Consider the following 51240-nt stretch of genomic DNA (forward strand, 5'->3'; position numbering starts at 1 on the left):
GGAGCCGGGGATACCCAGAGTCTGGCATCACTCTGAAGGGTTCGCATCACCCTTTCTAAACAGAAAACAGTGTTAGCAAGAAGAAAATCTTTGCCAAACTCTGGTTATCTGGGACTCTGACACACTGTCCTGAACCTGGACCTTTCATTTCCTCCGAAGTCCTGCTGTAAGCCTGTTAGTACCAGAGCCAAACCAGTAGGAACACCGACTGGAAAAACTGCCTCAAATGTCTTGGAGCAAAAAAAAAAAAGAAGACAGAATTCTGGTCTTGTCTGGGGGGACGCTGTAGCAGACAACAAAACAAGAGAACGCCGCTTAGCTTGACCAGTTCTCCCTCCAACATGAACACAGTCTTAAAAATAACAGACGATAAACTGAGGTCAGTCAGCTGGTGAGGCTCGGGTTGGGACACACCTGGACGGACCCAAAGAGACACACCTGTAAAAAGATGGACGGACCCACACAGAAAGACCTGGACATCTTCGGACCAACCCCTGACAGACCTGGAGTCCCAGATGTCCTGTGGAGGGTCCGGTCTCAAACTGAAGACAGTGACTGAAGTGTCCGATCTGGCAGTCGTGCATCACCCTCCTGTCCCCCGTCTCGCTTTCTTTATTTCAGACCCTATTCATTTCAAGACAAAAAAGAAAAACAGCACAAAGTTTTCTACGTGTACATACATTTTCTAGAAAGCTGGTTAGCGTTGCTCGTACTGTTCAGTGTTTGTTGGTTGTTGGTGATTCTGCACTCGGTGGTGTGAATAAAAACGCACCGTCTACATCACAACTGTCAGTTTAATGCTGTTATTACTCTGATATTAAAGGCCATTTTTCAACCGGGACCCTATTTTCCCACGTTTTTGTGTATACGTAACTAATGGGAACAAGATTTTTTTTTTTTGTTGAAAGTCAGTGTACGTCCACTCAAAGGGTTTGTTTTTGTCACCGACAGGCTCAGATTGTTATTCTACTGGATCCCTACAGAGATAGAGCTTTCTGTTAAATACTTCACTACTATTATTTTTGTTTTGTCTCTGTCACAGTCCGTCCCTTTCTCATAAAGGCGATATTTCAAGAATGCACTGATGAGTGAGTTTCCTTGTATTTGGCACAAACTTCCACCTGAAATCAAGAATGAAGTGGTTTGAATTTGGTGGTTGAAGGTCACTGCGACCATGCTTTAGTTTAATTCTTGTGAATACGATATATCACAGTGACCTTCAAACACTAAATACTAATCTGTTTATTGTTGTCCAAATGGACATTCGTGCTAAATCTGAAGACATTCCCTCTTCATGGTGTTCTCGAGGAATTACGGTCATGTGAATGAAACAAATGCAAGATCACAGTGCCCTTCAACCATTGAGTTTTAATCACTTAAGTCTTAATTGCGAGTGGACGTTTGTGCCAAATTTAAGTTAATTCTCCCATTCAGGCATTGTTGATTTATCACAATCACAAGGATGAGACAGACACAATGTCACAGTGACCTTTGACCACATTTATATATATATATATATATATATATATATATATATATATATATATATATATATATATATATATATATATATATATATACATATCCTTTATTAAACAAGGTATAAAGGACTCATTGAGATTTAAAATCTCTTTTCCAAGAGTGACCTGGCTAAGAGGGCAGCTTAAAACAAGATTACAACAACAAATACAGACAGACAAATACAACTATCACACAATACAAAGAGCGACATAATCTCCAGTTAAAATGTGAAAAGTGCAATCATCAGATTTCAGGTATCATTGGAGCAGCAGTCACACTGACCGATAGTGCTATTTTCTCGACCTTTTAAAAGTGACTTAAATTCCCCATAGCGATCAGCTCAGACAGTTTTAAGTTCTTCTGTACGTTATTCAAAGTGGAGCGTGGATACATACATTTATTGCTTAATCTCTTTATGCAAAGAAACACTTTGAGTGGATGGACAGTGACGGTGAGAACGTTCCCAAATTTCCAGGTTGAAAAACACAAAACTTACCTTTAACATACCTGAGAGTGGAGCTAAAGGAAATAAACTGGCTTGTTAAAATATAACCTTGTAACTCACTGTAGCGTCTGGTAAATATGAAAATAATGTTAGTGACATCTAGCAACATTTTTTAACATATAGATAATAAAAATGAAAATTACCTGGAATTTTCCTGATGGTTCTCTGCAGGTGGGAAACATTTACACACACACACACACACACACAAAAAAAACGTATCCATAAAGTCTCAATCCAGACAACGTTGAAAAAAACCCAGATCACTCCGTCTTCCGGTGAAATGAGCTCATGTTTATTCCTCATTACATTACCCATGATCCTCAGCTGCAGATCTTAAACACTACCTGTTCTGATATCTCTTACGTTTTATTTTATTTCACTCGTTATAAGAAAATTACATGAAAGAATATGGATGACACACTGGGCTCTGATTGGCTGTTGACCCTCAGTGTTGCTGTTTTCTTAGCTCTGATTGGCCGTCTCGTTGTCATTTATTTATTTATTTATATAAAGTTATACACTGCTACAAACATTTTGTCAAAATCAAGACTAATTATTAATCACATTATTGACAGTGAGGGCTAATCAATCATTTAATCACTTCCTGCAGGTGAGCCGCGCTGTAACTGGCTGTTTCACTCTAATGACGATCATCCAGAGAACGAGTTTGAAGGGCGACCTTTGATCCCGAGTCCGGTCACCTGTAGGGTCACATAAAGACCGTCAACCTCAACCAGGTGTATGACAGTGAGTCAGATACAGGTGAGTCAGGGACACAGGTAAGTCAGATACAGTTGAGTCTCACCCTGAAGGTGCCTCCAGCCAGCGGCTGCTGTCTCCTCTCTGACTGGTCGAGGCCCAGACTTGCTGAGGTCACGTAGAGGTCAGAGTAGTCCGGACCTCCAAAACAACACGAGGTGGTCTTCATCACCGGCAGAGAGACCGTCTGCAGACGCACACCTGAGAGCACACCACAGGTCATCTCTAATCCAGAAGCACCGCATAAAGTGGACCTCTACCAGGACGACCAGTATGACTAACCATTAGCAACAGTATAACCAGAAAAACCAGTTTAACTGATCAGCAACAACACTTTAATCAGTAAAACCAGTATAACTAACCAGTAGCAGGGTCAATGTGGATGACTCGTCCTCCATTGTAACAGGCCACCCAGAGACGACCTTCTGTGTCCACCGTCATCCCATCTGGAAGCCCCTCCCCCTCCTCCATATGATACAACACACGACGGTTACCTAGGCAACACACACCCGTCATATATATACCAGGGTATAAATACACACGTGCACTGTAATATAAGTACACAGTTACCGATGCCTCCGGTGTTTGGGTCGTAGTCGAAGGCGTCGACGGTCAGAGCCAAACTGTCAATGTAGTAAAACGTCCTCTGATCCAAAGACCAGTCCATCCCATTAGATATGTCCACCTGAGAGAGGGACAGGCACAGACAGGTGAGGTCACCTGGCCACCAGGTGTTTGGAGACGGTGAGGTCAGAGGTCACGGTGAGACAGACAGGTGAGGTTACCTGGCTCAGGTGTTTGGTCACGGTGAGGTCAGAGGTCACAGAGAACAGAGATCCCTGGTGCTTGGAAACCACCGCAGGTCGCGCCTCTTTCCCCATCGTACCTGAGACACAATCAGCATACGAATTCTTGAGTTGGTGCCAAAAACATGTTTTGTGAGGTCGCAGTGACCTTTGACCTTCAAATTCTACTCAGTTCATCTTTGAGTCTAAGTGGACGTGTGTGCCAAATTTGAGGAAGTTCTCAAGACATTCTTGAGAGATCACGTTCTCGTGACTGGGACAGACACCATTTCCCACTGACCTTTGTCCACCAAATTCTAATCATGTCATTCTTGAGTCAAGTGGACGTTTGTGCAAAATTTGAGGAAGTTCCCTCAAGGTATTCTTGAGATGTCCACTTCATGATAATGACACTGATGCATGTTCCCAGTGACCTTTGATTGCCAAAATCTAATCAGTCCATCTTTGAGTCCACTTGGACTCAAAGATGAACTAGATTTAATTCAGTTCATCCTGGAGTCAAAGTGGATGTTTGTGCCAAATTTGAGGACACTGCATTCATAAAAAATCAGCTAGATGTGAGGTCACAGTGACCTCTGACCACCAAAATCTGATCTGTATAGTCAAGTCGATCCTGCAGGTAACCTGACTGACCTGCCAGCAGGCGTCCGGTCGGATCCACCTTCCCGTCGTTCAGTCGGTTGTTTGGTTTGTCCTCGTCGACCTCCACCAACGGCGTCATCTTCTGAGTCGACCAATCAACAGCCACGATGCTGCGACCCACGCCTGCCATGTAACCACCTGACCTGCGAGGTACCGCGAACCCCACCATGTCACCTGAGGACAGGCGGACAGGTGTGACCCTTCAAATTCTTTCTTTTTAAATGAATGGATAATCTCTCCCGATTGGCCGACCTGTCTCCACAGACTGGATCTGATTGGTCGTCGGACTCCAGCGGTGGACTTTCCGCCCGCTGATGTCAACAAACAGCAGTGTCTGCTCTGACTCCTCCCACACCGGCCCTTCACCAATCTGAGCGTCCGCCTTCACCACACACTCGACCTTCAACGATGACATTATCACCTGTCTGTCTGGACCAATCACAGAAGAGGAGTCCCTTCACTCACTGTTTCCATGGAAACAACAGAAGACCTATAGATCTTAAATACAGTAAAGGTTGGAAAATAAAAGCACTGTATAACAATACTAAAGAGTGTATTACATACTACATTAGTACATCTTGGAGTGGTAAAGTGTACAGCAAAGTACTATACACTGTACTACATACATAACATACTGCACATTACTAAATATTAAACTACTACATGTTACACATTAGAGTACATAACATACATCGTATAAAGTACTAATAACACACAATAGTGAGGACTACATACTATATTACTTCATATTATAGTAGAAAAGTGTACAACTATATACTTATTAACACTTCACGTTACAATCACATACATAACATACCATGATATAAATTATTAATAACACACTACAGTGAGTACTACATATTACTACATTAATATTAATAATCATAATAATTATTATTATTTAGTACGAAAACTTCATGTTACAATTGTGTTACATTACAAATGTTTCTAAATATTTAACTATGTTTCACATTTAAGTTCATGTACCACTATATAAACATACACCACATTAAGATGCTGCATGTTTTTCTCTGTAGTATTACATGTAATAATAGTCCACAATTCATGCAGTACACTGTATACTACCTAAAGTTTATAATTACACATTACATTCCATAACACTAAAATACTATATGCACAGGGCATGATTACTGCACATTATACTGCTTTAGTCTCATGATACTGCAGTTCAGGTCAGTTAAAGTGTATCTCAACTCTCTCAAACCAGACTCCGTTTACAGTCCGTCACTTTTTGTTGCTGCCTTGCTTCTGAGCACATGAGCTGCTGCTGGAGTCAAACTGCAGACTTCACACTGAAGTTAAAGCTTCTCTTAAACACAACAACAGCGCAGCTTTGCCTTCATGCCACAATGAACGAGTACTTTTACACACACGCAGCTCTCTGTTAGCGGGGGAAAGGTTCATTTAGCGCAGTTCGGTGCAGTTTTTGGTGCAGTTTTTGGTGCATGTATGAACACCGATGTTGAGCTATTTCTTAAATTATTTCAGTCACGTGACTTCTACACCGTGCACTTCCGCACAAACGCTGGCCCTTTAAATCGGCTGATTTTTTGGTTCTTCAAGGAAAGTCTTTAAAATCACAGTTTAAAAAACAAGCACACTCACCTTCTGCAGTACTTCACTCTGCGAGATTTAAAGTACTTTCAGTACTTTGCACCGGAGCAAGATCTGGTAGCTCCGCCCCCCAAAACCGCCTGACCCCGACTGAGCTCACAGACCGGCTTTATAATCGATCATGAATATTGATACGGTCCATACACCAAAGACCAAACTCATTAACACTGATTACATATTTACATTTACATTTATTATGACGTGAAATAGATTAAAAAACTATAAAAATATTCAATAAAACTGATTAAATATTTAGACTTTAAAATAATTAACAAACTAAAGACAATTTATCAATAATGATTAATTATGATGTGAAACTGATAAAAATTCTTTTCAAATAATCGATAAAATTGAAAGTTTACTGATACAGTTTTTGTCTATCAAATCCAAATGAAATGATTAAATACAGATTTTATTCAGTTTCAATTTTCTGTAATAAAAATGATTAACGCGTCGCCTCCGTGTGGCAGAACTGAGAACTTCAGGTTGTTATTTAAACGTTTTTTTATTTATAATTTAATTTAATTTAATTTAATTACTTTAATTTTCTTTTATACCACATGTTTTATCACAAGGTTCATTCATGTTTTTACTAATGCATTTCCAGGACTTTTCCAGGACTTTAAAGGCCATTCAATCTCTGAAACGACCTTTGCTGAACCATCCAAAACCAAAACTAGATTAGAGTTAAATATTTAAAAATAATTTGTGTGTGTGTGTGTGTGTGGGGGGGGGGGGAATGATGGTTTTATCTTGGCTTTAAGGGAGGACGAGACAACTTTAAATGGCAGGATTTTTCTATGTTACCAAAGATTTTTGAGCAATTTTTTTTTTGGCAACTTATTTCATCTTTTTGCAATTTTTGTAGGTGTAGGTCCTCCAAACCTACACGCTCTCCTAAAATCACCCTGCAGGATTGGCAAAAAGTTATTTATTCATTAAATCTGAATCACTGTTAATGTCAGAATATTTTCTGTAAAACACACAACTCATAGAACATTTAAAAAGATGTAAATAAAGCAAAAGATGTAAAAAAGCACCTCTTTCCACCGAGGAAGACCAAGAGACGTGGCTGAAAGCTCAGAGACAAAAAGGCTTCCTATAGACAATGAAGCTTCAAGGAAAATTTAAACAAATATAAGCAAAAGAAAAGAAACCAAAACTCAAATGATCAAAGTAAAAACAGAAATAAAATGTGACAGTAAAAAAAGAAAACAAAAACTGGAAAAGTGAAAGAAGAAAAAAAAAAAAAAGGAGTGAGTTTTACACAGGGGGGGCTGAACTAGGAACTACGGCTGAACTCCGGCTGAACTCCGGCTGAGTCACGGCTGAACTGGCTGAACTCCGGCTGAACTCCGGCTGAACTACAGCTGAACTACGGCTGAACTACGCTGAACTGAACTACGGCTGAACTACGGCTGAACTACGCTGAACTACAGCTGAACTACGGCTGAACTACAGCTGAACTCCGGCTGAAACTACAGCTGAACTCCGGCTGAACTCCGGCTGAACTCCGGCTGAACTCCGGCTGAACTCCGGCTGAACTCCGGCTGAACTACGGCTGAAACAGAGGCAGAAAAGTTCAGACTTCAAAGTAAAATCAGCTGAGTGATCAATAATCAAACATTATTTATTACCACAGATCAATAATGTGATCATCAGTTTTGACATTAAAGCACATGACGAAGATACAACTCCAGTTGCTATAGTAACGCCTGCTCTGAGAACCAATCAGAAGGTAAGCTGAGGATCACTTTTTGGCAGCAGACCATCTGCTGTCTCTGTACATACTCTCTGAATGGAGGATCACTTTTTGACGACGGCAGCTCGAGCTCGGTTCAACCTGTCAATCAGCAGGCGGTCGGAGGCGGGGCATCTGGAGAGGACCGCCCCCATCTCGGCCTCGTTCTTGCGTTCGATCGCAGCGTCTGCCGCACCCTCCAGGTCACTGGCAGGAAGAGAAGAAGATGAGGAGCCACCTGATTGGTCAGGTCTCACCTGTGTGATGATGTCACAGGTGCTGTGAGCCTTACCTGATGGACAGGTGAGCTTTGACCTTCTGCTCAGGTGTTACCTTGGAAACGTACTTCTTGGCTTCATACTTGTTATTATTCTTCATGCAAACTTCAACAAACGCCTGGAGAATCATGGGAAATGTAGTTTTATCTTTTAAATCTTTTTTTAAAACGGCAGGTGACACGGGGCCGGGTTCTTCTTACCAGGTAGCCAATAGGAGACTTCTTGCTCTTCGAGAACTTCTCTAACTCGTCCCACTCCTCCTTCTCAGCCAGAGACTTCAGTTTTAACCACCAGTATCTGCACAGGTGAGACAGGTAAGACAGGAGAAACAGGCTCGTTAGTCTTACAGGTAAACTGGTGCTTCAGCCAATCACAGCAGAGCGAGCAGTGACATCACCGTTTGTCAGGTACTCTGAAGTCTCTGTAAAGTTGCTCCGCTTGTTTGTGGAGTCCTAACGCCAGCAGAGCCTCCATGGTGGCCTGCACAAACAGGAAGTGACATCAAAGGCTGGCAGGTAACCATTTTTCAAATTAAGAAATAACCTGAAGGAGTTACAATCAAATAAAGTACTTTTATAATACAGTTAAATAAGTACTGTTCTAATAAAGTTAAACAAAGTACTTTTACAAGTAAAATTGAGTACATTTCTAATAGTTAATAAGTTGAAAAAGTTTGTTCTGTGTTTGTAAAATTAAATAAAGTACTCTAATAGAAAAAAGTATTTTTTATTATAATCTATAAAGGTGTTACAATCACCTGTTCCAGGATTTTAACTCTTTGTTTCTCACCTGAAGAGTGAGGCAGCTGAACTACTCACCCTTGTCACCTTTTAGCCCCCCCCCCTTCATGTACCTGCAGAGACAGTCCCAGAAGCCCCGCCCCTTTCTCATCATCCAGTTTGCGTTGGAAACGAAGGAGACGCATCTCGTCCTCTGTGGCCTGAAGACGCAATATTTAAATTTGAGACGATTAAAGCCAAAATTACAGAATTTGTTTCCATGTTTGTTTCCTGTCAGGAACAGATTTACCTTCGCAGAAAACTCGTTTTCTTCGCCTTATTGTATTCATCAACGGCGCTCTGCAGGACGGACAGACGGCTCTCCAACCTCTGCACACACAGAGACACCCTGAGACCCTCCTCTCAGGTGGTGCGACAGGGGACAGGGGACAGGTGACGGGGGATGGGGGACGGGGGACGGGGGACAGGGGACGGGGGAGGTTACCTTCTCTCTGTAGCTGGCGGTGACGTAGTAGTTGGCGAGCTCCTGGTGGTCGTCGTCCTGGTTATACAGATCCTTCAGAGTGTCCTGCTCCTGCAGCTTACAGAACTGAACACAAAACTTTATTAGCACTGTCACACAGGGAACGCAGTACTGCTCTCACAGAGAACTGCGCTAATGAAGTACTGCTCTCAGCTGCGCTAATGAAGTACTGCTCTCACAGAGTACTGCGCTAATGAAGTACTGCTCTCAGAGTACTGCGCTAATGAAGTACTGCTCTCACAGAGTACTGCGCTAATGAAGTGCTGCTCTCAGAGTACTGCGCTAATGAAGTACTGCTCCCACAGAGTACTGCGCTAATGACGTACTGCTCTCACAGAGTACTGCGCTAATGAAGTACTGCTCTCAGAGTACTGCGCTAATGAAGTACTGCTCCCACAGAGTACTGCGCTAATGATACTGCTCCCACAGAGTACTGCGCTAATGAAGTACTCTCTCAGAGTACTGCGCTAATGAAGTACTGCTCTCAGAGTACAATGAAGTACTGCTCCCACAGAGTACTGCGCTAATGAAGTACTGCTCCCACAGAGTACTGCGCTAATGAAGTACTGCTCTCAAGAGTATGCGCTAATGAATGTGATGAGAGTACTGCGCTAGGAAGTAGCTCTCAGAGTACTGCGCTAATGAAGTACTGCTCCTACAGGAACTGCGCTAATGAGGCTCCCAGAGAGCAATGAAGTACTGCTCCCAGATCAGCAGAAGGTAATGAATGAAGTACTGCTCTCAGAGTAGCGCTAATGAAGTACTGCTCTCAGAAAGAGCGCTAGAAGTACTGCTCTCAGAGTACTGCAGCAGAGTACTGCGCTAATGAAGTACTGCTCTCACAGGAGCGCTAATGAAGTGTGATGAGTAGCGCTAATGCAGTACTGCTCTCAGAGTACTGCGCTAATGAAGTACTGCTCCTAGGAACTGCGCTAATGAAGTACTGCTACTGAGTACTGCGCTAGCGACCTCAAAAAGTACTGCTGAAGTTCTCACAGAGTACTGCGCTAATGAAGTACTGCTCTCAAGAGTACTGCCTAATGAAGTACTGCTCTCACAGAGTCTCTAATGAAGTACTGCTCCCACAGAGTACTGCGCTAATGAAGTACTGCTCCCACAGACCTCTAATGTGTGATGACAATGTGATGAGGACAGGGGAGTACAGGAGCAGAAGGATGATGAAGAATAGGAGGAGCAGAAAGATCAGCAGAAGGTGATGAGAAGGAAGAGGACACCAGGAGCCAACAGGAGGTGATGAGGAGCAGCAGGAGGTGATGAGGACACAGGAGGTGACCAGCAGGAGGTGATGTCTCCGCAGCCAGGAGCTTGACTGAGAGCAGCAGGAGGTGACTCACTCTTCTGTCAGCAGAGAGCGACCGGCTGGTTCCCAGAGTCATGAAGAAGTCTCCTCTGTTCATCTCGTTCTTCAGGTACGTCACCACCGTGTACACTGAGGACACAGGGGACATCATCAGTGATGTCACAGGGATGTCGTCCACCTGGCCAACAGGTGGTGAGCGGGCTTAGGACACACCCAGGTCAGGTGTCTCCACTCTCCAGTCCTAAGAGCCAGCTGACTGGACTTCACAGCAGCAGACAGGTGAGACCCCAGACCGGGCCTCTGAGTCCAACAGCTGGACACAGACAGAGACAGGTGAGACCGGGCCTCCGAGTCCAACAGCTGGACACAGACAGAGACAGGTGAGACCGGGCCTCCGAGTCCAACAGCTGGACACAGACAGAGACAGGTGAGACCGGGCCTCCGAGTCCAACAGCTGGACACAGACAGAGACAGGTGAGACCGGGCCTCCGAGTCCAACAGCTGGACACAGAGGGATGACACAGGTGAGACAGACAGGTGGGACAGGTCTGTGTTATGAGGTCCAGTGCTCAGTTACCTTGATGGCGAGCTCGGTGCGTCCACACTCGTAAGCTTTGGCTGCGATGTGAGAGTAAGACACACCAGGTGAGTCTCCCACCTTCACACACACCGCCCGCGCTATGGCCTCGTCTGATAGGTCCTTCTGCTGCACCTGCACAGGTGAGACAGGTGAGATGGGTGAGACAGGTGAGATGGGTGAGACAGGTGGCACAGGTGAGACAGGTGTTTAACGGGTGAGACGGGTGAGACAGGTGGAGACACAGGTGAGTCGGCTGAGGTGAGACAGGTTAAAACCTTCGATACAGAGAGACAGCAGGAGAGAGAGAGAGAGAGACAAGTGAGAGAGACAGACAGGTGTGAGACAGAAACAGGTGAGAGAGACTCGGCAGGTGTGAGACAGAGACAGGTGAGAAGACTGAGAATCAGACAGGTGTGAGACAGAAACAGGTGGTAACGACAGGTTTGAGATCGAAACAGGTAGAGAGACAAAACAGGTGTCGAAACACCAACAGGTGAGAGAGACTGAGAGAGACAGACAGGTGTGAGACAGAAACAGGTGAGAGAGACAGACAGAGACAGAAACAGGTGAGAGAGACAACAGGTGTGACAGACAGAGAGAGACAGACAGGTGTGAGACAGACAGGCGTGAGAGACAGACAGGTGTGAGACAGAGACAGGTGAGAGAGACAGAAACAGGTGAGAGAGACAGACAGGTGTGAGACAGAAACAGGTGAGAGAGACAGACAGGTGTGAGACAGAAACAGGTGAGAGAGAGACAGGTGTGAGACAGACAGGCGTGAGAGACAGACAGGTCAGACGGGTGAGAGAGACAGAGACAGGTGTGATCACCGGTCGATCAGCACCTGCAGAGTCATCTGTTTGAATCTGAGGTCAGAGGTCAAGGAGCTGGTCACAGATCAGACTACAGACTGTCAGACAACATGTCCCATGATGCACTCTGTTAGAGGATACTGAGTGTGTGTGAGCGGCAGCCCCACGCTGCTCTCTCTGACGGCGTTCGTTCAGAACCCGGGAGTTCTCTGCAGAAGTCGACACGAACGGATCCGCACTGAAGTCCGTCAAGAAACACTTCCCGAAGGACATCGCACTGAGAACACCAGGAGAACATTACTGAGAACACCAGGAGAACAACGACACTGAGAACACAGAAACATTACAAACAAGGAGAACAACAACACTGAGAACACCAAGAGCTTGAGAACACCAGGAGAACATTACTGAAACACCAGGAGAACAACAACACTGATTATAGAACCCAGAGAGAACATTACTGAGAACACCAGAGAACAACGACACTCACAGAACACCAAACCAAAACACTCAGAAGGATATAGAACTTTCTCAGCAGGGACTTCTGGGTGTTGGAGTCGTACTCGTGTCCTGCCGCCTCCACACACACTGTCGGACTGCCTCTCCCAGCATGCTCTGCTCCTTGATCTCCCTCAGGTACTCGTCCGCCTTCTGGCTCGACTTCTACTTGAGAACAAAAGGAACGTCATCAGAGGCAGGAACGTGCACTGGAGTTCTGCTGTTCCATCAGAAGGACGGGTTCTCACCTCGTACTCCCGGTGGGCCTCCAGCAGCAGAGCTCCCGGGGCCATGGAGGCGATCTTGAAGATGTCCTGACAGACCAGAGGAACCTCCTGAAGCAGCTCCTGACCAGTCGAGCTGATGATCCGGACCCCGTCCAGCTCTCCCACCAGAACACACGGATCCTCTACGGGGAACCTTAGATCATGTCAAGGGTTGAACAGGGAACCTGAACACTGGCGATCAGGCGAGGGTTCTTCAACTAAGAACTACTCAACAAACATTAGGAGAACCATAACGAGTTTCAGGAGAAAACATATCAGGCTCCAGGAGAACCCTCATAAGTTTCAGGCTTGGGGTACCTGTCTCATCTGGTTTGTGGTCCCTGAGTGAACTGGTTTGTGGTTTCATTTTGTGGTTCTAGTCTGAACTGGTTTGTGATTCCAGTCTGAACTGGTTTGTGGTTCCAGTCTGATCTGGTCTAAAGGATACTGGATGGTGTCATGACACACTCCAACCACCATGAGCAGTCTGTCCCACATCAGCACCACAGACGGCTGCTGACTCTTTGGTCTGCGACACCTGCACAGGTAGAGGGGGGGGGACAGGTGAGTGGACAGAGAGGTGGACAGGTGAAGAACATGAGCAGACACATAGGAGGACAGTTGAACGTACCAGACCATCTGTTTGGGAGGCGTCGTCTTCTTGATGTCCACTTCACTCAGTTTGTCCTGCAGAGAGAGAATCACGTCATTGTCCACACAGACCCCACTCCCTCAGGTCAGATCTAACAGCTGATTGGACAGAGGAGTGTCTCACCTGGAGGTGGGAGGAGCCTGTCCACAGGAGTCCAGTGTCAGTGAACAGAGCCAGGTACTTATAACTAAAGGACGGACATGTGGATGATGCTGCCTGCCTGAGGACTGAGACCTGGGGGACACTGAGAGACACACAGGTGAGGTTATTTATTTCATGTCTCCCTCTAACTGTCTCTGAGCAGAGAGAGACAAAAGGGTTCTATTTAGTCTTTCAATTAATCAGAGGTGTTAAGTGTCCACTAACTGTCTCACCACAGCGGTACAGGACGTGTTGTCCAGGATGTAGAGTTCAGGTCCGTTGGACAGCAGGACTTTAGTCTGTCTGTCCTGAGTGAGGACGACAGCAGGACGGTTTCCCCTGTAGACCTGCAGAGGGACAGATGGTCAGCTTGGCAGTGAGAACCAAGAGTGAGACAGTCACAGAGCAAACAGACGTGGACCAGGTGCTACCTGGGACTTCAGGTAACCTCCGGAGCTTCAGGTCGTCGATGTTGGTTGCCAAGGTGAAACGGGAGGAGCCAGTGGAACACTTTGGCCTCTAACACCTGACTTCCTGTTAAAACAACACCCTGTCCCATAAGGAGAGTGGAACCCTTGGTACTCAACACCTGACTACTGGACCACTTAACCTGTTAAAACAGAACCTACCCTGTAGGTAAAAACAGAACCTAACCCTGCAGTACTAAACTAAACAGAACCTAACCCTGCAGGTAAAAACAGAACCTAACCCTGCAGTACTAAACAGAACCTAACCCTAACCCTGCAGTACTAAACAGAACCTAACCCTGCAGGTAAAAACAGAACCTAACCCTGCAGGTAAAAACAGAACCTAACTCTGCAGGTAAAAACAGAACCTAACCCTGCAGGTAAAAAAACAGAACCTAACCCTGCAGGTAAAAACAGAACCTAACTCTGCAGTAAAAACAGAACCTAACCCTGCAGGTAAAAACAGAACCCAACCCTGCAGGTAAAAACAGAACCTAACCCTGCAGGTAAAAACAGAACCTAACCCTGCAGGTAAAAACAGAACAGGTCCCTGCAGGTAAAAACAGAACAGGTCCCTGCAGGTAAAACTAGTGGGACTGACCTGTCCCATACTGAAGTGTCTCTTGAAGGATCCGAACATGTCGTAGATCAGAACTGATCCGTCCTCCTGAATACACAACAGCTCATCACTGACCGTCCAACCCAGGTGGACCACAGGACCACTTTTCCACTGAAAGACAGACAGACAGGGACAAAAAGAAAGACAGGGACACAGAGACAACTCATGACTGACTTGCAGCATTATTATATCATATCATTAGTCAATGGAGACAAGTATTATTAATGAAGACAGGTGTCATTAAAGAGGACACGTATTATTAATGTGGCCGGTGCTGTAAACGAGGACAGGTGTTATCAGTGAGGACAGGTGTGTATTTACCGGGAAGCTGGCGATGGCGACTCCAGACGCAGAATAAATCTCTAACTGAGGGCGAGAGCTGGGAGAACGTCTGTGCGGTTCTCTGAGGAGAGCTGACACAGAACATACAATCAACACGTGTGGATCTGAACACGTGAACCGCGTGAACGTTCAGGAAATCATCATCGGTTACCGATTGGTCCTCCGTACGGAGCTGCAGCCACGAGACAGTCTCTGAGACTGTCCCTCAACGTCCAACACATCTCAAACAGCTCCGTCTTACTGCAGACACACAAGCAGAGACACGTGTGAATACACAGACGTTTACACAAACATGTAAACACAGACGATACAAACATACACCCGCAGACAAAAACATAAACACAAACATAAACACAAACACAGACGATACAAACATACACCCGCAGACAAAAACAAAACACAAACATAAACACAAAACACAAACACAGACGATACAAACATACACCCGCAGACAAAAACATAAACACAAACATAAACACAAACAAACACAGACGATACAAAAACATACAACCCAAACACAGACAAAAACAAAAACACACAAACAAAAACATAAACACAAACAAACACAGACGATACAAACATACACACGCAGACAAAAACATAAACACAAAATATTTTAACATTAGTGCAAACACATATAAACACTTAAAACAAACACTGCCGTCACGGTGACGGTTTTTGTGTCACACCAGGCTCCGTTTCAAATTCGCACATTTTAACGGTGTTTTGTCTCTCGGTGAAATTCGCGACAATGTTTCGCCGACTGAACGCGGACTCTGGTTGGATAAAGTCTTTTGCTCAGTTCGGTGTGACAGAAACTCACCTGATCGATCACCTGTAGGATAAATATCAAATTAAACCTGCGGTGAGCTAACGGCTAACATTAGCGGCTAACGTTAGCCGCGGCTGCTAGCTGCTCACAGACCGGCACACCGGAGACAAACTCACCGGTAAAAAGCTTCTCCCAGCGGGTTCCAGGTGGCTGTGATGAACGCCATGTCCGCGGAGGAGAACCGGTCTGCTGCTGTTCTCCGAGGTGGTTCTCTGTTCTCTGTTAGCTTCAGTCAGGTGATCACTGATCAGGTGACCGCTGCATCTTCTTCTTCTACGGTCCAACATCCGCGCTCACTGTCGCCTCCTAGAGGCTGCACGTAGTACTATTTATTTATTTATTTTTAATTATTATTAACATTTAAAATACCCTAAACAATCAGAAAGTCGTTAAAACAAATACATACAATAAATAAAATAAGAAAATGAAAACAGACCAAAAATATGGTTTTATTTATTATTTATTCTTTTCATAAACATTTAAAACACTATAAAGAAAGACACAAAATCATTTTAAAAAGTCGATATAATAAATGAACACATTCAGTCTAAGAAAGCAGAAATATATAAACGTGTTCATGTGTTTTTTATGTTCTCACAGACTGCAGCCGGGAATTCCTGACGTTCCCGAAGAACAGTCACAGGAAGTAAACCTCCGTACGGAACAATCCAGCGCAGCAGAGTAATGAGTTCATTGTGTTCGCTGAATGGATCCCTGATGGAGCTGTCACTTCCTGTTTCCACCTCATTCCACTGTCACCTGCTGCAGAACCGTTCTGCTGAGAACACTCTGTACACAGAACATCACTACGGGCTACATAACGCTCGTGGATAAATATAAACAAACATTTAATTTATTTTAGAAAACACAATCCCAGAGTCACATGATCCCACCACTTAACCCAGATCAGCTGTGCTCTCTTTGATCACTGCCAGAACCGCCGCCAGAACCGCCGCCAGAACCGCTGCCAGAACCGCCGTCAGAACGCAGCTAGGAGCGAAATGCTGCTAGAACCACTGCTGTAAAACCCCGACCGAAACGCTGCTGTAAACCCCGACCGAAACGCTGCTGTAAACCCCGTTTAGAACTGCTGCTAGAAACCCTGTCAGCACCACTGCTGTAAACCTCGTTAGCACCGCTGCTGTAAACTCTATTACAAACGCTGCTTGAAACATTACTGTAGGCACTCTTTGGAAAAGAAACACCACTGGATTTTGGAAACACCTCTGAAAACGTTGCAATATGTTGCAAAAAAACATCTTTGACGAGCCAACAGCGTTAACGACTGTTAGCTCACACTCTGCGTGACGGGGATCAGAGGGAGGGACAGTGCTACCTTTTTGCCGCTGTGGGTCAAGATGACATCATCAGCGGTAACACCGGCGAGGTAGCTCAACCAAAAGCACGGCTACGGCGCCCACAACTGGCAGCCGGCTCGCAGATCCTGATGGACAGATTTTAAGGTATCATGGGGGGGGGGGGGTGAGTTTAATCGGACGTAAAATTAGCAAACGCCTAAAACATCGTTGGTGTTTTAGTGCGGCAGGAAGTTTCCTAAACGTCCCTGCAGACAGTTTGAAATGAGCGCCGTCAGTTTCCAAACCGCCATGACACATTTCTGTTTACTGTGTCGACTTCAGGCGTCAGTCAGACGATACTGGATCACAGTAACACACACACACACACACACACACACACACACACACACACACACACACACACAGTAACACACACACACACACAACAACAACACACACACTCACAGTAACACACACACTCACACACACACACACAGTAACACACACTCACAACAACAACACACACTCACAACAACAACACACACACTCACAGTAACACACACACACACACACTCACAGTAACACACACACTCACACACACACACAGTAAACACACACTCACAACAACAACACACACACTCACAGTAACACACACACACACACACACACACACACACACACACACACACACACACACAGTAACACACACACTCACAACAACAACACACACACTCACAGTAACACACACACTCACACACACACACACACACACACACAGTAACACACACACACACTCACAGTAACACACACACACACAGTAACACACACACACTCACAGTAACACACACACACACACACACACACACAGTAACACACACTCACACACACACACACACACACACACACACTCACACACACACACACACACTCACACACTCACACACACACACACACACTCACAGTAACACACACACACACACACAGTAACTCACACACACACTCACAGTAACACACACACACACACACACACACACACACAGTAACACACTCTCACACACACACACACACACACACACACACACACACACACACACACACACACACACACACAGTAACACACACTCACACACACACACACACACACACACACTCACACACACACACACACACTCACACACTCACACACACACACACACACTCACAGTAACACACACACACACACACAGTAACACACACACTCACAGTAACACACACACACACACACACACACACACAGTAACACACACTCACACACACACACACACACACACACACACACACACACACTCACACACACACACACACACACACAGTAACACACACTCACACACACACACACACACACACACACACACACACACACACACACACACACTCGTGTTTTTGGGGTGAGGTCATCTGGAAGAAAACCTCGCTCGCCCCCCCCCTCCCTCGCTCTCTCTCTACAAACACAAACACAGACCTGCCCCCCGTCGCCATGGTAACAGGCCCGTCCCATGCCCCCGGCCGCCATGGGTAACACCCCCCTCCCTCTGGGTGTGGTGGAGAGACACTGAGCTCCAGGCGAAAAGCTGTGGAGAGAGAGTTAACCCCTTCATGACCGTCTCACATGGTCTAATTTAATTAAAAAAAAAAAAAAGTATTTATTTGATTTTTATGTTTTAGTCAGAATTATAATAAATACATTATTTATCGTATAAAAGTACTAAAAGCATTTATTTATTTGTTACTTTTATTTAATTTGTGATCAGTTTATATTTTTATACATTTATTTGTTTTTTATTCATCCTTTTTATTTTCATTCTGTTTTGTCATTTTGTAATTTTATTTTATACTTTTTTTTAAAGTTAAATTTACATTCATTTACATGAATTCAATTATGTATATATTTATATATTATTTATTCAATGTTTGTATTCATTGTATTTTAGATAGAAATATACATTTCCTTTAGACTTACAGTATAATAAACACAATGATGTTGATTTACTCATTTGTTTTTTTATTTTATTCATAACAATAAAAATTACTTTCTACTTTCAACATTATAATAATTAATTATTAGATTTGAATTAACTATTTTCATTTTTTATTAATCAAATGAAATGAAATTGAACAGAATTCTCTTTATAATATTTATCATTTTGTTTATGAGTTTTTATTAACGTGTGTTTGTTTATTTTCTCCTCTCCGTGTTTTTATTTCTTAAAAGTGTCTTTTATTTTGATATTTCTGATTTTCTTTAAGACAGGAGAGTGTTGCAGAGCCCTTCACAGTAAAAGACTCTTCCTGTTTGTTAAAGGAGCAGTCCGTCTCTTTTCACACACACACACACACACACACACACACACACACACACACACACACACACACACACACACACAGCTGCTCTGGCACTCACGGGGTTAAAGGTGTGGACGTTTCCACAGTTGGGAAGTTGGACGGAAAGTTTTTCTCTGAGCCAGCCAATCAGAGCGCAGCACACACACACACACACACACACACACACACACACACACACACACACTCAGAGCAGTGAGGTGGAGCTCAGAGTTTTTCGTCGCTGCAGTTTTTGGGAGTTTTCGGTCGGACTGAGGACAGAGTCGTCATGGTGACCACCGAGACCCACCAGAGCCAGGACTTGCTGGTCCCCTCCCAGAACCAGGACCTGCAGGACCTGCAGGACCAGCAGGAGGAGGACCAGGTCTCACCCTCGTCCCCTCTGGCAGGACTGGACCCGGAGACGATGGCTCAGGGTCCCGTCAACGCCATCACGGTCCTCACGCTGCTCGACAAACTGGTCAACATGCTGGACGCCGTCCAGGAGAACCAGAATAAGATGGAGGTGAGCCACGCCTAAACCACATGACCCAGGGGGACCAGAAAAAACTCAGAGACCAGAAACTCAGAGACCAGAAACTCAGAGACCAGAAACTCAGAGACCAGAACTCAGAGACCAGAACTCAGAGATCAGTAGACAGACCAGAAACGTGGACCAGTACAGACTGCAGTGGCAGAGGAAGTAAATAGATCCTTTACTTTAGTAAAAGTACTACCACAACACTGTAAAAATACTCTGTTACAGTAAAAGTCCTGCATTAAATATAGTGCTTTAGTAAAAAATACAATCAGGAAAAAGTACTTAATGTATTAAAAATAAAAGTACTCGGTGCAGAAAGATCTTCAAAACAACAATAAACCGTAAAAAGAACACGCCCAATTATGACAAAAATATTAAAATTATTAAAAAAAAACAGTCCTAAGACCAAAAAATTTTTTTAAAAATAAAACAAACAAAAAAAACAAACAGAACACCACAAACCTCAAAGCTAAATAAATAAAAAGCTTATAAATAAATAAATGAATTCAAAAACCTCCCCAAAATCAAAATTATCAAGAGAAGAAAAAAATTACATAAAAGAATAAAAAAAAACACAATATTATAAGCAAAACAGGAGACCCCCCCCCCCGAAAAAAACCAAACTATTAATAAATAAATAGAATAAACACAAAACTTCAAAATTTTACAACAAATAGAAAAAACACCCCAAAAATGACCTAAAAAGAATGAAAAAAAATTCAATAAAAGAAATCAATAACAAAATTGAAAATAGTGTCCTGACAAACTTTCCAGACCAAACTCCACTTAAAAAACAGCCGATTTAGTCGTCACAGTTGACTTATGCCTCACTGCATAAAGAAACAGAACCAACGTGATAAATATCACACAAGTGTCCAAGTTCAGGCTGCCACGTCCGTAAAAACACCCAAACCAAACCCCACTTAAAAAACTGTTGATTTAGACACTTTAGACTTTATCTGAAACTAAATGAAGAAGCAGAACAGACGTTGATCCTGATGTTTTACAGAAACTGCTCAAACCAAACTCTATTCAAAAAACAGTCCATTTAAGCTCTAGCTTGGAAACGGTTTCTCGTCTCTCTCTGACCTTGTTTCTTGTCCTTTTTTGGACCCAAAGATCTAAATCTGTCCATCTGGCATACGTCACATGACCCCTGGGCCGAAGGCGTCACATGACCTTTGGCAGAAACTCGTGGGTTAAATAATGTGGGCACCACATGTTTCACTGCGCTGCGACTGGAGATTCCTCACACGTTTTCACATCAGCAGAAAAAAGTCCTCGCAGACTGAGACGTCTGCTAACATGTTAGCCGTTAGCCGTCCAGTTGAGCCCGTAAATGAGCAGGCTGCTGATTGGTTGGTTGTGTCTCAGGTGCACCAGGTGGAGATGGAGGGCGTGGTCAGAGGGATCCAGGCCGACATGACCAAACTGTCCAAGAGCCACAGTCACACGTCCAACACCGTCAGCAAGCTGCTGGACAAGAGCCGCAAGCTGTCCGTCACCATGAAGGAGGTAAACGACGCACACCTGGACACCTGTCCTTAAATATATGTCACACCTGTCCTTAAATATATGTCACACCTGTCCTTAATATATATAATATAATCACATAATATATATAATATAATATATAATATTATCACACCGTCCGTCACCATGAAGGAGGTAAACGACGCACACCTGGACACCAAATATATACATCACACCCTGACATTAAATTAAATATATCAAGCATTTTGAAACATATCTCACCTGTGTGTAAACATGTGTCACCTGTCTGTAAACATATCTCACCTGTCTGTAAACATATCTCACCTGTCTGTAAACATATCTCACCTGTGTGTAAACATATCTCACCTGTCTGTAAACATGTGTCACCTGTCTGTAAACATATCTCACCTGTCTGTAAACATATCTCACCTGTCTGTAAACATATCTCACCTGTCTGTAAACATATCTCACCTGTCTGTAAACATATCTCACCTGTGTGTAAACATGTATCACCTGTCTGTAAACATGTGTCACCTGTCTGTAAACATGTATCACCTGTCTGTAAACATGTATCACCTGTCTGTAAACATGTGTCACCTGTCTGTAAACATGTATCACCTGTCTGTAAACATGTATCACCTGTGTGTAAACATATCTCACCTGTGTGTAAACATATCTCACCTGTCTGTAAACATGTGTCACCTGTCTGTAAACATATCTCACCTGTCTGTAAACATGTATCACCTGTCTGTAAACATGTGTCACCTGTCTGTGTTGCAGGTGCGAGACAGGATGGAACGTCAGGGTGTCCAGGTGGAAGAAGCTGGAGGCAAACCACGCCCACCTGATCAGCAGGAACAACTTCAAGGTTCTCATCTTCCAGGTGAGAGGTTCCCCACAGACAAGAAGGTGCTCCACAGAGAGCAAGGTTCTCCACAGAGAGCAAGGTTCTCCACAGAGAGCAAGGTTCTCCATAAACAGGAAGGTTCTCCACAAACAGGAAGGTTCTCCACAGACAGGAAGGTTCTCCTCAGACAGGAAGGTTCTCTACAAACGGGAAGGTTCTTCACAGTCAGGAAGGTTCTCCACAGACAGCACTGTGGTTCTCTGGTTGTCTCTCAGTCTGTTGCTGGTTGTCAGTCTGTGACCTTATTTGGTCGTCAGCTGGAGGAGGAAGTGAACTGGAGAACAGAGGTGACATCATGCTGTCCGGTTGTCATGGTAACAACAAAATGTGTTCTGAGGTCAGTGAGTCGATCCGTCAGCTGTTCTCAGGTCAGAACCCTGCGGTCAGTTTCAGGTTGTAACCAGAACACTGTACATGTGTGAGTGTGTTTCAGTGTGTACGTGTGTGTATTAGTGTGTGTTTTCAGTGTGTGTGTGTGTGTGTGTGTGTGTGTGTCAGACACTAAATATTCCTGTCCTCCCTAAAATTCCCAGCATTCCTCAGAGCATGTGTGAGTGTGTTCAGTGGGTGTGGTTCTGTTTAACCCTTTCAATGATGTTCTCCTGCCTGTCAGGTTCTCCTGGTTCTTGTTCTGAGAGGGGAGAGAACTCTTCAGGCTGAATGTATTGTTTTGTACTTTAAAATCTACTGAATGGACCCATTAACAGTACTGTTCTCTGAGGATAGTGACGTTCTCTACTGACAGCAGGGTTCTTCATGGATAGTATGTTTTTCAACAGCTTGCAAAGTTCTTCTCAGACAGGTCAGGTTACATTCTCCAGTTACGGTTCTCTACAAAAAGTATGTACTGTGGTTCTTCGCAGACATTCAAGGTTCTCCACTTAAGGTATTCCTCTGATATCAAAAGTTCAATAGTAAAGTTCTCCAAAGATAGTGTTTTTCTCCACAAAAAGTTTGGTTCTTTAAAGATAGCAAAGTTCTCCAAAGATCATGTTTTTCTCCACAAAAAATTTGGTTCTTCACAGACATTTAAATTTCCCCACAGAGTGAATGGTTCATCCCAGAGAGCAAAGTTCTCCACAGAAAGTATAGTTCTTCACAGTTCGTAAAGTGTTCCACAGAAAGTATGGTTCTCCCAAAAAGTTTTCCAAAGATAGCACAGGTCTCCTCAGAAAGTAACATTCTCCAACAATGGTTGAAGTGTTCTAAAATTCGAGAAATGTCTTAAAATCCTAGAAATGTGTTGAACTATTAGAAAAGTCCTAAAATCCCAAAAACGTCTTAAAAGTGTCCTGAAATTCAAGAAACCCCTCAGAGCATAAAGTTCTCTGTAGATAGTAAGGTTTTCCTCGGAAAATACAGTTCTCAGAGAATATGGCTCCCTGTGAATAGTAAGGCTCTCCAAAGACAGTGTGGTTCTTCAAAATAGTGAAGTTCTCCAAAGATTGTATGGTTCTCCATATATAGTGATGTTCTCCACCGACAACAGTTAAGTTTTCCTCAGATAGTAAGGTTCTCCTCAGATGTAAAAGTTCTCCAAAGACAGAAAAGTTCTCCTTAGACAGTATGGTATTCCACAGATAGGCAAGTTCTCCACAGACATAAGGGTTCTTCACAGATTTTAATGTTCTCATCAGTAAAGCTCTCCAAAGATGGTTTGGTTCTCCTCAGACAGTAAAGTTCCAGGTAAGGTTCTTCAGATATCTACCCATATTTTTTGTTTCCCTCAGGAGGAGAACGAGATTCCCTCCACTGTTTTCGTGAAGGATCCTCCTCCATTCCCTCGTGATGAGATTTTGGAAGAAGGCGATGAATCGGTGGCGGGTGTCGTCGAGGGCAACCAATGCCAGGAGGGCGGGCTCCATACCATCGACCTATCATCTGACGAGGACGTCGGGCTGGAGGCTGAGCTGGAGGACGAGGAGCTGTGGCCACATGATCTGGAGAACATGGAGAAATCCAGAGCCGAGAAACTGAAACGTTCCAGTCTGAAGAAGGTGAGAACCACAGACAGACAAACAGGTCTTCTGTCAGACAGACAGGTGTTCTGTTGGTCAGACAGGTGTAACGGTCTCTCTGTCTCCGCAGGTGGACAGTCTGAAGAAGGCGTTCTCCAGGCAGAACATTGAGAAGAAGATGACAAAGATTGGAACAAAGATCGTTTCTCAGGAACAACGAGAGAAGATCAAACAGAGAACCTCCAGTCTGAAGGTTTCCCCTCTGACCTTCAGCATCAGGAAGGTACCTTGTTCTTATGTTCTCATCAATCTGAAACACTCTTGGTTCCTCTAAGGTTCCCCTCACATTTTCTAAAGGTGCCACCAATGCTCTTCAAAGTTTCATCTAGATGTACCACATGACATTCCTCTAACGTTTCCCCATGAGTCCCCTCAGCAAGGTTCCACTAACACGCCCATCCACAGAGATTTCCAGTACACGCAGCGTGTTTTGTGGAACCTTTGCTGTCAAACCTGAGGCAGAAAATCAAGAACAGAACGATCTGGTGCGTTCTATGTTTTGTTGCTGGTTACGGTCGCTAAACAACATTCTGCAAAATTCACCACGTGATTTTGTCGACATCCCCACATTGGTTGCCGCATGCTTTAGTTGACAAAACAGAATCACGTGATTTTATTGCCGAGACGTAACCATGTGCTTCCGTTGCAGAAACTTAATCACATTGTTTTGTTGCAGAGACCTAAACTTTATCGCATTTTTTGTTGACGTTCCAGGATGCTGTAAAAAACATTGGGACGTTCTTGTGTTGTTTGCAGCATCCCGGAGAGTCAGCAGCAGACGGATACTTAGGGCGTAAGATGCAGACGTTAAAGTCCAGTGACAAAGTGGCAACATGTTTGGACTGACGAAAACGTGCCGGTCGTTCCTCTGACCTCTGACCTCTGTGTTGCAGCCTCGCAGCAGCTCCGACTCTCAGCCTCCTGACGCCTCCCCTCCGGTGGGGGAGTCCGTCACCGCCGAGGCCGACGTCCAGCTGTCCCCGCTGGCCAGCTCTGACCAGGAAGTCCCCTTTACCGAGGTCCATGCCCAGCTGGCTCCGGCCGAGCAGGAGGAGAGAGAGGAGGAGCAGGAGGAGGTGAAGGAGGAGGAGCAGAACGGGGAGGAGGAGCAGGAGGAGGTGAAGAAAGCGGAGGCGTCCGGCATGGAGGCGGATGTGTCGGTGGTCTCAGAGGGAGTCAGTGAGGAGTACGCTCTGTCCTCCACCCTGCTGCAGGAGGAGAAACAGGAGGAGTGCTAAACACACGATCCACATCAATGTTCCTTTAGAACGTCGAGCTGTTACCTGCTGAATATCGCTGTTCTTGATAAAGTTCCTCATATCTGATCGTCTCTGCTGATGTTCTTCACACGTGAACACAAAAACTAAAGAAAACAAAACAAAACATGGATCTCCAACTTTTTAACTAAAAGGCAAAAACACGTTTCTGATTTTTAAAGTTTCGAATGAAGTTGTAGAACTTTAACGTTATGTTCTTCAGCTGATCTGAAAACCTTAAAAATAAGAACGCTTTAAAGGTAGAGATCCGTGGTTCTTTAGTTTTTGTTTGTTTTATACTGATATAAACTTTAACATACATGTAACATTTCAATCAGCGGGACCCAAAAAGAACCTGACAAGGTTCTAACAAACACAGAGAACTCAGGGGTCACTGAGGTAAAAATGGTGCTTAACAGATCCCTGAGAATACAAAATGTTCCTCTAATGTTCCACAAATGATCCCCCATACAGTCTAATGTCATACTCACCTTGAGGTTCCTCTTAGGTTCTACCACTGTTTCCCAAACATTCCTCCGAGATTCGTCAAAGGCTGCCCTAACTCCAAAGGCCAAGGTTCCTTCTAGAGTTCCTAGAATATTTTGTGAAGTTCTACTTCGAATATAGCCTTAACATTCCCATAAAGTCCTTCCAAGGTTCCTCAAAGACTCTTAAAATTCCCAAAAGATCCCTATAGTTAAACTTAAGTACTTATGAGGTTCTCCTGTGATTGGACAAAGTTCCCCAAGCTTTCCCAGAAAGTTTTACTTTTTGGTTCCTCCGGGGTTCCCCTTAATATTCCCCTACGTTCTGCCTGAGGTTCCTCTGAGGTCTCTCAAAGATTACCACAGGGTTCCTACAAGGTACCTCTGACATTCCACTTGGGTTCCCTCAAGGTTCCACTGAGGTTCCAGCTTGGTAGTTTTCTGAAGGTTCTCCTGTCTGTTAGAACCTGTGTTCCTGAGAGGAACTCTGCTGTCTGAGAAGTTTTCATTATTGTTATTATTATTATTATTATTATTGATGTTTGGTTTCTTTTGATCAATGAGCTGATTGATAAGCAGCCTGTCGACTTTAACCCTTTATTAACCACACAGGAGTATTAATGACTGTCACAGCGACACAAACACTGATCAGACTGATCGACGATCAGACTGATCGACGATCAGACTGATCGACGATCAGACTGATCGACGATCAGAATCATCATGTTTGTTGTTCTATATTTCTATGTTTATTTTTACACTAACAGAACGTTTCTGCTGCCAAAGAACATTTCCTGTTTGACTCGAGTCAGACTGAACCATGTAATCAATAAACTCTGTGTAACCCTCTGACTCCGCCTCCTGACCATCGTTTCACAAACAAACAAACAAACAAACAAACAAACAAACTGCTGCTGCAGAAAATACAAACAACAAAACATGTTTCTATGATGTTAGGACATTTTGAGGATTTTGGGACAATTTTAGGATTTTATAATATTTGAAATATTTTAACAGGTCTCTAGGATTTTAGGATGTTTCTAGAATTTTTGGATGTTTTGGGGATTTTAGGAGTTCTCAGGATTTTAGAACATTTCTAGGATTTTAAGCCATTTTAGGATTTGAGGACATTAGAGGACATTTTGAAGACCGCAGGATATTACTCGGATTTTGGACATTTCTTGGATTTGAGGATGTTTTGAAAAACATTTCTAGGATTTTGGGAAAGTTCTAAGATTTTAGGACGTTTTCAGGAATTTAGGGTTTTTGTAGGATTTCATAACATTTCTGAGATTTTAGGACATCAGGTTCTTGGCTGGTACTTCTGTCAGGAGGGTCCTCCTCTGTCCCTCTGTCCTGGTGTCTCAGCGTCTCAGAGTGTCTCTGCTGTGTTTCTGCTCTGAAGCTTAAATTTGCTGTTTTTTGAATGGAGTTTGCTTCACACTCTGTTGACCTTTGACCTCTGCTGTCTGTGGGAGGGGGCGGGTCCAGAGAGTGGAGTGGTCTCCATAACAGCCAATGGGGGGCTGGGGGCGGGGCTTAGAACATGCTCAGCCAGTAGAGACAGGCAGAGGCGTGGCCTGAGACATCAGTCCACGTGTACTCCTTGTGAGTCTGAGTCTTCCTGCAGAGCCGGATCTGTCCTCTCTGACTGCAGATGGACTCTGTGGTGTCCCCCGGTCTCTCTCTGGTCTCGATCCTCTCTCTGTTAGCATGTAGCGTCCAGCTGTTAGCCGCCGTCCTGCTGACACGCAGGTATGGTGGGCGGAGCTCTGCGGAGGACAGGTGGGTCCTGATGTGGCTCTTCTATGATGTCATCGTCCACCTGACACTGGTACGTCTCGTCCCTGACACTTGTTTGTAGCTTGTTGTCCGTCCACAGGAAGCTCTGATTGTCTCTGTCCTTACTGTCCGTCCTCAGGAGGGTCCATTTGTCTACATGTCCCTGGTGGGGACGGTGGAGACGTCTGAAGGTCCTCTGGCTGAACTCTGTGAGTTAAACTTTAGTTAGTACTCATGTTGTACTGGTGTACTTGTACTGCAGTAACTTGGGGAGTATTACTGCGTGTGTCTGCAGGGAAGGAGTACGGTAAAGCCGACCGCCGCTGGCTGATTTCGGACCCGACCATCGTCTCCGTGGAGATCCTGACGGTCGTCCTGGACTCTCTGCTCGCTCTGCTGTTGATACACGCAGTACTGCAGGACAAGTACTACAGGTAATACTGCAACTACTGCTCCCACAAAATTACTGTCAGCTGTTGTAGTACTGTGATTTTACTCTGCAGGGATACTCAACTTATGGCCCGCGGGCCAAATCTGGCCCCTGATAGGGCCCCTGGTGAACTGACAATAAAAATGAAGCGATTTGATGGTGTCCTCGGTGACGGTGTCCTCTGTGACGGTGTCCTCGGTGACGGTGTCCTCGGTGTCGGTGTCCTCTGTGACGGTGTCCTCGGTGACGGTGTCCTCTGTGACGGTGTCCTCTGTGTCGGTGTCCTCGGTGACGGTGTCCTCTGTGACGGTGTCCTCGTGTGTGTCCTTACAGACATGTCCTGCAGGTGTCTCTGAGCGTGTGCGAGCTGTACGGCTGCTGGATGACCTTCTGTCCTGATTGGCTGGTGGGCAGTCCTCACCTGGACACGTCCTCCCGGCTCCACCTCTGGGTCTACCTGGTGTTCTTTAACGGGGTCTGGGTCCTGGTCCCGGCTCTGCTGCTGGTCCAGTCCTGGTTCTCTCTGAGGATGCTGCACGCGCTCCGAGCGGACGGCGTCGGCAGACACAAGAAAAAGAATGCGTAGAGAGGACGGACGTTTTCAGAATTCAGTTTTTAATAAAAATACTTCACGAACCAAAATATCTCCTCCAAACCAAACCTCAGTCCAAAAACCTGCAGCTTTACCTTCAGTAAGACCTTTTATACTTCTGTCGACTTCTTATCAAAGCTGAAACTGAGCAACTGATCGTAAAAAAGGTTCATTAATACGAGCCGTTAATGATCCTTCAGCCTCATTAAAGACTGATCATCAATCAATAATCTTCATTTCATCACAACTGTTCACACCAAACAGCTTTTTAACTTTCAGTGTTACTGTCACTTTAAATCATCAAAGTCTGAACGTTTCCCTCACAGCCTCTCCTTCTGTGCCCTCCTCTCTGCTCCTGCTCCTCTCTGCTCCTCCTGCTCCTCTCTGCTCCTGCTCCTCTCTGCTCCTCCTGCTCCTCTCTGCTCCTGCTCCTCCTGCTCCTCTCTGCTCCTGCTCCTCTCTGCTCCTGCTCCTCTCTGCTCCTGCTCCTCCTGCTCCTCCTGCTCCTCTCTGCTCCTGCTCCTCCTGCTCCTCCCCCTCTCAACTCTTCTTGATGAGTTTGCTGATGGACACGAAGGCCTGTTGGAGGCCGAGACCCTTCAGAGCGCTGCAGGCCTGAACCTCCCACAACCGGTCCACGAGACTGGGAAGATCCAGCTGATTGGAGATCTGATGGAGAGGAGGAGCAGGAGTAGGAGGAGAGAGGAGCAGGAGGAGGAGAGAGGAGCAGGAGGAGGAGAGAGGAGCAGGAGAAGGAGAGAGGAGCAGGAGAAGGAGAGAGGAGCAGGAGGAGGAGAGAGGAGCAGGAGGAGGAGAGGAGCAGGAGAGAGGAGAGAGGAGCAGAAGGGGGAGGAGGAGGAGGAGGAGAGAGGAGCAGGAGAAGGAGGGGGAGGAGGAGGAGGAGAGAATGAGGACGATAGTTAGAAATGTTTAAATTCACAACTAGTGTGTGTTGTTCCCTAAATAGGAAGTGTCCTGTGTTCTTGTTCCCTCGCAAGGAAGCTTCCTCTGTCTTTGTTCCCTAACTAGGATGAATCTTGTTCTCTTTTCCCTGACTAGAAAGCTGTCTTTATCCTTGTTCCCTAAATAGGAAGCCTCCTCTGTCCTTGTTCCCTAAGCGCCCAGTGTCTTGACACTGCTTTGTTCTTATGCTCTCTGTTGCTACTGTCTGGGTGGAGCTGTCGGAGAACCCTGGTTCTCTATGGTTCTTTGTGGTTCTCTGTGGTTCTCCATGGTTCTCTGTAGTTCTCCCTGGTTTTCTATGGTTCTCCATGGTTCTCTGTAGTTCTCCCTGGTTCTCTGTGGTTCTCCCTGGTTCTCTGTGGTTCTCCCTGGTTCTCTGTGGGTGTTCTCCTCTGGTTGGTCTGGAGTTGGGCAGATCCTTCTTGTTGGCCAGAACCATCAGAGGAACTCCGCGGAGCTTCTCGTGGTTCAGGATTCTCTTGGAACCTTCTGGTTCTCTGGCAGCCGTTCCGTGTCCTCTCGGATGGTCATGGAGTTGGGCAGGTAGTACCTCGACATCTTGTTGGCCAGAACATCAGAGGAACTCCGCGGAGCTTCTCGTCAACAACAGGATCTTCTCAACAACAACAACTGGGCCTCAACAACAACAACGTCAACAACGATCAACAACTGTCAACAACACGAAGACCAGAGCCTTACAACGCAACAACAGGTCAACAACAACATCAACAACAACAACATCAAAAAAAACAACAACAACAACAACAACAACAAACAACAACAACAACAACAACAACAACAACAACAACAACAACAACAACAACAACAACAACAACAACAACAACATCGACCACAACAGGTTGTTTGTTTGTCTGTTTACTGTGTTTATTTTTTTCTTTTTCTTTATATTCTTTAACGTTTTACTTTGTGTCTTTGTTTTACTTGTTTGTCCATATTTTCTTTATTGTTTATTTTGTCTTTTTTTCTTTGTCTTTTTACTTTGTGTCTTTATTTTGTTTGGTTGTGTGTTTGCTTTGTTTGTCTTTATTTTCGTCTGTTTACTTTGTGTTTTTGTTTGCTTTGTTTGTGTTTTCTTTGTCTGTTTACTTCTTCATTTTTCTTTGTTGATTGACTTTGTGTTTGTTGTGTTAACTGTCTTTATTTTATTTTCTTGTCTGTTTACTTTGTCTTTATTTCCTTTTTTGTTTACTTGGTCTTTTTTCTTTGTTGGTTTACTTTATGTGTAAAATTGGTCACATCAGGGTCATGTTTACATTGTGTTTTGCTTTTTGTTCTTTATTCTCTTTGTTTTCTGTTTGTTTCTTTTGTTTGTTTGTTTGTTTGTTTGCATATATTTACCTCCAGTTGACTCTCATGTTCTTCTGTCCTCCGACGTCCCACACAGTCAGAGACGTCTTCTTGTCCAGGTCCAGAGTTCCCACATTGAATCCAATGGTCGGAGACGTCTCCATCACCTGCAGACACACAGACGACCAGTCACACCTGAGGCTCTCTAACACGACCACAGTCACACCTGAGGCTCTCTAACACACCACAGTCACACCTGAGGCTCTCTAACACGACCACAGTCACACCTGAGGCTCTCTAACACACCACAGTCACACCTGAGGCTCACCACCACAGTCACACCTGAGGCTCTATCACACGACCACAGTCACACCTAAGGCTCTCTAACACGACCACAGTCACACCTGAGGCTCTAACACGACCACAGTCACACCTGAGGCTCTCTAACACGACCACAGTCACACCTGAGGCTCTATAACACCACCACAGTCACACCTGAGGCTCTATCACACGACCACAGTCACACCTGAGGCTCTCTAACACGACCACAGTCACACCTGAGGCTCTATACCGACAGCAGTCACACCTGAGGCTCTATCACACGACCACAGTCACACCTGAGGCTCTATCACACCACCACAGTCACACCTGAGGCTCTACCACACGACCACAGTCACACCTGAGGCTCTCTAACACGACCACAGTCACACCTGAGGCTCTATCACAGGACCACAGTCACACCTGAGGCTCTCTAACACGACCACAGTCACACCTGAGGCTCTCTAACACGACCACAGTCACACCTGAGGCTCTATCACCCACAGTCACACCTGAGGCTCTCTAACACCACCACAGTCACACCTGAGGCTCTATCACACACCACAGTCACACCTGAGGCTCTATAACACGACAGCAGTCACACCTGAGGCTCTATCACACGACCACAGCCACCTGAGGCTCTATCACACCACCACAGTCACACCTGAGGCTCTACCACACGACCACAGTCACACCTGAGGCTCTATAACACGACACCAGCAGTCACACCTGAGGCTCTATCACACGACCACAGTCACACCTGAGGCTCTATAACACGACCACAGTCACACCTGAGGCTCTACCACACACGACCACAGTCACACCTGAGGCTCTACAACACGACAGCAGTCACACCTGAGGCTCTATCACACACCACAGTCACACCTGAGGCTCTCTAACACGACCACAGTCACACCTGAGGCTCTCTAACACACCACAGTCACACCTGAGGCTCTACACCACCACAGTCACACCTGAGGCTCTATCACACGACCACAGTCACACCTGAGGCCACACGACAGCAGTCACACCTGAGGCTCTATCACACCACCACAGTCACACCTGAGGCTCTATCACACCACCACAGTCACACCTGAGGCTCTACCACACACCACAGTCACACCTGAGGCTCTATAACACGACAGCAGTCACACCTGAGGCTCTATCACACGACCACAGTCACACCTGAGGCTCTATAACACGACCACAGTCACACCTGAGGCTCTATAACACGACAGCACAGTCACACCTGAGGCTCTATCACAGGACCACAGTCACACCTGAGGCTCTCTAACACGACCACAGTCACACCTGAGGCTCTCTAACACGACCACAGTCACACCTGAGGCTCTATAACACCACCACAGTCACACCTGAGGCTCTATCACACGACCACAGTCACACCTGAGGCTCTATAACACGACAGCAGTCACACCTGAGGCTCTATCACACGACCACAGTCACACCTGAGGCTCTATCACACCACCACAGTCACACCTGAGGCTCTACACACGACCACAGTCACACCTGAGGCTCTATAACACGACCACAGTCACACCTGAGGCTCTATCACACACGACCACAGTCACACCTGAGGCTCTACCACATGACCACAGTCACACCTGAGGCTCTATCACACGACCACAGTCACACCTGAGTCTTTACATACCGGGGGTATCACTCACTAATTGTTAACCCTAAAGTTGCTGTGCACACACCAGCCTTCACACCTGTCCTGCTCAGACTCACCTGTCCAGTCAGCAGTCTGGCCAACAGAGTCGTCTTCCCGGCAGAGTCCAAACCCATCAGGATCACCTGGACACAAAAACACACCTGTGAGCCATCAGAACGTTCTCCGTCATGAGCAGAGACTGTCAGGCAGGTGAGAGTCACACCTGTCTGTCAGGTGAGTTACCTGAGGAGATGCTGAGCTGTGACCCTGACCCATCGCTCTTCTTCTTCTTCAGCTGTATGAACACCGGCGTGTGTGTGACTGAAACTCACCTGTCTGACATCTCCCAGGTGTGTTCAGCTTCATTCAGACCGTTGACCAATGGGAGAGCAGCATCCAATCGCAGCACGTCATGTGACCGTGGGACAGGTCTGACTACATTTTTGTATCAGAGGCGGGTCGAGAGTCAACCACACAAAGAGAACGAAACCTGCAGTGAAATCCACCTCAGACATACAAAGAAGAAGAGGTCAACATATAATAATATTAATATCAATATTTATCAATATTTATCAACAATATTCAGTCTCAATCAATTACATTAAAGACTACAGTGTGTGACAACTGTAACTGTTGAATATATATATTACTTAAATTATGTAGGCTTAATGAAGCAAAATACGACAAACACAAGTGACACAAGTAACCCTAACCCAAAAATTACTGAGATAATATAACAATAATAATAATAATAATAATAATGATGATAATAATAATAATAATAATAATAATAATAATAATAATAATAATATTAATTGTATATAGCAGTTTTCATGCAAAGCAGAAATCAAAAGGTTCACATTAAAAAACCAAAAAAAAAAAAAAAACTAAAACATCGTAAAAGAAAATACTTTTTCATGTTTGTTTTTTATTTAATTCTTCTTTTTTTTTTTAAGTCCTGTCAACTTACTGTGATATATTGTTCCCAATCGACATGTAATCAGTATTATTATTATTGTTAGTAGTAACAGTAATAATGGGTTGTTATTATCATTATTATTGTAGTTGTTGATTTTGTAGTTGATGTCTACAGTCCGCAATTTATAAAAAAAAAAGCAAATAAATGATAAAGTTCCCTCATATTGTGTTTTTTTGTGTTTTTTTTGATTTTATATATCATCATCATCATCATCATCATCATCATCATCATATTATTATTAGAATTATTATTCATCATCATCAATTAAAACAAAACATAGTTCTCATTTTTATGAATAAAAACAAAACATTCAAATAAATAAATACAGTAAGTAAAGTAAATGAAGTTCCTCATATTTTGTTTAATTATTGACTCAAATAATAACAATTATTAATGAAATAACAGTCCTGAATTTATAAATCACATAATACAAATAAATTATGCAAATAAAAAAAATAAAATACTTTCATTACAATTCTTGATGTTGTTTTTTTTTCATATTATTATTGTTGTTATCATCGTCATTATTATCATTATAAGTAATGTTGTGATTATTTTTTGTTTTTTATTATTATTATTTATAAGTAATGTTGTGATTATTTTGTTGTTGTTATTATTATTATTATTATAAAGTAATGTTGTGATTATTTTGTTTTTTTTATTATTATTATTATTATAAGTAATGTTGTGATTATTTTGTTGTTGTTATTATTATTATTTATTATTATTTATTTTTTTTTTAATTTTGTTTTTATTTTTTGTTGTTATTATTTTTTATTATTAAAGTAATTTGTGATTTTTTTTTTGTTTTTTTTTTTTTTTTTTTTATTTTATTATTATTATAAGTAATGTTGTGATTTTTTTTTTTTTTTTTTTTTTTTTTATTATTTTTTATTTTATTTTTTTTTTGTGATTTTTTTTTTTTTTATTATTATTATTATTATTTTTTTTTTTTTTTTTTTTTTTTTTTTTTTTTTTTTATTATTATTATTATTTTTAAGTAAGGTTGTGATTATTTTTTTTTTTTTTTTTATTATTATTTTTATTATTATAAGTAATGTTTGAAGGTTTTTTTTTTTTTTTTTTTTTCATTTAATATTATTGATTATTTTGTTGTTTTTTTATTATTATTATTATTATTATTAAGTTTTTTGTGATTATTTTGTTGTTGTTTTATTATTATTATTATTATAAGTAATCTTTTGATTATTTTTTTTATTATTATTATTATTATTATCAGTAATGTTGTGATTATTTTTTGTTGTTATCATTATTATTATTATTTTTTTATAATTACCTTTATTGTTTTTGTAGTTATTTGTTATGAACACCTCCTCCTCCTCCTCCTCCTCCTCCGTGCAGTCCTGAGCTCCGTGCTCCTGCGGGGGAGCGGGAGCGGGGAGGAGCGGTGTCCGGTGAGGAGGGGTCTGTCTCCGGGTATAAAGACCGGCTCTTCCCGCCTCCTCCCTCCTTCTTGTTGCTCCTCCTGCGGCTCCTTCTTCCTCCTCACCGGCTCTTCTTCATCGTCATGGGCTTCGGCGACCTGAAATCCGCCTCCGGCCTCAAGGTGCTGGACGGCTTCCTGTCGACCGCAGCTACATCGAGGGGTCAGTACGGTAGAAACCCGGCAGAACCCGGTAGAACCCCAGCAGAACCCGTAGAGGCTGTGGCGGAGTTCCGCAGGGGGAAGCTGGCTGCAGCCGGCCGCCATCTTGGCTCCACGCTGAGCGAGCTAGCGGCGGCTAACAGTTAGCCGACAGGCTCATAGCGCAGTTTAAACGTTAAAATGAGCCAAAATAAACCGACAGAAAGCTTTGAACCGTCCGCGGCTCAGTCCGTAGAGCCCGCTGCTGACAGCAAACGAGTTGATGTCCAGCTTGAGGTTTTATTTACTGTTTGAAGTGAATAAGTAGCCCTGAGGTAGCGTGGAGCCACATGGCGCTAACATGCTAGCTCAGCTGCTACGTGTCTCATGAGTGAACTGTGAAGTTCCCACAAAGGGTTAAATTAATGTAACACGGAGTTATTCTGATCTAAAGATGAACAAAAGTATTATTAACGTAAGCTGAATGCTAAAGTTCAACTCCAGTGTAGTTTCAGACCCTGTAAACGCTGGGACCCAGTGTGTATGAACTGTGTATGGAGGCTTGAAATACACAATTAAAAAAATATAAAACAAATGAATAACTGAATCACATGAGTTGGGCATTTGCCTTTTTTGTTTTTCAGTTACAGATAACACATTAATACACAGATTGTTTATCTCTTGAATAGTAATTTTGAGACCAAATGTGTGCTGGCATCAGTTATTCACAGGAACACAAACAAAATCGCTCAAGAAACTATTGAAGTTTTTACGAGTTTAAGAAGAAAACACATTATTCTGTTTTTTTTTGATGTAGACAATTTAAAGAGGAAGTTATCTTTCAAACTATAATTAATTACACTTTACAAAAGTATTAATCAGTATTTAGAAGCAGGTAAAGGTGTGTATAAATATTTGTATCAATTTTGTGGCTTTTATCTGAAATCTAATTCACAAATTAAAAATAATAAATACAATTTTAAAAATTGAGTCAAGTTTTAGTGGGCTTTTTTTAGTAGGAAATACTTTTTTTTTTGTAAAATGATCTATTTCGAAATATATTGCTGCGTATATCTATATATATATATATATATATATATTTTGTGGAAGTTGTTTTATATTCACGAATCACAGTTAAACCCGGATTGTCACTTTTTTAAAAAAAATTTTTTATACACGATGTTGGCACAAACCGACGTCCGTATGTGTGCACTGACGGCGTCTCACCTGTCCTCAGGTACGTCCCCTCTCAGGCTGATGTGGCGGTCTTTGAGGCGATCTCGTCCCCGCCCCCGGCCGACCTGTGCCACGCCCTCCGCTGGTACAACCACATCAAGTCGTACCAGAGCCAGAAGAGCAGGTGAGGGCGGTGACATCACCAGGTGTGTGGGTGCACAGGTGTGTGTGTGTGTGTGACATCATCAGTGACCTCGTCCTCCTGTCAGCCTCCCAGGTGTGAAGAAGCCTCTGGGTCAGTACGGCCCCGCGGGTGTCGCTGACGCCACCGCCGCCTCCAAGGACAACGACGAGGACGAGGACGACATCGACCTGTTCGGCTCCGACGAGGAGGTGAGGTCACGGCGATGTGGCGGTGATGTCATCGAGCACCCGGAGGTATCTGTCGTGTGTTAACTGTTCCCTCTGTGTGGTCTGGCAGGAGGACGCCGAGGCGGCCAGACTGAAGGAGGAGCGCCTCGCCGAGTACGCCGCCAAGAAGTCAAAGAGTACGTCAACACAGAACGCTGCCGCCTGATTGGCCGGCTCTTCATGATGATCAACCAATCACCATCTTTCGGCTGACAGCCTGATGGACGCCTTGTTTACCTGAGAGAGCCTCGGCCTCATGTGACTGTAAGTGCTGGCAGGTTTCCATGGTAACTGACCCTCCCCCTCCTCCTCAGAGCCCGCCCTCATCGCCAAATCTTCCATCCTATTGGACGTCAAGCCGTGGGACGACGAGACGGACATGGCCAAACTGGAGGAGTGCGTCCGCAGCATCCAGATGGACGGGCTGGTCTGGGGACAGTGTAAGAATACTGCATGACACAGTACAACATAATACAGGCAGTAATCCATTACATTACTGTACACAGGGTTCCCTGGTACCTGGAAAACCTGGAAAACCTGCTTGTAATGCCAGTTTGTAATGCAACATGCAGTAAATTCATTTTTGAGAGGAAAACGTGACATTTGAACCTGCTGGTATTTTTCAAATAATAAATAAATTCAGTTTTTTATTCCCTGATTATTACAGAATTATTTTCTGTTCTGTGTGGTTTTTTTTTGTTTTTTTTTTTTAGAAATTGTGAAATTTTTGTAGATTTTCTTTTTCCAAAGAACTTTTTATATTTGAAAAGATTTGAAATTTGGTTCATGATTTTGTTTGGGAACCTTGAATACACAGAACTACATAATATTGCAGTATTGTAATATTGCAGTACTGTAATATCGCAGTACTCGTCTCTCTGCAGACGTGATGATGATCTAACTCACCATCTTTCGGCTGAAGGTGTGATGTCACTTTATGATCTGAACTGTGAGCAGAGAGACTCATTAGTGATGATTAATGATGATTATTGATGATCAGTGATCAATATTTGACGTGTTGACTTCCTGTCCGGCAGCCAAACTGGTCCCAGTGGGTTACGGCATCAAGAAGCTGCAGATCGGCTGCGTGGTGGAAGACGACAAGGTGAGAGACGCACCTGCTGGAGCCTCATTTGTTACACTTGACGTGTGTGTGTGTGTGTGTGTGTGTGTGTGTGTTCTTACCTGTGTGTGTGTGTGTGTTTATTCTTACCTCTTTGTGTGTGTGTGTGTGTGTGTGTGTGTGTGTGTTTATTCTTACCTGTGTGTGTGTGTGTGTGTGTGTATTCAGGTGGGCACAGACGTCCTGGAGGAGCAGATCACAGCCTTCGAGGACTTCGTCCAGTCGATGGACGTCGCAGCTTTCAACAAGATCTGAAAACAAACATCACGTTAATAAAAAGCACTTGAACACAAAAAACCTGTGTGTGTGTGTGTGTGTGTGTGTGTGTGTGTGTGTGTGTGTGTGTGAGCTTTATTCACTGAAGGAGGCGCAGGAGGAGGCGCAGCTCCTTGAACAGGAAACCTCCTGATGGTTGACGCTGTCTGTATTGAGATGTGACGGAGAGAAACACTCGGTGTGCGTTTACGTGACGTCCGTCATAATTTAATGTTTTTAGATGAAAGTTTGTTAGTGTGAACGTGTCAGATCATCAGTTGTAACTGATCAATTATAGTCTGTAATAACTGACCCTGATCAATAATCACACTGTAGTTCTGACCAAAACAAACAGATCTAGAATCAATAATCAGTGTAGTTCTGAGTCTGAGAACAGATCAATAATCAGATTGTGAAATGTAACAAAATAATCAAGAATTAAAGTCTCTAACAATCATTTTGTTCAACTGATCAATAACCAGACTGTGTGAAACGTAAATGAAACTAATCACAATAACAGTGACCTAAAACTGATCAATAATCAATAATAGGAGGGTAAATATCTCGAAGGTGAGGCTGCAGTTCCGCGGCTCACCTGCGCTGTTTTGGCGGCGCTGTTTTCCCGCGGTGTAGCTGTGTCTCTTCCGGGGGTCTCGCGGCAGCAGAAGAAGAGTCAGACCGGAAACTAAACAGAGCGGCGGAGCAGCGCGCGGCGGAAGAAGACTTTAATCTGCGCGAGAGTAAACAACCAAACATCAACAACAAACAGCAGCAGGTAAACAAACCGATGCGTCATCGATTATCGATTATCGCTCACCTTAAGCAGCCAATCGGTTGCTCTGTAGCCTCGCGCTCTGCGTGCTAACAGCTAGCCGGCTGCTAACGCTCACGGCGGCTCACCAGAGCGACACGTCATCACCGGCGGTCACCATGGTTACCAAAGACCCGGTCCGACCCGGGCGGGTAAACCCGGGTTTACCGGTGCGGGTTTTAAACCGGAGCTGTTAGCGCCGCGGCTAGTTAGCTTCACACAGGCGGCCAATCAGAGCACGAGCTGGATCGGCAGCCAATCAGAGCGGAGGAGAAGCTGCGCTCTGATTGGTCCACGTCACAGAGAGAAATATATATAACAATAAATAAATGATCGATACCGTCACTATACTTACTCTGTCGGTGTTAACATAAATTACTAATCAATACATTATTTCAAATACATTTAAAAACATTTTAGAAAATAAAATTCAAATTAAATCTAGTTTAATTAAATGTACTTTAAATTTGTAGACTTTTACAGGTGAATATGATTGATTCTTAGTAACTAAATATAAAAAATAATTAACTTTATTATTTTATTTTGGACATAAATGCATTTTTCATTAAAAAAAAGAATGGGGCAATTTGAGAATAAAAAATATAAAGCTAATGGAGTTAGTTCTTTATTTCCTGTACAATAATTACAGAGAAAGAGATAACATAAAAATATAAGTTCAAGTAGTATCAGTTTTAAATCTGCAAATTCGTAATTAGAAGAGAAATATGTAAATGCAGAGGTTTGTTCTTTTAATTTCTTTAATTTTTGTTTTCTTGGGTACCTTGAAAGGCATTATATAAATCCAAGTTATTGTTATTATAATTATTATTATTATTGTAAACAGGAAGTAAACTTGTTTTAGTTGATTTGGAAACATTATCATTATTATTATTATTGTGTTTCATTTTATATTTTATGATCAATAATTTCATCAAAAGTAAATAAATAAAACTCACTGGTGTCTCTCTTCAGGCTCATGGAGTCAACACCCAAAACTCTCAATTGGTTACCGTTGGTTACAGCATGGAGCGCTCTGATTGGATGGATAACTCACTGACTGCAGCGGCTCCAGGTGAGACCTCATTAATATCTAATTAACACAAATAAATGCGTCATGAGTAATGAACAAACGTGATGAATGTGTTTCAGATCTCCAGTCAGCAGCAGGATGTCACACTCCTCCAATAAAGGTACAAACACTCTGATATTATTATTATTATTATATTTATACCTCATTCACTACACTCACTGTGCTCTGTGTGTGTCAGGTGACCGGAGGAAGGCGCAGTCTACCAGCAGGTGAGTCTACCGGTTCATTATAGTCATTATTGATTAGGAATATTAGAAGTCTGGATTCATCCGCTCACCAAACTCTGTAACTCTTTTAGAAAATCACAACATTTTACACTTTGTGTGTACTTGTTTTATCGCCACGTAATTTTCTGGTGTATAACAGAAAATACTGATCTTATGAGGTATATTAAAAAAAAAAAAAAGTTTAATATATTCTCACAGGTAGAGTGGCTTGTGTCACCTGTTAAGCCGGAGATATACTTGCTACTAACTACCTGTATACGTGACTGCCGTGGGTCTGTTGGGCTGTGTGTGTCCTCAAAATTTGACGTAAAGTGGACTCAAGATGCAGTACGTATTATGTATATGTATTCCTGGTTTTCTACTTCACCTGTCTGGAGAACACTGAAGCCCTCCTACATTGTCTCTATTCACTATATTGGGTTGTACTCAATAGATGGGATGACCTCACCCTGAACTTGGAGACACCACAAGGCTCAGTTTGCCCTTCCTCATCAGCAAACTCCTGGACTTCTTGGCCTTGAAGGACATCCATGTCCTACAGGCTATGTTGTCAAAAGTTTTGGTGACATTGGTTCAATCCGTCAGTGATGCGTAGTACCACTTCCCCAGCCACTTTATTGGGTTGTCCTTGATCGATGGAATGACCTCAACCCCTGAACTTTGAGACTGAACTTTTTGGTTACTTTGCCCTTCCTGAGCACTAAACTCCTGGACTTTTTGGCCTTGATGGATGTCCTTGCCTAAGAGGCTATGTTATCCGGAGTTTCCAATACCTATCTTGCTTTGACATGTGACACAGTTGTAATTGTGATGTTGTCCATGAATCCACGTAGTGCCAGCTGGACAATGTCTGACTACAGCTTGGTGCCATCTGGTGCACCTTAAGCTGCTGCTACCAGGAAGTTCATGCCATGATAAACAGGATGAGGGAGATGGTGCATCCTGTTTGAAAGTCCTGACAGTTGGTTGTGAACTGGCTTGATGTCATTCTGACTGTGAACCCTTCCGGGTAGCTGGTGATTTTGTCTCAGCCAGCTTCTGGAATTTGTAGTAGTCTAGTTCTTCTTGAATTAGGTTGTGTGGGATTGACCCATAGGCGTTTGTGAGGTCACCTTTCCTTTGCTTGGCCTCTCAGATCAATTGGTTGATCATAGAAAAGTGTTCCAGACATCCTGAAAATCCTGGTCTTCGTCTTTGCTGTGTGGATGTTTTGATGTACTTGTTTTGCAACATGTAGATAGTCTGCCTTGTTGTGAGCACGGAGAAGAAAAGATGGTCTTGAACTAAGTGATTGTGGTGGAACCTTCATCCTTTTATCAACTTTCAGTTTGGTGGGGCTGCCTTTGGCCCAGATCTTTCTCTTGATCTTCCACACCCTCTGCAGAGAAGCTATGGCTTTTTTTGGTATCCATTGTTGAGTACACCATTTGGACCGGGGACAGATGCTTTGGCTCTTCAGGTGATGTCCTGTATTTCCTGCCAAGTTGGTTTTCCCACATTCAGCTTGGTTGATGGTATTCCTGGTATATGAGCGTTCCTGTTTGCTCATTGTCCCTGACCTCTGCAGAGGTCGCAGTGTGCATCCTATAGGAATTCGTCTGCCTCTGGCCTCACGCTGGATAGTGTTCCAGATTTTTGTTGGTCGAGAAGAGTTTGCACTACTGTTCCTGCAGTTTGCTGCTTTGGTCCTTGTAGTAGAACTTTATAAAATAGTACTTCATGAACAGAACACTGGCCTGAGATTGTTTTTTTTCCCCCTCTCTCTATCTGACAGGATGTGGGAGGAGTCTCAGCCAGGCCCATCCAGGTGTCAGTCCAGCAGACAGGGTTACTGTGGATACTGCAGAGTACTCTACAGCAACCTGGAACAGGTACGCCTGAGCTGCGGTCATGTGGCCTAAGTCTTCTCATCAGAATTAATGACATGTTAATGTGGTGTTTCTCTCAGCACCTGTCCAGTCTCAGACACCTGGATTCTGTCCGGGCGTCCTCCCGAGGCTCCAGCACCGTCTCCTCTGCCAGCAGCAGCAGAACCAAACTGACCCTGCTGGAACGCTTTCTGCAGGACGTCCTGCAACACCACCCGCACCGGTACAATGACCCCAGGTATCTGAAACAAGAATATCAGAACCGCGTCCAGGTAACTAAAACAAGCCCACTTGTGCTGCTGCAGCATGTATATGTTATGTCCATCTTTGTGTCTCTGTCAGGCCATCTCATGCTGACCTCCCATCAGTCTCTGCCCCTCCTTTGCCGAGGGAGGAGCTTGACGAACTTTGTTTCTCTGATGACGAAAGCCGGTCGCAGGGCACCCGAGAGCACCTGCCCAGTTCTGATGACACCTCCTGCAAGCTGACCAGTCAGAAAGAAGACAGGCTGTTTGCATCGATCAGAGAGCAGGATGAAGAAGGAACAGCCCCTCATACACAGACCCCACCCCCACATACACAGACTCCACCCCCACAGTCTCAGGCCCTGCCCTCTGTTCACAGGAAGGCCCACAGGAAGACTAACAGGAGGAAAACCAGCAACTCCTCCACCTCCTCACACACCCAGAGAGGACCAGGTCCTGGTCCCGGCGCCAAGCCTGGCCCAGACCCTGGTCCCAGCCCCCACACCCAGCTGAGTCCCTGCCTAGACCCCAGCCTTTGTCCAGTCCCTCTTCCCTTTCGAGGCCCTGGTCCCAGTCCAGGCCCCAGTCTCTATCCAGGCCCCAGTCCAGGCCTCGGCCCTCGTCCCCCCACACAGCTTAGGCCCTACGCAGGACCTCGCCCTGGTCCCAGTCTAGGCGTAGGTCCCAAACCCCACACCCAGCTGAGGCCCTGCCCAGACCCCAGCCTTAATCCAGTTCCTGTTCCCTTTCGAGGTCCACGTCCAGGCCCTGGCCCTGGTCTCCACCCCCGCACACAGCTGAAGCCATGTTTAGACCCTCGCCCCAGCTTCTGCCCAGACCTTCGCTCTGGCCCTGATCCAGGCCCCAGTCGAGGCCCTGGTCCTCACACCCCCCCACACCTGAGGCCCTGGCTGAGCTGGCAGAAACAGAGGAGGGAGGCTCATAAAGAGGAGGCGTTCTCCTCAGACCACAGCGACTCTGTGGATCAGACCATCGAGGAGGTCCGTCACTCTGTCAGTGTTTCAGTCAGCTGATCCTCTTCAGCTGATCCCCAAAACTAAGTTGTGTGTTTTGTGTTTATGTTGAACATCAGGTGATCCAGAGATGTTGCCATGGCGTCACTTCCACTTCCCAGCAGCAGGAGGAGACAGAGAGCTTCCATTTCAGCCTCCCCAGCTCCACAGGAACCCACAGTGACGACTGGGACTCACCTGTACAGGTACCTGAGTTCCAGTGGGAGGGTGGTGGAGTCAAAGAGGCACCTGAGTGATAGACTGATGTGTGTCTGTCTGGATGTATGTCACAATCCCATGCATGCGACACCAATGAGGGAATTTCATCATATTTGGCACAAACGTTCACTTAAGGAACTGTTAAGGGTATTTGGTGCCCTTGACCGCAACATCTCAAGAGAACCTTGAGGGGATTTTTTTTTTCAAATTTGGCACAATGAACAGATATTTTTATGGACAAACATCAAAGGTTAAGGTCAATGTGACCTTGTCCGTTGGATCGTTTTGAATGAGGCATTTCAAGAGCACCTTGAGGGAATTCCCTCAAATTTGTCACAAGCATCCAGTTGCACTCAACAATGAACTGATAAAATTTTGATAGTCCAAGTTAAAAGTTTCTGGGACATCGTTCGTCACATTTTTATGAACATGGTATCTCGAGCGCATTCCGGAAATTTCCTCAAATCAGGAACAAACGTCCACTTGGACTTAAGTATAAATGATTAGATTTTGGTGATCAAAGTTCACTGCTACCTTGTCTGTGGCATTCTAGTGGACACGGTATCTCAAGAATGCCTTGAGGGAATTTCTTCAAATTTGGCACAGATGTCCACTTTTGTTAAAAAATGAGCTGATAAGACTTTGGTGGTCCAATGTCACTGTGACCTCTTAAAACATGATTTTGGCTCTAAAATCATACAATAAATATGACAACATTCTCAGAAACATCTGACAGGGTAAAATGATGAAGTGATGACATTCCAGTTTTGTTTTACAGCAAGGACAAACACCTGGTGACACAGCTGTCCAGGTGAGTCAGGGGGAGGGGCAGGACCTGAGCTGTCTGATGGATGTTCAGGTGGACCTGGAGGACCAGGTGTACTCGTGCCAGCTGGACTCGGCCCTCCACAGTGAGCGGAGGGCAGGGGGCGGGGCCAAACAGGAGCAGGGCTTCTGGAGTCTGCCAATAGACGAAGTCCTGCCGGCGCCGGAGCACATCCCAGAATCCTTCAGGGGGAAGACCTGGACCCAGATTGAGCAGGAGGACGAGGAGCGAGTGGAGAAACTGGTGCGCCAGTTCAGACGGGGGAGGTTCATCTGCTACTTCGACACTGAGTCTCTGGCCAGGTAGACACAGACGCACCTGTGCTGTTTCTGTCAGTGTCATTGTGTTTTAAACTGACCTTCTGATGATGTCATCACTGTCAGGTATGGGAGGAGGAGCCAAAACAAGAACAGGTGTGCTGAGAGCAAGGAGGTGGAGCCAGACACCAGTGTCCTGCCTTTATTGGACTGTGATGACGATAACTCGTCATACGTCAGGAGGAGGAGGAGGAAGAAGAGGCGAGCCTTCAGGGTGGCGTCCAGGTGTCAGGTGAGAGCAGCGGATAGTTTTCAGTCTGTTTCTGTGTCTGTGAAGTCGTCATCACCTGTGTCTGTTCCTGCAGGTGGTCAAAGTCAGCCACAGCACTCAGACTGTCCGACTGGTTGTCCCAGCTGTCCGTCAACAAGCCACAGAGCCCCCACCCACCAGCATCTCAGCAGCCAATCAGGACGCAGCAGAGAGAACTCCTGCAGCGTGGCGCTCCCTTCCGCCATCGTACTCCAACATTGTCACACCGCTGCAGCCTCGCACCTCTCTGATCTATCTGCTCTGCTCGCCCTCAGGCCCCGCCCCCTCAAGCACACCATCACCTGGCTCTAAACGCTGCAGGAAGAAGAGGCGTCCGCTTGACCCGGAGGGGTCGAAGGTCAAGTACAAACAACTTCCTGTCATGTTCTACGACCCCAGCAGCAACCGCATCCTCAAAAACCCACCTAAAGGCTTCCTGTGGCGGCGTGGCTCCACCCACTCCAGCCCGCCGCCGTCATGCGTCCGGCAGCTGTTCAGGAGTCTGAGTCCGGACCTGAATGCCGACAGGCCCCTGGGGGAGGGGGCCGCTGGGTCCTCCAAGGTCAAAGGTCATGCCAGTTTCCTCCTCAGTCGGGACGTGGCGCAGACCAGCAAACAGGACCCGGTCAGGAGGCGAGGCAGGACACCTCAAGGCCCGCCCCCTCTGCCTCATGGCAGGTCAGAGCGTGGGAGGAGGGGGAGGACACGCCCCCCGCCTGCAACTAGAAGAACCAGGGCTCAGGCCACGCCCACGCAGCCCAGGAGAGAAGGCCTACGTCGGGCAGGAACCGGCAGGGCTGTCCCCGGCTCCAAAGACCCATCCTCACCCCGCCGCGGAAGGGGCCGGAGGAGGCGGGGCTGCGAGCGGGGGCGAAGGTAGCAGGACGAGGCTGCTGGACTTCAAGTGGAAGCTCGATGTCGATATTAGAATAAATCGATACAGAGGTCTCATTTTATGTTTGTGTGCAGAAAAAAAACCTTTTCTCTAAATCTTTTTGTTATTTTAATGACTTTTTCTTGAATTCACCTAAAAGTCAAATTCAGGGTTCAGACATATTTAGTGGTTTTTCTTCATTATGATTTTTAAATTTTTTTTTAAAAACATTTTGTTTAGTTTTGTTTTGTTTAAATGGTGACTTTTGACGGTATGTTTCCTTGAATTTTTTTTGTGAGTTTCTTTTGTCTCGTAAAATATTGACATTTTTATTATATATTTTGCAATTTTGTTGTCTTTAAATATTTTTGGTAGTTTTTAATTTCTTTAAAATATTTTGTTTATTTTTGTAAGAAAACATGCCTTTCAAAATCATAGGAAAAAAAGTTTTCAACAACTTTTCCAATTTTTTCAGGGTATATTTAGCATTCCTCGTTTTCCAGGCCTGGAAATGGCTCCTTCCTTGTTTTTCTTGACTGTTTGAAGTATGAAACTAAAGGATTGGACCTTCAAACTCTGCGTGCACACAAACAGAAAGTGAAACTGGACTTTAATATTTTATTGAAATGTTTGCTCTCTTCTCTTCAGCTGCAGCTCTTTTCTACCTTTATTACACTCGGCTGTCTGTATTTATATGTGGATTATGAGGAATAAACGTCTTTTATAACCTGAGCGCGAGTCCTCAGTGTGTGCCGGCTCTCACGGCGTCCACCAGCCGCTCGATACAGTCGCCCACCTGCTCTGCCACCACCACAAGCTCCGCCCTCCTCCTCTCGCCTGCAGACAGGAAGTTCAACAACATGAAAATTATCGTTTTTAAATTAATTTATTAACATTAATTTAACATTTGTATATTATTATATGTTTTTTTTCCTGCTATTTAACCCTTTGGACTCTGTGCTAAATGGTACACTTTCTTTTAAAATCATGGGAAAAGACAATAAACATCTTGGTAAAAAATGTTCCACAAATTATAAGAAATTAGTAGAGTTTGGGAAAAACGTTGTAATAATCACAATTACATATTTATTTATTTTTTAAAAATTATTTGATGTCTTTATTTATTTACAGTTTTTATTGATTTATTCCTAATTTGGGACAAATTTGGGTAATTTCCTCTTGCTCATTGCCTCCTTCTTATTTGTAATTATAATTATTTCACAAAATTAATATGAAGGGCCTTTTTATTCAATTATTTTTAGAAATCTTGGGAAAACGTCTCAGAGAAAAAAGAAAAAGCTAGGAAAAATGAAAAAATATAGAAGAATACTATATAATTATCATGATTTTTAACATTTTTAAAGCACTTTTCCATATACTATTTACGGTAAATCATCACTTTCGGTCCTCAGCGTCTCACCTGTCTCTCTCTCTGTCCACCTGTCTCTCTCCATCACTGTCTTCAGTCTCTCCACTGTCTCCTGCAGCAGCTCCTCTGGACTACATGTCCCACAATCCTCGTCTTGTTCTTCTTCAGACAGACAGGTGTCATCGTCCTGTGGCTCCGCCTCCTCCGGCCCGTCCTGTAGTGCTATTGGACGACAAAGAGACCAGCCAGTGGCAGACTCCTCCCCCTCCTCCTCATAGTGGATATCATGTGACAGACGTGTGTGCTGGTGCATTGTGGGAGATGGAGTTTGTAGTTCTTCTTTGCTCCAGTCGTCTTCTGTCTTCAGCAGCTCTTCCTCTTCTTCTTCTGTTTCTCCCTCCGAGTCCGAGACCACCGTCGAGTTCTCTCTCTCAGCGTTCTCCTCATTCTCCACCTTCTCCATGTTCTCTTTGTTCTCCGTGTTCTCCACGTTTTCCATGTTCTCCTGGTCTAGGCTTTGTGGTGGGTTCTTGTCATGTTCTTGAGCCTCCATCTTATTCAGAGCCTGAAGACAGAAAGAGGAACATCTGTTTGTAGTCATAGTTACCATGGTTACAACGTGATATGTGCCAGGAAGTGACCGTAAAAACGTGACGAGAAACAGACCCCGAAGCCGCGGGCTGCTGCAGCTACGGTGGCCCTGAGGGTCAAAACACTTCAACATTTTACACATCATTTCCTGTTAACCTCTGAGTGTGTGTGTGTGTGTGTGTGTGAGTGTTTACATGTGTGAGTGCGCGCTGCAGACGGAGGTTGTGATCTCTGAGCGTTTCCATGGTAACCTCCATCTGAGAGCACCTGTCCTCCAGGATGCCGTGCTCTGACTGGACGGTGAGTCTCCAGGCCTGCAGCTGCTCCTCCATCAGCCTGAAGACAAACAAGACGCCGTCACACACTGTCCACAGAGCAGCTCGCCACAGGGACACTCTGCTGTCTCACCATCTGTCTCTGTGCAGGTCTTTGACCTCCTTCAGCAGGACGGACGCCTTCAGCTGCTCCACAACGACGACAACGAAGACAACAACAATAACAGCAACGACAATAACAATGACAAAGACAACAACAACAATAACAATGACAAAGACAACAACGACAAAGACAATAACAACAACAATAACAACGACAATAACAAAAACAATGACAACAACAATAACAATGACAAAGACAACAACGACAAAGACAATAATAACAACAACAACAACAACAACGACAATAACAAAAACAATGACAACAACAACAATAACAACGACAATAACAAAAACAATGACAACAACAACAATAACAACGACAAAGACAACAACAATAACAACAATGACAAAGACAACAACAACGACAATAACAAAAACAATGACAACAACAACAATAACAACAACAAAGACAACAACAATAACAACAATGACAAAGACAACAACGACAAAGACAATAACAACAACGACAATAACAACGACAATAACAAAAAGAATGACAACAACAACAACGACAAAGACAACAACAACAATAACGACAAAGACAATAACAACAACAACGACAAAGACAACACCAATAACAACAATGACAAAGACAACAACAACAACAACAACAACAACATCAATAACAAAAACAACTCATTATCATGAAGAATCTCTCATATAAAAAAGCACAGGTATTAAGTATTATGTGACTCACCTGCTGGGTGGGCGTGTCCTCGTCTGTCTGCAGAGCTTTGGATGAAAGCGAGCAGGTGGGAGGTCGCACCTGTCCATGACTGACAGCTGAGGCAGCCAATCGTGTTGGAGCATCGGAGGGGGGTTGAGTGCTGAGACACAATAAACTTTAATTTCAAAATAAAGGTCTTTAACGAGTGTTGATGTTTGATCCCACACCTGCCTCACCTGTCCTGGGTCTCCTCCGGCTCCGCCCACATCAGGCCCCTCCTCCTGTCGGCCTCCCTCTGAGTGGATCGCCGTGGCAACAAGGCATGACAGGCACTGTGCACCAATGAGGACAGAGACTCTCTCCAGGTGGGCTGACGGACAAACTGACGGTTAGACTACGTCTGTGTACCTGTCTCACCTGTGTGTCTACCTGTGTGTATGCACCTGTCTGACCTGTGTGTGTACCTGTCTCACCTGTGTGCAGAACTCGATGACTGGATGGCATGTTTTGTGTCTGTGGGTCTGTCGGTTGGTCAGGAAGCAGCTCTGACACAGGTGGACGTTCACACACTTCATGCAGCGATACCTGAACACACACACCTGCTTTAACTTCGTCCTGATTGGTTAACAGGTAAAGAAGCGTTCTGATTGGACGCTGCGGTCTCACCTGAGTCCGGTGATGGGGAGGGTCTTGCAGGCGTGGCAGCGGACGCTGTGAGTGACGCTCTGACTGACGGACAGGCGGTACAGCGTGGGTAACCACAGCAACAAGCGCGGCTCGCTCTGCAGCCACGACAACACGTGTTCTCCCCTCGCCGTCGGAGTCAACACCTGTGAGCACACACAGGTGGTCAGCGTGTTGTCGTGACGACCACCTCTCACCTGCCGACATCTGCGTCCTCACCCCGTCAAAACACGACTTCACCGCCGCCTCCACGCCACCAAACACACCTTCCTCCTGCACCGCCGTGGGAACCTGAACACAAGAGAGAGCGGGAGGAGAGGGGCATGCTGGGAAATGGAAACATCTTAAAATCCTACAAACGTCCTAAAATCCTGGAAACGTCCTTAAATCTTAGAAACATCACAGAAAAACATCATAAAATCATAGAAAAGTCCTCAAAGTCTTAAAACGTCCTTTTACCTGGCTGAGGTCCTGCAGCAGAGATCTGAGTCCAGACCTGCTGACGGATCCTGATCCGCCCTCTGCAACGCTCACCAGAGCTACTCGCACACACACACACACACGCATGCATGCACGCACACGCCAGGCTTTTATTCTGAAGGAAACGCTGTTCTTTAGGTGTGTTTTATTTTGAAGGAGACAGTCAGGTGCTCACCTCGGTATTTCCCGAGCAGAGACTCAGCTGACAGAGCAATGAGAGCCGTGTGGAGAGAAGCAGCTGAGATCAGACCAGAGTCACACCTGAAAAACACACACACACACACACACACACACACACACACACACACACACACACACGGATATTAACACATACACACAGCAGTATACAACATACACAGTATATACAGTACATTAACGGTGTAAAACGGTGTAAAAGTATGTGTATTGAGGCAGGGACCGGTGGCTGAGCCTGAACATCAGACTGCACGTCTCCTCTGGAGCCTCCACGCTCACATGACCCGGCACTTCCTGTGACACGCTGTGGAACATCCTGTTCAGAGTCCGGGTCACTTCCTGTCTGTTCAGCTCCACTTCCTGCTGCGAGCGGAGGGCCGCCGTGATGTGACGGACGGCAACCACGTCCACTGGAGACACAGAGACAAATAAACGCCTAAACAAAC

The 51240-nt window shown here is 44.6% G+C and overlaps 8 protein-coding genes across 9 annotated transcripts in view; 4 read left to right on the top strand and 4 right to left on the bottom strand.

Annotated features, from left to right (window-relative positions):
- Positions 1-2265: 2265 nt before the first annotated feature.
- rgn (regucalcin) lies at positions 2266-7714 on the bottom strand. Of its 2 annotated transcripts, none has more exons than XM_042513307.1 (8): positions 7660-7714; positions 4486-4662; positions 4225-4407; positions 3571-3671; positions 3356-3470; positions 3148-3279; positions 2832-2986; positions 2266-2727 (listed from the first exon to the last, which is right to left on the bottom strand). In XM_042513307.1, the coding sequence occupies exons 2-8, from the start codon at positions 4646-4648 to the stop codon at positions 2677-2679; spliced, it is 900 nt and encodes a 299-aa protein (XP_042369241.1). In that variant the 5' UTR covers positions 4649-4662; positions 7660-7714; the 3' UTR covers positions 2266-2676. The 2 variants fall into 2 exon arrangements, with proteins under 2 accessions (XP_042369241.1, XP_042369240.1); XM_042513306.1 differs by lacking the exon at positions 7660-7714 and adding an exon at positions 5860-6112 and having other exon boundaries at positions 4486-4731.
- Positions 7464-15911, bottom strand: vps16 (VPS16 core subunit of CORVET and HOPS complexes). The gene is given in 28 exon segments (XM_042513418.1): positions 7464-7816; positions 7902-8005; positions 8088-8184; positions 8285-8367; positions 8741-8827; positions 8917-8934; positions 8937-8996; positions 9112-9261; positions 10314-10600; positions 10729-10972; positions 11049-11183; positions 12005-12140; positions 12272-12323; positions 12427-12526; positions 12610-12781; positions 13076-13165; positions 13259-13314; positions 13403-13475; positions 13477-13523; positions 13654-13744; positions 13746-13767; positions 13852-13919; positions 13921-13952; positions 14017-14027; positions 14488-14617; positions 14828-14919; positions 15000-15088; positions 15797-15911. Coding segments are annotated over 28 exon segments (2718 nt in total). The 5' UTR covers positions 15847-15911; the 3' UTR covers positions 7464-7674.
- A 3625-nt stretch (positions 15912-19536) lies between these two features.
- Positions 19537-26889, top strand: cavin2b (caveolae associated protein 2b). Its single transcript, XM_042513207.1, is given in 7 exon segments — positions 19537-19862; positions 21252-21392; positions 22152-22187; positions 22189-22254; positions 24009-24275; positions 24367-24519; positions 25190-26889. Coding segments are annotated over 7 exon segments (1245 nt in total). The 5' UTR covers positions 19537-19625; the 3' UTR covers positions 25535-26889.
- A 212-nt stretch (positions 26890-27101) lies between these two features.
- ebpl (EBP like) lies at positions 27102-29225 on the top strand. The gene is made up of 4 exons (XM_042513304.1): positions 27102-27871; positions 27959-28028; positions 28115-28253; positions 28583-29225. Exons 1-4 carry the CDS (start codon positions 27695-27697, stop codon positions 28833-28835), a joined length of 639 nt encoding a protein of 212 aa, XP_042369238.1. The 5' UTR covers positions 27102-27694; the 3' UTR covers positions 28836-29225.
- Positions 29226-29312: 87 nt separating this feature from the next.
- arl11 (ADP-ribosylation factor-like 11) lies at positions 29313-33620 on the bottom strand. The gene is made up of 6 exons (XM_042513347.1): positions 33346-33620; positions 33180-33245; positions 31162-31279; positions 30482-30518; positions 30195-30322; positions 29313-29512 (listed from the first exon to the last, which is right to left on the bottom strand). The coding sequence occupies exons 1-6, from the start codon at positions 33376-33378 to the stop codon at positions 29382-29384; spliced, it is 513 nt and encodes a 170-aa protein (XP_042369281.1). The 5' UTR covers positions 33379-33620; the 3' UTR covers positions 29313-29381.
- Positions 33621-35539: 1919 nt separating this feature from the next.
- eef1b2 (eukaryotic translation elongation factor 1 beta 2) lies at positions 35540-38673 on the top strand. The gene is given in 8 exon segments (XM_042513057.1): positions 35540-35664; positions 35667-35688; positions 36904-37026; positions 37112-37235; positions 37324-37390; positions 37568-37693; positions 38291-38358; positions 38545-38673. Coding segments are annotated over 8 exon segments (672 nt in total). The 5' UTR covers positions 35540-35609; the 3' UTR covers positions 38632-38673.
- Positions 38674-40404: 1731 nt separating this feature from the next.
- On the top strand, positions 40405-46544 carry zdbf2 (zinc finger, DBF-type containing 2). Its single transcript, XM_042513138.1, has 10 exons — positions 40405-40514; positions 40592-40632; positions 40711-40741; positions 42534-42630; positions 42708-42865; positions 42970-43873; positions 43966-44091; positions 44883-45232; positions 45314-45479; positions 45553-46544. The coding sequence occupies exons 2-10, from the start codon at positions 40611-40613 to the stop codon at positions 46375-46377; spliced, it is 2679 nt and encodes an 892-aa protein (XP_042369072.1). The 5' UTR covers positions 40405-40514; positions 40592-40610; the 3' UTR covers positions 46378-46544.
- A 290-nt stretch (positions 46545-46834) lies between these two features.
- The window catches only part of dytn (dystrotelin), a 5695-nt gene continuing 1289 nt past the window's right edge, over positions 46835-51240 (bottom strand). Inside the window, exons 2-14 of the mRNA XM_042513419.1 lie at positions 51018-51230; positions 50775-50860; positions 50579-50658; positions 50339-50410; positions 50102-50265; positions 49909-50020; positions 49672-49805; positions 49466-49595; positions 48740-48792; positions 48526-48667; positions 48240-48305; positions 47792-48203; positions 46835-47208 (exon numbers count right to left, since the gene is read on the bottom strand). Coding sequence (XP_042369353.1) covers positions 47114-47208; positions 47792-48203; positions 48240-48305; positions 48526-48667; positions 48740-48792; positions 49466-49595; positions 49672-49805; positions 49909-50020; positions 50102-50265; positions 50339-50410; positions 50579-50658; positions 50775-50860; positions 51018-51230 — 1759 coding nt within the window. The 3' untranslated portion in view covers positions 46835-47113. The remainder of the gene's footprint in view (positions 47209-47791; positions 48204-48239; positions 48306-48525; positions 48668-48739; positions 48793-49465; positions 49596-49671; positions 49806-49908; positions 50021-50101; positions 50266-50338; positions 50411-50578; positions 50659-50774; positions 50861-51017; positions 51231-51240) is intronic.

The sequence above is a fragment of the Plectropomus leopardus genome, chromosome 24, assembly GCF_008729295.1.
Source record: "Plectropomus leopardus isolate mb chromosome 24, YSFRI_Pleo_2.0, whole genome shotgun sequence".
NCBI classification, from domain to species: Eukaryota; Metazoa; Chordata; class Actinopteri; order Perciformes; family Serranidae; genus Plectropomus; species Plectropomus leopardus.

What these genes read in the sequence shown, in the direction of transcription:
- rgn (XM_042513307.1), bottom strand. Translation starts at nt 4,648, where the DNA reads ATGTCATCGTTGAAGGTCGAGTGTGTGGTGAAGGCGGACGCTCAGATT. An exon ending in CCCAAACACCGGAGGCATCG is followed by an intron (nt 3,280 to 3,355) that starts GTAACTGTGTAC and finishes TGTGTTGCCTAG; the next exon opens with GTAACCGTCGTGTGTTGTAT. An exon ending in CCACATTGACCCTGCTACTG is followed by an intron (nt 2,987 to 3,147) that starts GTTAGTTATACT and finishes GTGTGCTCTCAG; the next exon opens with GTGTGCGTCTGCAGACGGTC.
- ebpl (XM_042513304.1), top strand. Translation starts at nt 27,695, where the DNA reads ATGGACTCTGTGGTGTCCCCCGGTCTCTCTCTGGTCTCGATCCTCTCT. An exon ending in TCATCGTCCACCTGACACTG is followed by an intron (nt 27,872 to 27,958) that starts GTACGTCTCGTC and finishes GTCCGTCCTCAG; the next exon opens with GAGGGTCCATTTGTCTACAT. An exon ending in CTGCAGGACAAGTACTACAG is followed by an intron (nt 28,254 to 28,582) that starts GTAATACTGCAA and finishes GTGTCCTTACAG; the next exon opens with ACATGTCCTGCAGGTGTCTC.
- arl11 (XM_042513347.1), bottom strand. Translation starts at nt 33,378, where the DNA reads ATGGGTCAGGGTCACAGCTCAGCATCTCCTCAG. An exon ending in ACAGCTCAGCATCTCCTCAG is followed by an intron (nt 33,246 to 33,345) that starts GTAACTCACCTG and finishes TTTTGTGTCCAG; the next exon opens with GTGATCCTGATGGGTTTGGA. An exon ending in CAACTCCAGACCAACCAGAG is followed by an intron (nt 29,513 to 30,194) that starts GAGAACACCCAC and finishes CTCCTCTCCATC; the next exon opens with AGATCTCCAATCAGCTGGAT.
- zdbf2 (XM_042513138.1), top strand. Translation starts at nt 40,611, where the DNA reads ATGTCACACTCCTCCAATAAAG. An exon ending in GTCACACTCCTCCAATAAAG is followed by an intron (nt 40,633 to 40,710) that starts GTACAAACACTC and finishes TGTGTGTGTCAG; the next exon opens with GTGACCGGAGGAAGGCGCAG. An exon ending in GGGTGGCGTCCAGGTGTCAG is followed by an intron (nt 45,480 to 45,552) that starts GTGAGAGCAGCG and finishes CTGTTCCTGCAG; the next exon opens with GTGGTCAAAGTCAGCCACAG.